Genomic DNA, 70,113 nt, shown 5'->3' with positions numbered 1-70,113 from the left:
CCAGAGATACTGGGGAGACTTCCAGAGATGCTGGGGAGACTTCCAGAGGCAGTGGGGAGACTTCCAGAGATGCTGGGGAGACTTCCAGAGATACTGGGGAGACTTCCAGAGGCAGTGGGGAGACTTCCAGAGATACTGGGGAGACTTCCAGAGATACTGGGGAGATTTCCAGAAGCAGTAGGGAGACCTCCAGAGATACTGGGGAGACTTCCAGAGATACTGGGGAGATTTCCAGAAGCAGTAGGGAGACTTCCAGAGATACTGGGGAGATTTCCAGAAGCAGTAGGGAGACCTCCAGAGATACTGGGGAGACTTCCAGAGATACTGGGGAGATTTCCAGAAGCAGTAGGGAGACCTCCAGAAATACTGGGGAGATTTCCAGAAGCAGTAGGGAGACCTCCAGAGATACTGGGGAGATTTCCAGAAGCAGTAGGGAGACCTCCAGAGATACTGGGGAGATTTCCAGAAGCAGTAGGGAGACCTCCAGAGATACTGGGGAGATTTCCAGAGATACTGGGGAGATTTCCAGAAGCAGTAGGGAGACCTCCAGAGATACTGGGGAGATTTCCTGAGATACTGGGGAGATTTCCAGAAGCAGTAGGGAGACCTCCAGAGATACTGGGAAGAGCTCCAGATATACTGGGGAGACTTTCAGAGGCACTAGGGAGACCTCCGGAGATAGTCCCAGCGGTATTTGGTTGAATTGGTTGAGCTGTTGGAAAGAACAAAATACAAGAATTCAGTGCTTTCTCATGACTCAGGAATCCATTGCCCTCTCCTCAGAAAATGAAGCCCCTCACTCTACTCACCATTTCCAGACAAGGCCAACAAGCCAGCAAGCAAGGCAAAAGCAACCTCCATGATGCTGAATTCAGAGCTCTTGGATGGCAACCTCTGGCTCCATCTGGACCCTTTATAAAGTTTTGAGTTTCATTAAGGATTCCAGGGGAATTCAGGTGTGCCAGGGACTCCATCAACACTAGGATCTCCATTCCCAGGGAGATGTCACCATTCTGTCCCCACAAGATTAAACTATCCCAGCAAGTTCCTAGGAAACACAGGTAGGGCAAGAGGGTGAGTAAGCGTTTTCTAGACTTCCCTTTTCCTGACCCTCCAGGTTCTCACAGAATTCAAATGTCCATTCCCAGACCCATTTCCCCTGGGTAACCCAGACATGCTGTTCTCTATGACTCCGGGACACAGTAGCAGTTGGAGACTGCTATAGACTATAAGCTCTCTAGTACCTAGCACATAATAGGCATTGCATACGTGCTTGTGAGTTGATTGATTGACTATCGATCTAAATCCCTGAGAGAAGTAGGACAAGTGAATTAAGGCCTGATAAAGTGAACTCCTGATACTGAAGAGATCATGGGTTTTAAGGAAAGACTTTGAAGAGCAGCCCAAACTAAGGGTTTATCTCTCCTTCCTGTAGCCAGAGCTCAGAAAGCTAGGTAGGTCAAGGGGCTAGTGTAATAAGAATAATGCTGAGGTGGGAAAACAGAAACAAGATCAGAGATATTCGGCCTGTGTGTGAAAGCTGAGCCCTAAGCTGAGAGTATAGGCCCTGACATACCCAGAATCCCATCCTGAAAAGAAGGAATTTCATCCTTTCGGAGAGAGGCAAATTATCCTATTCCATTCTAATGTGTTTCCATCTTGTTTCTCAGTCATGTCTGGCTCTGTGACCTCTTTTGAGATTTTCTTGGCAAAGATACTGGAGTGCTTCACCATTTCCTTCTCCAGCTCATTTTACAGATGAGGAAACCGAGGCAGATAAGGTTAAATGTCATGGCCAAGGAAATGCTAGTGTCTGAGGCTGGACTTGAAATCAGAGTTCGCAACTCCAGATAATCCCTATCTATGGTGCAACTTTTATATGTCTTATACACGATGTCTTCTTTTTGGTGAATCATCTGGTAAGATGCCCTTTGGTGTTTCTCTAGCTTAATTTCTGACTACTTATATTCATTTAGGAACGGGATCTAAAAGCTGAAGGAAACTCCAAGGCTGTCTATTCCAACTCCCTCATTTTTACAGATGAGGAAACTAAGGTACAGCAAGGTTAAAAGTGTCATGGATGACATGGGATTTAAACCCTGAACTAGAAAGCTAATGGGGCCATTAGGTAATGGTATCAGGCACCATGCTAGGTGATGGAGATTAAAAAAAACAAAGAATGAAACAATCCCTACTTTCAAGGAACTTATAGTTGAGAGAAAGCAATTTCAAGTAAAAGAACATAAAAGATTAAGACTGTTAATTTACAAATGATAAGCATTATTTTTTTCTTAACCCTTTTGAAACTTGTCTCTAGGGAACAGAGAGCAGAAAAATTTGTCAGTTCTCTTTTAGGCCATCAGAGATAAAGAAATTTAAGAAATTCAGAAATCACATGAGGACTGGTGGCAGCAAAGGGAGGAGGAGCTAGCATCTCTGAGCACGGGGGCTTAAATCTTACTGGAAAGTAATTGTTTCCTTCTTGGCATTCCAAATGGGAGGAATAGAAAACCTCCAGGACAATAGCCTCTTGTGCAAGTGTGTATTGTTATTTTTAACTGTACTGATAATAAACTTTAATTTCAAATAAAAAAGAAAAAAGTAAGGAAGTCAGGAAGATCTGAGTTCAAAGTGTTTTAGACACTTGTTTGGCATTTGTGTGATGCTGGGGACATCACTTCTCTGCTTGCCTCAGTTTCCTCATCTGTAAAGTGTGGATAATAACAACATCTGCATCCCAGGGTTGTTGTGTGGATCAAATAAATAGAGCAAAAGTAAAGTTTGAAGCACTTAGCATAGGACTTGGCACATAGACACTTCTATAAATGTTAGTTATTATATAGGAGGGGGACTTCTCCAGATGTTCTATCACTCATAGTCTCTAGGTTATGCCTTTATGATACTTGCTGTGTTTTTTGTCCTCTTTTTGACTTTTTTTTGTCATTTGTGTCTATACGGTGTATTCTTTTCTCTTTCTATAGCTACCTGCTTGTCCGGTGTATAAATAGGTTTTGTTTTGTTGTTTTGTTCTGGGTTTTGGAAGCCAGATGTTTGGAGACAGGATGAAAGGTGATGGAGAAACCACTTTATGTGTTTGTTTATGTGTGCATATCCTTAAGAAATCAGAGTATGAGTGCCTGGTACGTCTATCTAATGAGTTGAACATGCTAAGTTTGAGTGTAAAAAGGGGCTTGAGCAGGGGTGGGAGAGCAGCAAAAGGAAGATGTTTAGTGAATGCCCAAGGCTGAATAAGTACATCTCTCTATGTATGGATTTCTGTTTTGTATTAGAACACTTAGAAGTGAATTCTCCTTATAGTCAAGGAGCCACCAGGGCTAGGGAAATTAGAGCCTCAGGAAATTGGTCTACCCCACCCCTTCCTTTTTGGGCTCACATTCCTAAAACCATTAGTGTTGTGAATAATGGGATTAATTGAGGTTAATACATAATCCCTAAGAAGGAACAAGAGGCTATGATTGGGGTGGAGCCCAGGAACAGCCCACAAGAACACTTCAGCCTTCCTCTCCTTGGTGTCTACACTTCCATTCCCACCCTTGTTCAATTAGTCCTCAGTCCTATCCAACTGTCTTGCAACTGATGAAATCTGACTTCCTTCCAACCTCCTTTTCATACTCAAGTCTTAAACATCAAATCTCCTACCTTTTTGCTCTCCTTCAGAGATCACCTTACAATCCATCATAGCTCTACTAGGAAAAACTAGAAAATCCAGTTAAATAGCCTCCCCCCTTCCATTTTCCAAACAGAAGTATGTAGGTTTAGATATGTGAGGAAAGTTGGGGCATAGAAGGGCAGGCATAGGTAGGATAAGGAATAGGGGAGAGAGGAGGGAAAAGGAGAAGAAAGGGTTGACTTAGAATTGGAACATGCTTCCTTCCAGTCATCAGTTTGCCATGATGGAAACCTGGATGCTTCTTTTCCTCCTTTTAATTCTGCCCAGCAAGCCACAAGGGACAGGTAAGAGTGGAGAGGTGGTCCCCAATGGGAAAAAAGAACTGAAGGGAGGGACCCCTGATGTCCTAAAAGGAGTGAGAGGAACAGATGCCTTAGCTTCATTTAGGAACTGGAGGGTGGTCTCTGAAAGGGGCTGAAAAGTTGGACATTTGGATCCCTGAGGAAAACAGGACCTGGAAACTGAGGCAAACCAAAGGTTATGGGACGAGACACCTAGATCATGAACTATGCTCATGGTCCCTTAGGGCCCAGGACCATCATGCACCTGAAGTTGCAGGATTCTTTTCCTGGGAACCTCTCAGTAGCCTCCCATGTCCAGGAGTTTCTTGAGAAGGTATGGTCTAGAAAGTGAGGTAAGGAGTAAGAATTTGGTGGGAGAAATGGATTTGGGGTACAAAACGGGTTTAAGGTATGTTTATTGGCCTGTCTCTTAGGATCAGGAATTGGGGACACCATCCTCCTCCCTCTGTCTCCCACTACTTTTCCCTTTCTTCCAGGCTTGTCATTTCCTGAAACTCCCATTAGGGACCAATATCACCCTCCTAAGCCCAGGATCACCTCATCATGTCACCTGCTACAGCAGATGGTAGCAATGCCATGCAGGAATGATCCTCACACATCAAAACTTCTCTCCTCAGATATCCACCCACCCAAACAATGGAGTTGGGGGGCTAATACTTGACTTAGCCTCACAGATCCTCGCCCTGCGGGGCATCTTAATAAAGATGTGGATATTGATTTGAGTCTGTATGTTGTTGGGCAGTGGGCAGGGAAGGGAAAAGGCAGAAAGGATGGAAAACTGGAGTGGACCAGAAAAACCCCTAATTCTCCTAATGTTCTAAAATGTTCCCAGACTCTTGGAATCAGGAGACCTGAACTCCTTTTGTGCCACTCACTTAGTGGTATCACTGTGTGATAACTGGGGAAGGGAATTTTCTTTTTCTATTCTTATTTCCTCATAGGAGGATCTAGCATTCTATATAGCTAATTTTAGAACCACTGAACTTGTGAGCTAACACAGAGACAAGCAAAATCTCATAGACATAATGAGCACCTAGCCGAGGGTGTGGGGAAATGGAAGGGGGAGACAATTCCGTGGGTTCCTAAAACTCTCCTAACTATGTTGTTCTCCATTGTTATCCCCAAATCTAAGGGATTTCCTCTCTCCTCTATTCTCCTAGTACCTAGTTTAGGAAATGGACAGGAACACAAACCTTAAGGACTGGAGAAGACAATCTGTAGTTTGCCTCTTTGATCTAGGATCAGGCAGAACCTATGTGTGTAGTTGTCAGGGGATGGGTAGACTGACATCCTGCTTCATCCCATAAATTATTGGTCACTATCCATATCCTTACCTAAGGCAATTCACTTCCTCTCTCCAGAATATCCCCAAGATACCTATGTGTTAGGAGTTACACCTCCCTGTTTTTCCATCTGCCCCTTTACAGAAAAATCAAAAAGCTGTGAAAGTAGAGGAAGTAAGAAGTAAAAAACACATGAGCTTGGAAAAAAATTGTATCCTCATTTCCTCATTCCAGGGCTTCCAAGATATAGCTGAGTGCTGAGTAAATTCAAGATAATGATATTAACATCCCTTCAGTCATCTTCTAAGATAGAGTCACCCAAAAGGGAACAGAGCCAAGTCTCAGGGAGAAGAGTGACATTCGAGGGTAAAAGAACTCAGGATTCTGGAAAAGCAAGCCTAGAGAGTTATATAAGCATCTTCATTGGAAGAGAAAGACAATTGGGGAAGAAAGGGGAAGAGAGCAGCTAACCATTCTTTCTTGGCTCCTTAGGTTTGAGCAGGATGTATAGGAAAAAGTTTGAAGGGAGAAGATGCGGGTTCAAATCTTGGCTCTACTATTTCCTACCTATGTGAACTTGAATGAGTCCCTCAATTTCTCTTCTTAGGAACCTGGGAAGCCCTTTTATTCAGCTTCTCCCCCATTTTGATTTCCATTTCCCCAAAAAATACAAGTTTCCACCTGTGTTAACTTAATAAATCTATAGAGATGGAAGCTGTTTCCTGGAATGATTTCAGGGGCCCTAAAAAGGCCTCTTATCTTCTAAAATGTTTTTCTGCCTATTGAAATTCTACAATTAGACATTTATTCTTAAAATACAAATATATAGAGGCAATATAGTAAGTCACACTCATAACTTGGAGTGAATATATTTATCAAATCACTTAAATATATGTGAAAAGTGGAAACAGATACCCTGAATGGGAGTCTGGAGATCTAAATGGCAAATTCCCAGGCATCTTTGACTTCATTTATAATGAATTTTCCCTCCAATGATGCCGAGTATAGCTCACCCATGCCTGGCCATTGTGAGGCTCTTCTAATCCTGTCATAAATTCACCACAGGGTGCACCTTCTTCTAGTGCCCTTGTGGTGGACACCAATGCAGTAAACGGGCAGTTAATTAGTTTTCCTGGCTTTTTCTTCATAACCAATCTATCCTTTTTTTTTTTTTTCTATTTATATTTTCTTTTGATGACATACTTTCCACAACTTCTGCCTAATTCCTCATATTTCCAGGAAGGTCAACAGCCCATTCATTTTACCATGTACTGATTAGAGTGATGCTTAGCTTTAATTTTTTTATTATTACCATTGCATATCTTATAGCCATACAATATCACTGAAAGTTTTTTTAAAACCACACAAGGAATTTCAGGAGCAGTTAAATTCTCCCAGACTTTGAGGGGAAAGCTTGGGAAACTCCCTCAGAGAAGCTCTCCCCTGAGAGACCCACCCCAGGGAATCAAGATCAAGTGGTTTCGTTCTGTTATCTGGGTGGGACTAGTTGAGTCCAGGACCACTCCTACTTATCCTGAGCTGGAGATGGAGATTTCTATCCAACTCTATTGAGTTGGAGATTAGCCCAGAGAGACTCATTCAACTCGAAGATTCTCTTTTCTGATTCTAGCTCAAACTGCTCCCAGCCCCCACCAAGAGCTGCCCATATAACAAGCTTCCTTTAGCTCAATCCCTTGCAGAAGCCAAAAGCAGGAATCATGTTAAGGAATCTCTCTCTCTCTTTGACATAGCTACGACCCTCTGCCCACTGAGAAGACATTCTCTTTTCAGCGTTACTCCCTCTTTATCTCTCTCACCTATTTCCCTAACAGGACCCTATCTACCTCTCTGTCAGGATTTCTCTAATAGATCTTTACTTCTCTGTCAGGACCCTGCCGCTAAGGAAGTCAGCCTGCCAAAGCTGACTTCTCACTTCTAATAATAAACTTCTTTTGCCAGTTTAACTTTTCGGTTTTGTAAATTCATCTACAAAGGACCTGGGCCGACCAGAAGGGGGTTCACACAACTCCCTGCCCCACGCCAAACCTCATTATTTTTGGTTCCCTGAGTGGTAATTGAGGGGAGCTAAACCTCATCAAAATGAGATGTTACCTGAAGGGCTTTGTAAACCTTTAAAGCAATTATGATTATCAGCGGAGGGGGTTCCTGGTGAAGAACTTTCCAAACAATTTATATCTTAAAGGTCCTAGGATCATAGACATGTCTAGAGTAACTCAACCAGAGATAAAGGCAAAATTTGAACCCAGGTCTTCCTGATTCTAAGAACAACTGTCTTCCTATCACATTGCCTTTCTATTGGCATAATACTATTGAGGTGTGAGAAATGAGGATTGAAAGATCCCCAGGTGGGTGTCATATTTCTTTGTGAAAGAATCTGCAGTTCTAATTGAGTGAGGTTTGTGGCCAAAAAAATGGGTTTATTACACTGAGAAATAACTCATCCGGCTCTTCAAAAAGGAATTTAATACAGGTTTGGGGTACAACTTTTGATCAAGTTGGATTTTTTGGTTGCCTGGATCTAGGCACCAAACTCCAGATAAATTTGAGGGACTAATTTTCAATTCAATAAAGGGTAGTGATTATGCCCCAGGCCACGATCTCAATTGGATTTCAGGAGGAGATTACTATCTGGGAGTTTCCCCTATGTCAGGAGGGGTTTGAGATTTCTAATTCAGGACCACCCTTCCCCTAAATATCACAGTTTATATCAATACTGTTGTTTGAGGGATCTAAAGTTAAAGGTATAAATTGGGAGTCACTTAAAAGCAAAGGTAAGCCAGCCAATTCTTCTACTGGTCATTTCTGGATCCACTTAATTGTCCATCCAACTTGGTTCTTTGATGGTAGCATCCCTTTGCCTTCTACAGGGCTATCCCTATAGCCTATTGGAGCATCTGCCTGCCTCAAATTTCTTCCTACTTGGAAAATTGGGACACTAATACATTATTGGTGGAGTTGTGAACTGATCCAACTATTCTGGAGAGCAATCTGGAACTATGCTCAAAGGGCTGTAAAACTGTATATACAAAAGGATTCAGCAGTGCCATTACTAGGTCTGTACTCCAAAGAAAAGGAGCCACACATGCAAAAATGTTTGTAGCAGCTCATTGTGGCAGCAAAGCATTGGAAAATGAATAGATCATCAATTGGGAAATGGCTGAATAAGTTATGGTATTTGAAAATAATGGAATATATTGTTCCATTAAAAAAAATGAACAGACTGATTTTAGATCTGGAAAGATTTACATGAACTGATATCAAGTGAAACAAGAAGAACTAGCTTGTACACAGCAACAAGATTGTGATGATCAACTATGATAGACTTGGTTCTTGTCAGTGGTTCAGTAATCCAATAACTTTGTGATCCCAATAAACTTTGGATGGAAAATATCTTTGCATCCAGAGAACTATAAAGACTGAATGTAGATCAATATATACTATTTTCATCTTTTTAATTTTTCTTTTGATTTTTCCCTTTTGTTCTGATTTTTCTCTCCCAACATGAGTCATATGAAATATATATATATATAAAAAAAACCAAAAAGAAAAAAGTTGCTTTGAGTGTAACTGGGGAAAATAAAAATCATAAATTAAAAAAAAAGGTTTTCCCCACTCCAATTTATTACTACCACCACTACTTCCCACCTTCTATAGGAAGCTTTTCTCAAATTCTCAATTTCAGCGCTTTCCCTTATTTCCTATTTGTCCTATTTATGTAAAGTGTGTTCATGCATATTTGTTCACTGTTTTTCCCTATTATATTATGAGCTCCTTATGAATAATCCTTAAGAACTATTTTTGTATCCTCAGTTCTTAGCATAATGCATGACACATAGGTGCTAGTTATTAAAATGCTTAGCAACTGACTACTGGATTTTTTATTTGAGTCTTAAGATTAAGGTATAATTAACATATCTGTTTAGGGTGTATATATTGTTGGACCAATTCTACAGGTTGTTCCTCTAACTACATGGTATAGTTGTACAACAGCCATTCTTCATCTTTTATAGTGTAGACAGTTAAACTAAAAATATTAAGAGAGATTTATGTGTCAGTCAAAAGCAATGAAGCTAAAATTAGAAGAGAGACTGGAATTTACATCAAGTTTCTTTGATAAAGGTTCTTATAAGGAATTGAGTCAAATTTATGTTAAGAATCATTTTTCAATTGATAAATGGTAAAAGGATATAAATAGGCAGCTTTCAGAGAGAGAAACCCAAGCTATCAACAGCCATATGAAAAAATTCTAATAACAAAAGAAATGTGTAACAATACCCATAAAAGCTATTAAACTCTGCATACCCTTTCATCTAGAGAAATCACTATTACTTTGGGTTATAAACTACTAGGATCAAAGGGAAAAAAGGATCCATATATATATAAATATTTATACAGTACCTGTTTTTGTGATAGCAAAGAAATGAGACTTATAAATTGGAAAATGAACAAATTATGTTTTATGAAAGTGAAAAAATACTATACTAAGAAATGAGATGACTTCAGAAAAATCAGAGAAGACATATTAATTGATGCAAAGTAAATGATCAGAATGAGAACAATTTGTACAAAAACAATAATTTTGATTGGAAATCGAGAGGATGCCCATCAATTAGGGAATGGCTGAACAAATTGTGTATATGAATGTAAGAAGTACTGTTCTATAAGAAATGATTAGCAGGCAGATTTCTTTTTTTTTTTTTTAATAACTTTTTTTTATTGACAGAACCCATGCCAGCGTAATTTTTTACAACATTATCCCTTGCACTCACTTCTGTTCCGATTTTTCCCCTCCCCAAATGGCAAGCAGTACTTTACATGTTAAATAGGTTACAGTATATCCTAGATACAATATATGTGTGCAGAACCAAACAGTTTTCTTGTTGCACAGGGAGAATTGGATTCAGAAGGTATAAATAACCTAGGAAGAAAAACAAAAATGCAAGCAGTTTATATTCATTTCTTAGTGTTCTTTCTTTAGGTGTAGCTGCTTCTGTCCATCATTGATCAATTGAAACTGAATTAGATCTCTTTATTGAAGAGATCCACTTCCATCAGAATACATCCTCATACAGTATTGTTGTTGAGGTATATAATGATCTCCTGGTTCTGCTCATTTTACTTAGCATCAGTTCATGTAAGTCTCGCCAGTCCTCTCTGTATTCATCCTAGCAGGCAGATTTCAGAAAAATCTGGACTTATATGAACCGATGCTGAGTGAAGTGAGTAGAACCAATAGAACAATATCGTCAATAATAGCAACATTGTGCAGATGATCACCTGTGATAAACTTTTCTCTTCTCAGCAACATAATGATCCGAAACAATTATAAAAAATTCGTGATGGAAAATGCTTCCAGAATTATAAAGTCTGAATGCAGATTAAAGCATATTATTTTCACTTTTTAATTTTTTTCTTATTTTTTTCCTTTTGTTCTGATTCTTCTTCTACAACATAACTAATTGTAATGGGCTGAGGCTTGAGTTGATGCACTGAGGTCCCAAGCACATGAGGCTAAATAGTAATTGAACCATACTCTATTAATATATAAGCTTGGAGAAAGAATGGCCCCTGCCCACTCTTTGTGCAAGTCCTGATGTGTTGTATAGGAAATGACGATTTTGGTGGGTGGAGGCAGGGGAGTGGAAAAGGAAGGGGAAGGAGATACTTTTGGGATTGCCTTGCCACGGTTTGCTTAGCTCACATCTCTCTCTGTTAGCTGGCTTCCTGTCGCAACTGTCCATATTGCTATCGCAATCTTTATTCACCTCTTCACCTTAATAAATATTGAAGATTTTTCCCTTAACCTGAATTCCTAACTCCGGCTGATTTTAAATACGTGGTCATTACAACTAATGTAGAAATGTGTTTAATATGATTATACACTTATAAGCTATATCAGATTGATTGCCATCTTAGGGAAGGATGAGAGGAGGAAAAGAGAAAAAATGGAAATCAAAATCTTATAAAAATAAATGTCAAAATTAATAAAAATAATCAGCTTTGAAAGACTTAGGAACTCTCCTCAACACCATGACCAAAAAACTTATAATGAAATGTGATATCCACTATCAAAGAGAATGTTTCCTTTCTTCATTTCAATTTTTTTTTTGGAGAAGGGGGAAGAATGCCAATTTAGGAATCTAATTTGCACAAATACATGTATTTGAAATAAACTTTGTTTTTCTTGTCATCTCATTGAGTAGGATGAGAGAAAGGAAAAAAATTCAGAACTTAAAATAACTTTTTTTTTTAATTATACATCTCATTTAAGAGTTGGAGCTAGATAAGTCAGAATAAGGTATCTGCAGCAAGTAGTATTTGGAGAACAGAAATTGTGGGAACAATGCTAGATATGGCATCAAGAAGACTTAAATTCAAATTCCTGCTCCGCTATTTGCTACCTATGAGACCTAGGAAAGGTAATAACCTCTCTGGGCCTTAGTTTCTTCCTCTGAAAAATGAAGAGGTGGAATAAGATGACCTCTAAGGATTCTTCCAGCTCTAAACTTATTTCATGATCCACCTATTTGAGTAGACAGATTGACAAGGCTATCTTGCCCTATTTTATTTTTTAAAACAATAATAGCTTCTTATATACATGCAAAGATAATTTTCAACTTTCACCCTTCCAAAACCTTGTGTTCCAAATTTTTCTCCCTCCTTCCCCACCTTTTCCCTCCTGTGGACAGCAAATAATCCAATATAAGTTAAACATGTCTCACCCTATTTTATACTTCAGTTGATAATAATAATCAGAAAGCCATTGAACAAGATCATTATTGTTACATCTTTTGTATATTTTTGATATTTGCATGGAAGATATCTTATTGTAAGAGAAATTTTAAGGCACTGCTTTGCTCTACCCAACCAAATGCATTTTTATTTATTTTTAGCCAATAAATAAGCACAATAGAATCTTGTATTCCCCATATCATTTGCTTAACTGTTTGACTGTATTTATTCCATATTTGTTTGCAAAAAACCTTCCTGTTTGCCACATGCCAACATTAAGAGGTCCCTGAAAATAGCTTAAATTCAGATTGCTAGAAATGGAACCTTAGAGCATATTCAGTTCAATCCTGTCATTTTATGGCTAAGAAATTCAGTTCACTTTCTGGAGTCAACTCTCCTTAAAAATTAAAACATTTTGACTCCTAGAGAAAGCAGCATAAAAAGAAAAAAGGTCTGAATTTGAGAAAACCTGAGTTCAAATCCCAGGATCCATTACTTACCATCTGTGTGATATTGAATAAATCACCGAGTCTCAGTTTCCTAATCTATAAAATGAAAAGATTGGACTGGCCTGGACTTTTCCAGATATAAAACCTACATTCCTATGAAAATGAGGTACATAAGAGTTCAAGGAACTTGCCAACCACTACACAACTAATTACTAGCAAGGTTGGAATTTGACTCTAGGTCTCCTGATTCCCAAGTACAGTATTTGATCTATTTTATTATGCAGGGGATGGATGAATGAATCTCAGAGAACTAGAATGCACCTAGTTCCTAGACCATATTTGAAAGTGACAGCAGGATTCTTTGAAATGATTTAATTCTCTCAATATTCTAACTTCCAAAGTATATTAAAGATACAACCTAGGAGGAGAATAAGTGAGGTGATGTTCCAAAAAGGTGAGGCAAAAGAATGGGATTGCAAGAGTGGGGCAATATTGTCTGTTGCATAAATAATCATCACTAATGTGTACACAGTGGTTTAAGATTTGCAAAGTGCTTTTACTTATAGTATTTCACTTGATCCTCACAACACTGCTGTGAAGTAGGTATCACTGTCCCTCATTTTACCAATGAGGCATATGGGTCACACAGTGCATACAAGTTTGACACAAGATTTGAATTAAGGTCTTTCTGATTCCTTAATACAAGAAAGCTGCCTCAATGTAAATAGTATTATCTTGATTTTGGTGGGTGTTGTGACCAGCACAACACAAATGGGCTAGTTGTGGTTGAAAATAAGCAGACAGGTTGCTGTTAATTCAATATAACCATTTGTTAAGAGAAATCATGCTATTTATATATCTTAAAACTATGTTATTATGAAAGGCACTGGTTTCTGCTCTCTATGATCGAATTCTCTGAAGCTTGTTATTAGTTTCTAGGAACTCAATCTTATGTAGTTCACAATGCCCCAATAAATGTGCCAGGATCTTATGTTTTCTCATGATTCCAAGCTTAAATGTACTCTTGATTAATTTTAGAAGGAGGGGAACATTCCAGTTACAAAGTTTCTAGCTTCCTGGGAGTTTTCTACAAGTGGGCATTTGGGCATGTCTGTTTCCATGTTGAGGTCCATAGCAATGGAACCCAGGCAATAGGGGAGCCCTTGTTCATCACCCTCACCAACTCTTTTTCAGTTCTGCCCCCTCCCAAGATCCTTGTACTGCATTCACCTGCAAATGGTATAAAAATAGCCCTGACTCAAACATTTGATCTCCTCAATGCTGGATTTGGAAAAAAATATTCCAATCCAGTTTTGAAAAGCAGTTAGTCTGAGCATACTGAGCTGTTATCATCACGTGCCTCAACGGACCTCTATTCAGTCATCAATAACTTGGATTCATGCCTCAGCTGTTAGCATACTATCATACCCTCACGTTCTTCCCATCACAGTGATCCTGGACCCTTTCATACCAGTGTCCAAAGTCCATTGCCCATCTCCAGCTGTCCAGCCTCTTCAGCCTCATACCTGCAACGATCACTTCGGATCAGCCATTATTTCAACTAAGCAGAGATATCTGCTCCATAATTTCTTCTATCTTAAAACTTTTTCTTTTCTTACTTCTCCCATCTTCTGTCACAAAGTCCTAGCTTCTGCCAGATGACAAAGCATCCCTGGCCACTCTTTCTGCTTGTGCTCCCCAAACCCCAAATCATTAATCATGATTGGGAAATCAGAATGCTCCTTGTATATTATGGCCACTTTGAGACTCTTCCATGGCCGCTTCTAAACTCTTTCTTTACCACCATTAATTTGTCTTTAAAAGGTAATCTGACTTCTTTTGGAGTTCATATTTCTCAAATTTATTACCCAATACAAGTCCTGGTATCAGTTATGTTCAACCTATAGGACATTCTCTGTCGTTTTAGTGCCTGGTTCACAGGCTTTCTCTGTGTTCCTTTCACCCCCAACAAGTGTTCTCATCCTAGGAGACTTGTCTATATACTAATGCTACCTCAAATACACTAACTTCATCCCACTTCAGTTATCCAGACAGTCATACCTTCACTCAGTGTTCCAAGTTCATGAAATTTATCATTCCTTTATCTGATCAAAATCTTTTGATTCCACCCTAACTCTGTTTCTAATCAACTCACCGTTCCATTCACCAGTGACTATTTCAAACCCTTTGATTTCTCCCTAAGCTTCCCTTGATACTCCCCTCCACACACTGTCAGCTGAGAACCTAAACACTTTACTTAAAAAAAAAAAATTGAGGTCATTCACCTAGAACGTCTTCCTTTCTGAAATCACTTAAGCATCTTCCATCACCTTCATTCCTTGCACACGAGTCCCTTTTCTCTTTGCCAATGCAAACCCCAAAACTTCGTCACCTTCTTTTTCTCCAGCAGAATGCCCCTACTATCATTCCAAAACTCTCATTTCCAATTCCATTAAAGAGAGACTGAAGCTTTCTTTGCTTCCTACACACAGACTAGTCTTCACCCTCACTTGATCCATCCATCCGTACCAGCCACTGTCCTGCATTTCTTCTATCAATACATCAATGTGGTGGGGACAGAGGGAAGCACTTCATTCTCCAGGCTCTATGCCCCACTCCTGGAGCTAAATTGTTCTTTAATCTGATCCTCACTGTAATCCCTAGATCTGGAAAAATCTCTCCCCACTTTCCTTAGGAATTTGTTTGAAGAACTACCACCGAATCTGAGATGGAAGACTGGTAAAAAGGCCTGGAAAAAACCAACACAAGTTCAAGTCCTCTAACCTTATGAGAGAAGACAAAACCTGAGATACTAAAGCCTAACATTAGTGAACTCCAATCCTCATCCTCACCAGAAATCTCAGGACCAAAAACAGTCCCAAGATTGGGTAAAATTTTTTTCAAAGAAACTGAAGCACCAAGAAGACATCATTTGGAAAGAACAATAAATAAGGCATCAAGACAGAAACCTTGACTTAAAAAAAAAAAGTTTTTAATTATCTTAATCCTGAAAATGTTAAAAAAAAAAAAAAAAAAGACTGTGGAGGGAAGCTATGACAATTATGAATGTCCCACAGAATTCTTGTAGGATTTAGTCACTCTGATCCAGCAATATTCAGAGACAGGTCTGACAGAGAGAAGAGACATACGGTGGAATTCATGGCTTTGTAGGAATTGTATCCATTAGCTTTTGGAGGTAAGATGTTGCCTGGTCCAACTTTGATAGCTCCATGAGGAGGGAAGAGACCTTTATGAGAAGAGAAAAAGGTGATAATCTAGATAACTGGCCTTTCTACCCACCTACCCCCAAGGATCACAGGTATTTTGCCTCCCTCTTCTGAGAACTCACCTTATGCTCTCTATTCATCATTTGACTCCCTTCAACTGGGGTCCAAGCAGTAAGGCTATCAAGTTTTTTCTGTAGTTTCTGTCTTCTGGTAAGCAGGACAGGAAGATGGAGATAAGGGTCCACCAGGCCCTGGTGAGAGAACAGGGTTAGATTCTCAGACCTACCTACTCTACCAGAATATCCTCCTTTTTCCCAATCATAAAATCTTCCATTCTTCACTTCTTTCTGCTTAACCCAACCATTTTCTAACATTTTTTCCTTCTAGTTCCTTACTCACCTTACTGTCCCTGCTCTAAAACATGTTCCTTCCCTTACCCAAACTCACCTGCAGCTCCATGTAGACCTGGGTGGTATTGTTGATTGAGGCCTGGACCCAGCCTTGGGGAGATGCCTTATTGTAAGGTAGGAAGTTCACAGCTCCACAATGGGCCAGAGTGCCCAATGGCTCTAGGAAATCTTCATAGAGGTATTGTTCTTTGGGCTCTGAACATTGCAACAACACTGGGCAAGATGATGGGAAAGAGTAGATTCAAAAGCAACAACATTAGGCATTTGTCCCTCCCTTTATCAAAGCCACTAAATCTTTCAGTAACCCAGGTATGACTAGATCTCTAGTTCTCATCTTTCACACAACAACCCTTTCTCCCCTCAAGGACCTAGGTATTCAGGGGCAGTTCTCACCTCGGGGTCGGACTCTGCTGAGTTGGTACATGGCTCTGAGCCCCCTTAGTGTTTTCACAGCCTCTTGAACCTGAGCAAATCGCTGTTCCAGTTCTGGCTGGTACCAAGGATGCTGTAAGAGTTGGGCCAATCACAGATCACAAGTCTGTGGACTCCAGGGAGAGTCTGCTAAAAAATGAATTTGTTTCCCTATTTCCCTACTTGAGAGTAGGTAACTATGTCTCACCTGGTTGTCTCTCTGATCTAGATCTCACAACGCATTACATTTAAAAAAAAAAATTTAAGTTGAGTTCAAAAAATTAAATGAAAAACTGATGGATTTGTAACTGGTAACTGAGGAAAACTAAGAGTTTCTCTCTAACTTAAAAAAATTTTTTTTGGGCTCAGGCAATTGGGACAATTGACTTACCCAAGGAAGAGACTAGATTTGAACTTGGATCTTCCTGACTTCAGGGCTGGTGCTCTATCCACAGTGCCACCTAGCCTCCCCAGTTTCCCTAACTTTTGTGCCAAATACTACAAGGATAACTTTGCTTTCCAACCAATCATGCTTATCAGGCAATCAGACAGAATCCTACGCTGGGTCAACTATGTGTGGTTATCCTTGTATTTGTTAAGGAATCCCTAGGGTGTAATCCAGTGACTTTGAATAGAAGGTCACCCTACAGCAGTAAATGAGCATCTAAAAGATTCAACTCTGGAAAACTCCACAATAACAAAGCACAATATTGTCTAATAATAAAACATTCCCTCAAAACTTAAAAGAAGGCTGTTATTGCTCTAGTAATAAACTAGCCTTGACAAAATGCTTTAAACATGTCCACAAAATCCAGTATCCCCCAAGAACCCCCACTCTGGTCAGACCCTCCCCAATATACAGAATCACAGAATATTGTGCCTCTGAAAGGAATCTCCTTTCTTGCATCTAGTCTAATCCTGTCAATTTGACAGATGAGGAAATTGAGGCCGAGATTATCTTACAGAAAGTTAGGGAGAGAAGGGGCCTTAAAAATTATTTAGTCCACCCCCTCATTTTATAGACAATAAATTAGTAGCTCAGACCCTAGGCCTGTTGGCTGCACTACACTAAGACAGATATAGCTCACCAGATTTTGGGCACAGGGGTAGGGGGCAACACAGATGCTTGGAGCTGGGGCACAATTTGGTCGGTGAGGCAATCGCTGCCAAAGCTCTTCAGTCAGGAAGGGCATGAATGGGGCAAGGAGACGAAGTCCAACATCTGCACAGGAGTATAAAGTCTGCAGTAATCCAGGGGATTGGGGTGACCTTGACAACACAGGTTTCACTGACTCCTAGAAATTAAGGGCTAATGTCAGCTATAGAGGACCCCAGAGTCAACTTCTCTCCTCTGGCTAAACTACCCAATTATTTCCCACTATTCCCCATTCTAATTTCATGGTTTGGGAAAGAAAAGAACTCAAAACAATGATCTTAGTTCCCTTCCCTTCTCTAGAGCCATTCCCTGGGATCTTAAGTCAGAGAAGAGTCACTGTATGACCTGAATACTCCTTACCTCCAACAAAGCACAGCTTATTTTACAACCAACATCATATATATAATAACTAATAACCATTAGTTCTTAAAACCTTGCTGATTGCTTGTTATAAGCTGGACAATAATGAAAGCTTAGATTCATAGAGCCGGAAGGAACTTACCTTAAAGATCATCTAGTCTAGCTGAGGCCCAGAAAAAGTATGTTTTTACATACACAGATCATAAAAATGCATTTAGAATATTTTCCTTTATAGGTGAACTGCACAATTCCCCATGCTGTTTTTGCCCAAAATTATGTTTTTGAAGAATCAGTTAAAATTAGGTAGTATATGTAGTTAGAGATCAGTTGTTCTAGTGGCTCACACTGGGCCCCAGAACACATCAGATTGACTTCCTGATTCTCTCACTGTCCCCAGGGAAGAGTACTTATAAAGATGAAAGGTTCAGATATTTCTCCTGCTTTTCTGCCTTAATTTTTTCAAAAATCCATCTGATCTGTTTGACTGTTTTTCTCTTCTCTCTCTCCCAGGTGATGGGATAGAAGGCAAGATAGGAGATGGAAGGGAAGGGTCCCAAGAATCAATCCATGGGGAAAAGGAAACAATATTAACTGATGCTTTCTCCTCTATCATCAATGTACAATAGTTCCACCGTGGAAAACCATGAGATTCATGATGAACTTAGGAATATGACAAGTACAGAGGAAAATGCTACCCTGTCCCTGTGCCTCCTGCCCCCTGGGCTTACCAAGTAGACATCACAAAGTTTATGGAGCCAAAAGTGGTACAAAGCATGGGTGATAAGAGAGAGCTCTTGTGCTAGGAAGCCTCGCTCACATTCCCCAGCAGTGAAGGCCAGGTTGCTGAGGATCCAGGTATCCATAGCAGATGAGGGAGACAGCTATGGGACAAAAGAAGAGCTCAACAACTTTAGCCAACCAGACTACTGATCCCTCCACCATCCATTTTTTCTCTTCCCCCAATACAACACCCACTTCTTCAATGGGGTGGGGTATAAATCTGTCTCCTAAGGCATTAAGGATGAATCGCATGGCATTCCAGATCTTGTTGCAAAAATGGCGGGAGCTCAGGACCTCAGAAACAGATAGGTTTATGTCATTCCCTGTACGGTAGAGAAGGGTTCAGAGGATTGGCTTCATCAATTTCCATTGTCTTGTCTTCAGAATCTACCCCCAATGTGTCAATCCTGGTCTTACCTTGTGTTCCATGAGAACAGAGGGTGAACCTCAGGGCATCTGTACCACATTCAGGGATTCCTTGAGGGAAATCCTTTCTCTAAAAGCAGAGAAAAGAAAAGAGAAAGGCTGGCTAAGGGCTGGCAGGCAAAAAGAAGAGGTTTAAGATGCCTGTGTGGGAGTGACACCTGGGGCTATACTACTTGGGGAACGATGAACAGCAAACACTTGGGTTTTTACCTGTGCAGCAGCAGCCATCTGTAGCTCCCTGGGATCCAGGTTTCCATCTTTCAGCTTCTCCTGTAGCACCTAAGGGGAAAATTTTAAAATGGCCTCTATCTAATGACCTAATTTTTTCCTAGCCCTAATTCCCCACCACAAGTCCCTCCACTTTTACTCAAAACCCATTCCTATTCCTCCAACTCATTTGCCCACCCATGGTTCAGCCTTCTGACCTGTAGCTCTGCCCCTCTGATAACATCTCTGGGATCAAGTACATTCCCCAGAGATTTGCTCATCTTGCGGCCTTGCCCATCCCGAACCATGGAGTGAAGAAGCACCTAGGCGGGAGAAGTGAGGCAAATGGAAGGAGTTAATTGGAAAGAGAGTCAGAGGTGTAGGAAGTGGATACCTTGAGATATTCCTTCTTTAGGTTTCAGAGAAGATGAACAGACCCATGGGAGAAGTAGAGAAACACTGCCTCTCTTCAGCTAGGGAGTCTGGAAAGGACGACAAGAATGGAAATGTTACCTGGGGAAATGGAAGTTGTCCAGTGAGCTGGGTCCCTAGCATAACCATTCGGCCCACCCAGAACATCAGAAGGTCACTGCCTGTCTCCAACAGGGACAAAGGGTAGAACCGATTTAAGTCTGGAGTCTGAAATGCAAAATAGACAGAACCAAGGGCTCATACCACAGGCCCTAACATTCTCTTCCATGCCCCAAATCTCTGTTCCTCCATGCATCCTCAGTTTCATGACATCTTTCTCTACTGTCATCAATTTCACATCTCTTCAACCCATCTTACCTTTTGAGGCCAGCCCAGAGCAGAAAAGGGAAAAAGTGCAGAGGAAAACCAGGTGTCTAAAACATCAGGGTCTGAAGAATGGAGTAAGAACAGGAATAATTGGGATCTAGTTTTCTGAGGACTCCAGTCCTTTATTCACCTTTCCATTTTTTCAGATCTGAGACTCAGGGAGGCCCTACATCTGGCCCCCTACCCCAGTTTCCAAATCAACCTTCCCTATCTTCCTTAATCCAGCATCTACTCTCAGGTACCCAGGAATCAGCCTCCAGTCCCAGCCCCATTACTTACCCCTCTCCAAAGTTAGCTCCTTCTCTGGTCTCCCTATGAGTTCTGCAGCTACCTTTCTGGCCTCAGCCTCTGATCGACCTACTACCCAACATTCTTCAATGTCTCCCTATAAAAGAGCAACTTGGGATGGGTGGTGACAAGACTTGTAAGGTAATTTGAAACAGTAATCTCCCAGTTTCCTACTTTCTCCATTGCCCTGAGAAAACCAAACCACCCTTCCCCCTTTACCTCCTTTCCAAAAACCCTATACGCTGGAATTTGATGTCCCCACCACAGCTGCCGGGAAACACACCAATCACTGTGGATGAGACCCCCACCCCCCCAAAAAAAGTTACTTTACAGTATGATTAAATCTCTCTCTTTTCCCTAATCTCACCAGTATTCCTACTTGCCTGATGTTAGAAAACCAATGTTGCCAATTCTTCTGATGAAAGGGAGGGTTGAGACACAGAGCCCCTGATTCCACAGCCTACAAAGGAAGGGGGACTTCAGGCAATGACCCCTTTTCTTGTGTGTCAGAGGGTAACTAGTCTCAAATGAGATAATTCTAAAGCTCAGATCTCTTCTGCTTCCCAAGTCAGTGAGAGATGGAGGATATAACTGTATAAACCTGAATTTCCTGGGCTCTGCCCAGATCATCATATCTCTCCTCATGCCTCCATACCAGATATTATACTCCTCACCCAGTTCCTATAAACTAGAAGCCTCTTCAGGAAAGGGGAATCCCAGGTTTCCTCATTCTCAGTTCCAAGAAGCCCCATCTCCCTTATATAGTGTCCCCATTTGGGTCTCACCTGGGCAGCTTGTTCCCCCATTTTCTGGCATCGCACAAACCATTGGTTTTTGAGAAGATATTCTACCACATCTCCAGAACGACTACAAGGAGAAGAGTGAGGCCCCATTCATTTTCTTTCATCGCCATTCTTCCTATATCTTATACCCCACATCCTCCTCAGGGTGGTATGACCCTGCCCTCCTTTTACTTTAGTAAAAGTTTAGTGTTTTCTACTATATTCTCACCCCCACTATCTTTTAGAGATCTGGGTCATGGAAGAAGAGAATTACCTGCAGATAGGGAGTACCATGGGATGGTCCTGAATGCCACGAAAATACCCTTGTTCCTTAAGCATAGACACAATTTTTTCACGAGCCACAAATCGATGAAGACCCTATAAGGAAAAGTTCTGTAAGATGCTGTAAGGAAAAAAAGAAAAAAGCCTGAGGGATTGGGGGGGGTGGTGTAGAGGAGGTGGAAGAAAGGGAGAAGGAAAGGGGCCACAAAAAGACAGCAAGATCCAGAAAAAAGGGGAGGAAATTAAAAGTGTGATACTACCTGTAGCCAATCCCCACAGGGGGAGACCATGGTCCCATCTTCTCCAATGACATTCACAGGGATCAGCTTGTGTCGTGCCCCAATATCAGCATCAACAAGGCTGTGGGCAGGGGTTACCTTCACTGCACCTAAAGGAACAACAGTGAGGAGACAATCAAACTCTCCATTTTCCCTCTCTATGCCTCATCTGAAATTCCACAAGTCTCCCTCCCTCTCCTTATCTCTGCATAAGGAAAAGCCCAAACCAAGTCAGAAGCTCAGATCCTGACTCAGCCACTTACCAGCCACATGCTGATATTTAGTATGCATTAGCCTTTTTTTCTTATCTGGAAAATGAATATATATCTAGTCTATCTCACAAGGCATCCATGCTTATCTATAGGTAATGTTTATGCAAATGTAAGGTATAGTGCTACTATTCCTTATTATCCTCCCAGACTTCCTTTGTGAATTTCCTCATTCTTTCTTAATTTCCTTATTTCTCTTCCCTTCCCTAATCTTCCCTTAGCTTTCTTACTCTTTCATAGTCTCCACGAACCTGTGCCCAGGTCAGGCTGGATTGTAGGGTCAGTGATGAGGGGAAGGGACTTCCCACTTAGTGGATGACGGAGCTGACACCCATGGAGGTGCTAACAAAGGAAAGAAAGAATTAGTTATTCAACAAGCATTTAAGTGCTTTTTATGAATTGGGTGTAGTTACATTTATTGGAAGGGAGAGAGATTGAGGGCATTAGGGAGAAGAAGAAGAAAGGGAACAACTGGAAGGAATAGAGTTAAGAAACAAAATCAAAAGATCAGGATCCTAGTATTAATTTGTAATTTTAACCTCTTTCTTCATTACTGAAAAAGAAAAGAAATTGAATCATATGATCTTTTACTTCTTTTTAAGAGAATATACAATTTTGTAATTCCAAAAATTGGGGCAGAGCCAGCAAGAAAATAAAGAATGGTCTTGAGATAAAGAAATGGTGCCAAGGAAAAAGTGATAAGAATCTTAGAGGATATCAGAGTAAACCAAGAAAGGAAAGGAGAGTGAGGAAGTCAGATGGTATTACTATGTATCGAGGATCATCAGGATGAACAGCCACAGCTACATCACCAGGTAAAGTCTCGGGCCGTGTAGTCCCCACTACAATTTCTGTATCTAGGGAAACATACAACCAACCCCAAATCAATTCCCCATTTCTCAGAAGATCCTGGAATAATTGGGGATGGGTGCCCATCCTAAATAACAGCTTCTTCAAAAGTAATTATGTAAAATAGGGATTAGCCTCCACAGGAGAGGGGGTTTGCCAGTAGTTTGAGTGGATGAAGCAGGTGGGAGATAAGATTGGAAATCACTCTTAGAACCAAAATAAATCATGAAATTCCTAGCAGGTGAAATGGAGGAGGCAGGATATTCTAGAGGTGTTTCACTCTCCTTACCACAAGTCAACCCATCCTTTGGAGCCCAGTGCAAATCCATTCTCCAAGGTGTTGACATGACTACTCTAGTTGTCATTATTGCTTATTGCTCTTTTTACCTCCTGAAGCACTTACAATTCAAACTACAGAGTTTGATATTGAATTATTTTGTTTCACAGGGACCAGACTTGTCTCCCCATCTTGAAGGGAGGGGTTAAAAGGCATTTTTGTGGCCAATACCAGATTAGCAGCCAAAAAAAAGCTTTCTGATTAATTAATTTGAAGAAACTAATTGTGGAAAGAATAGGTTATTTAATTCCCTTCTTACTCCCTAGGCTAGGAAGTGGGAGATTCTAAAAGGAATGTGACATTCACAGTCAGAAAAAATGAGGAAAGACTAGGACACACTAAGTCAAGCAAAAGAACAACTAATGGAACTTACCAGGATCCCCATCTACTGGAAAGGCAACAGAAAAAAGGAGGCCAAAGGAGACAGGGTAGGGACAGCCTGGAGGGCAGAATTCTGTTCGGCCAGGCAGGGGCCGACCCTCTACCTGGGCATATCAGGAAAGACTGGTGTCACTGTTCTGTGTTCATAGCCTCAAAAGACTCTTTAGTTTATATTCCTTCTTTCATACCCTCTGTCTGACCCACCTCTAATCCCATCTGAGAGAATCAAAGGCCCAACTACCCCTTTCTCCCTAGTTTGGCATTAGGAATTGAAAATTGTGCCCATCTCCAATCTCCTCACCCCAACCACACACTTACCTCAATATCCGAGATGGCCGATCTCAAAGCACACGACCAGTTGACAATCTGCTGGTCCCGGTATAATAGGCCAGCCTCATACAGACGGACAAAGGCTTCTGTCACTGCTACTGAAGAACCCTGAAAGAAGGTCTATGTTCACAACCAGTAGTAACTTCCCCGCAATAGTGTTCTCACCCCATCATTTCTCTCACCCCCCTCAGGAACTTAGGTATATATGCCAAGCTTCTCAGATCCAACTTTTAATTCTCTCATCACCTAATCCATCATTCCCTTTGGAGTCAAAGCATCTGGCACTCACAGCATCCATAGTAAAACATTCTCGATCCCAGTCCAAAGAGGCCCCCAAGGCTCGTAGCTGCTCACAGATCTCACCACCCTTTCTGTTTCCATGGGGAAAAAAAAAAAGTACAAGTATTTCTTTGTGTAATAGTCAGGGAAGAAAATTGGGGAGGACCAGGACAGGGAAGCAAGATGCTTACAACCCTGAAGAGAATGGAATATGAGAAAAAAAGGGCTGGAGATTAGAACTATACTTACTCTTCCTTCCACCTCCATACTTTCTTTAGAAAATCTTCTCGGTTCAGTTCATGTCTCCTTATTCCCTGTTCCTTCCATAGCTGTTTCTCCACCACAGCCTGGATTAGGGAAAGAGGAAAAATGGAAAGGTTAAGTGACTTCAAAGAAGGAAATCTCCTTTAACTTGATGGAGAAAAGAGGGTCAGAAAAATACCTGAGTAGCAATGCCAGCATGATCTGAACCTGGGATCCACAGTACCTGGTCCCCTCGCATCCGATGCCTGTGTTAGGACCCAGAAATTCATATATCTGCTTAACTTCACTCCAATATCCCCATGACCCCTCAATACCTGTATGGCCAATCCCACCCTATTATTCCAAACTCACCTCCCCATTACCCCAACCCCATCTCCCAGGAGCCAAACACACTCCCCTTTCCCTCTTACCAGCGCACAAGAGCATCCTGTATGGCCACAGTAAGAGCATGACCAAGGTGTAAGGAACCAGTGACATTAGGGGGTGGGATGCAAATGGAGAAGATCTCCCCCGTAGCCTGAGGCAGCTGGGACTAGGAAGGTAGGCAAAAGACAAAGTCAGAGAGGAGCTGAGAATAGAAAGGTTGAGGCAAGGAGTTTACCCAGGACAAGAGAGCCCTCTAGTGTCTCTAAAGTTAAAGTGCTATAGGAAAAATGGCTCTCAATGTCAGAGAGCAAAGAAATTCTGAAGGGATAATCAGAATCTATCAATTTCATTGCTTTTCTCAGCCTAAAACCAATTTTTTTTTGCCCTAAGACAGCTCCTCCTTCTGACTCCCCTATTTCTGATTCAAAATTATTATCATCCAACCTGTCTCCCAAGGATAAAACCTTGTAGTTCTCCCATGTCTAAGCAAATCCCATTCACTCCACCTCCACATAATCTTTCACATTAGCCTACTTCTCTATTCTCACTGCCATCAGCTTCATACAGACTTTCATTATTGCAATGGTATCTTATTAATTACTCCCACTTCCACTCTCTCCACCACCAACCCATGTTTGGAAAAGGGCATGACATAGTAAAGGAAACAAGATCTTGTTCAAATTCTGGCTCTGTCCCTCACTATCTGTGTTACCTGAGATAAGACCTCCAACCTCTCTGGACCTTAGTTCCTCATTTGTACCAGGAATGTCCTTCCTTCCCCTGAAGCTGGTTGATTTACTTTACCTTTGAAGCCTAACTCAAATACCATTTTCTATAAGAAATCTTCTCTGATCCTCCTCATCTGTGGTTCTCTTTCTTAAGCTATGGGTCACAACCCCATATGGAGTCTTGTAACTGAATGTGAAGGTCTTGAAATTACTATTTATTTTTAGTAAATGTTTGCTTTGTATATCTACTTTATATATACCTATGTACCCAGGATTATGTAGAAATTTCTTGATAGAAAAGGGGTTGTTAAGAAGCCTAAAGTACTTATTATGTAACACTGTGTATCACACCTGTGCTAATGTTATGTCCTTTATCTGAAGAAACCATTCAGGTAAGTAAAAAGAGCACTGGAACTGAAAGGGTCCAGGTTTGAATGTCAATTCTTGTACTTCCTTCTTGTATGCTCTTTACTACACTATGCTTTAGATCCCCATTTATAAAACAAAAGGGTTGAACTATATGGTTCTAGCTCTAAATCTCTTAACCTACAATCCTAGACTATTAGCACTGTGAGGGCAGGGATCTTGTTCATCTAAACCCCAACACAAAATGCTATTAGATATTAGTTACTGACCTGATATTCTGGCTTGAAGAATCCCTCTTGAACCCACCAAGGGTACCAGGCAGCCTCAACATACTGTGGACTATACATAGGAGGCATGGGCCCTGTGACATCTAGAACAGATGGAAGAGAAAATTCTATTTTCCCTGAACGTGTTGAAATATTACTTTCCTATTCAGCCAAAATACTGAGGAAGGAATAGAAAAGGTTTTCATATCTTTCCATTACCTTTTTTTTCACCAGGTTTTGTGGGGATTTCATATAACACTGTCTCTTTAGCAATCCAGCTTTTACTAGACTTCACTGGTAGCTGAAAAAGATATCAAGTAAGATTTGCAGAAACTAATCACCCTTCAAGCATCCCCTATTGTACCCATAGCCTCTTTTCCCTTTACCTTGCTATTCACTGCCATCTCTTTGTCCAAAGCCCTCTGCTTTTCTCGAAGCCGCTTCTGTTTCTGTTCACGATTCCTTTGGGGAACAGAGGATCCATGAGGATAAGGTTGAGTGGAGAAAGGATGAGACCAGGGGACACTTGGGTAGGGTTTCAGACTCCAAATCCTGTTCCGAAGAGGGGCCAAGGACAAGTGGGACATTGAGGCTGGATGGGCAAGAGGCCTTCTCTTCCTAGAAGAGAGAAAGAACATTCACCAGTCTCAAAAATCCCTTCATCTATTTTGTCAGCAACAAGTCACTCATTTCTTTAATCCTGCCTATTTTATTTATTCACTAAGTCCTTCTTTACAGTTTCTCCTCAAGTCTAGAATTTCCATACTTTTTGAAGTGTTGTACAATGAGGGAAAAAAAGCCTCAGACCTAAAGATTCAGGTTCATGGTCCTAGCTTTCCCATTGAATTGCCATTGCCTTGATCAAGTCATCTTTAAATACTTGATAAATGCTTACTGTTTGAATGACTTTCTAGGTGGTTCTTCACCTGCAAAATGGGGATAAAAATATCAATCTTGTCTATCTTGACAGGACAGCAATGAGGATTAAAGATAAGGAACATACCATGAGTCTGAGGACAGGATTCCTGTCTCATTGTACTTGGATCTCTTCTAGTTCCAAAGTGCCCAAAAGAATCTTTCCTTGGACTTGAACTATAATGCTTGTTTTGTAAACTTGCAAAGTTCCTTTTTTTTTTTTTTTAAACTAGACAGATTTCATTTCTAAAACCACTTCAATCACTTTCTCTTACTAGAACAGTGCTAAAGAATTCAATCACTGCACTCTGCATAGGAACAGGGACAACCAGTGATTTCACTGACAATGAGAATTTTGCGGATGAGTCTATGGCCAACTTTTTAGCAGGCTGCCCCATAGCTGATACTTATATAGCATTCTAAAGATTTTTGAAGACTATACAAATTTTATTTTCTTTTAACTAACCCGATAAAGCAAATAACGTTGTTCTTTGTCCTTCATATTCTAAGACAGTGACATTACAGGATACAGTGAATGAGCTTGGCATCTTGCTGTCTGATCAAGATCTAAGCACTGCACAGTGCCTCTTTCAGCTGGCCTCATGCCCACTGGAACAAATTGTTCTCATCCACTCATTTCACCAGGGAAGTCTTGGTTTTAGCCAGGTGTAGCCACTTCAAACGCTACAACTTCTTGGAACCAAGGGTGAGGATTAGGTGAAAGGTGGACGCTAAGAGAGCATAAGCATCACTAAAGTGCTAGTCCTTCTGAATACCCCATATATAAAGTCAAATACTAATGCTATCAGGAAGGAAGATGTGGGAGTCAGAGGCCAGATTACCTTGTCTTTATTTTGTATGTGCTTCCTCCTTATGTCCTATGCTAGACTCTTCTAAGCTTCTTAAGAACAAAGACTGCTTCATTTTTCTTTGAATCCCAACGCCTAGCACATAGTAAGCATTTCATAAATGTTCTATCTAAAAACAAAAGCGGTCTCTTCGACCTTGGATTTTGAGTCTCCACAAAATTAATCAGAAGGCGGTATATTTAGTAGCAAAACTGGAAATCGAACCCAGGGGCACTGGGTCCAAATTCTGAATTTCTTCCCACTACACCATATTGCCTCTGGGTTCGAATCCTGGCAAACTCCTTTGTAAAGTTAATTTAACTAGATGACCCCTTGCACCTCTAAAAACATGACCTTATCTCCCTTTAATGACAAAGAAACTGAGTCAGAGAACTTCAGAGGTAGATTGCTCATGGTTATATGGTTACAGAATGCAGTGTCCGGAATCCCTGGGATCAGGGATTTAAACAGCCTCAAACATGTAAATGTACGACCTTGGGCAATTTCTCGACCAGTGGAAACCTGTTTTCCCCGGGAATGAAAAAAGCATTCAGCCCTCAGGGTTTTGGAGAAAATAGTGATTCATAAGAGCAAAGCGCTTTGCAATCCTTGAAGCGTCATGTTACTTATGAAGCAGTTTGCACCCCTTCACACACTGAAAACGTGTCAAAACCAGAAACTGCATCTCAGGCTCTCCCGGCCGCGCTCTTTATACTCCACCGCATGCGCGCCCGGGATGCCGGCCCCACACGCCCGCTCTCCCAGCACCTGGGTGGCTTGCCCCAAAGACCAACTAAGTAGCCCCTGAATCCTCCGCTCACGCTTTTCTGCCGACTCCGAACAGCCCAGGCCTGCCTCCCCAGAAGTCCACAGTACACGAGGTGACCGCGAGACCCCAAAGAGAACAACACCAGGGTCAGATCCTAGGCGGAAGATGCCGCCATCTGAACGCTACCTTATCGTGCAGGAAAGAACAGAGGAAGCGCGCATGCGCGACCCGAGGGCAAACACCACCTCCTCCCCACCCCCATTCCTTAGAATAACGCATGCGCTTCCCAGAGCCTTGCCCATTCGCAAAAAAGAAACAAGAAAATGAAAAGCACTCCTTCGCTGGGAAGGAGGTACGCTTCCAGAATTTTATTGATTGTGAATAGTTTCGATGTTATTAGAAAAAAGAACTACTGCATGGCCCTAAAATTCACGCGAGGGCCAGGCATTCTGAGCGCTGTCGGAAGGAAGACTACCCTCCCTTCCCCGGGTAGCCAGGAGCATGGGTTCCCGGCCGGCTGTCCACGGAGTTACTTTCCCGAGCCGCTTGGCTCCTAGTCAGGCCGGGCTGCATCCTCCAGGCCGCTTCCTCAGCAATCTCTGGGGTCCGCAGGGCGCCGGGCTGCTCTTCCCGGCCCAAATGGTGGTTCAGGAGCTGTGCTTCTGTCTCTTCCAAAACCGCTTGACGTCACTGTGCCCCGCCGGAGTCACCACCATAAGCCGTTTGGCTGTGTTCTCAAAGACCAGCACCCCAAGCTCCCGGGCATGCGAAAGCAGTAGCTCAAAATCCACCTGGGACAGGAACTGGTTGTAGAGGACACCTGGGATTCCGGGAACAGGACAAGAGATGAAGAGGGAGAGAGGGGGAGGCAGACACAAGATGAAGTTTTAAACACAGCAAGCCACAAGTATCAGAGTATTAGATGTCACCAGCCATTTAAGCTCGATGTTTGGCACATAATAAGTGTTCAATAAATAAAGCAATCAAGAAAGTAGATATTTTCTAGTAGTAGGATAGTAGGAAATATCTACTATAAAAAGAGACCAATAAATGGGGTACAAATCAGATAGACAGACTGCAATTAGGGAACTTGAATTCTAGCCCTGGCTCTGGAAGATCTTGAGCAAATCTTCTCCCCTCTTTGGACCAATTTCCGGTCAAATGAAAACTCTCTTACAATTCTTAACCTTTCTACTCTTCTATGTATAACAAAGGCAGACATGAATCATCTAATCTGTGGATTATCTATACCTCTTCTCCCAACGGGTGTAAATAATTCAGTATTGTTATTCAAACTGACTTGATTTGTGCAAATTTTCTAGCTTTGAATATAAGCACCAAAGAATTGCCCCTAATTGCTCGGCCAGACAATTCTCTTTCATCCCAAGATAAAAGAGAGGAAAATGCATCAGTTGGATAAAATTACAGTCTAAGAAAGCAAAACTTTTATACCTAAGGATCAGTTGCCAAACTGACTGCTACCAGTCACTCACCCTCTGAGAATCGAAGCCGGTCTCTCTCCAACTCCCAGAGTCGGATCTGATCTGTAATGGTGGGAGGCAGTACAGGGGTCTGTAAGGAATTGAAGTAGCTATGAGAACCTTCAGCTAGGACAGAACATTGTCTTTTGTCTTTTTGTCAAGACAAATCTCTTCTCCCATTCCTTTACTCTCCTCCCACTATTCCAAATGCCTCCTCTAACTCAAAACCTGTTTCAGCATCACTGGATGTGCTCTTGTCTTCATGAAGTGGATGATCTGAAAAAAGACATGAGAATAATTTTAAAGCTACAACACGAGGTTAAGAAAATTCTGGCTATCTTGAAATCTATAACCCACTTCTACTTGAACAATATTTTTTCCCCCATCCACCATAGGTAACTTAATATTCACGCCTATCATGACCCCTCCCTATAATCCTCTCTCTCTCCATACAGCTATTGCTGCTGTTACTTTTATTGATATTTTTCATTTCTTCCCTGACATCTAATCCAATATTTGCATTTAATTCTATCTCCCTCCCCCACCTTTATCCCCACTATCAGTCCCATCTGAGAGTTATAAATTCCATCATTCACCTTCCCTGCTACCCTCCTGAACCACTTGCCATGTTGCCATATCCACCACACCCAAATGAAACATAACTGTTGACAGATCCGTCACTCTTATCTCCCTATCCTCACCCCCAGCACCTTCTTATCCATCTGCTGACAATACCTGCTGGGCTGTGATACCATTAGCAATGGCCTGCTGCACACTCTCTCGAGTGACCTGGGCTACTACCATATTGGGGAATCGATAGAGCATCTCAGAGAAGAGGGCAATGAGTGCAATCTGAAGTTCTGACTCTGTCTCCAAAGAAAAAACAATATATGACCACAGAAGATTCAGTTCTCCTCCAACACCACCACCCCTTATCTCCTTCCTTCTTCTAATACTTTCCCTAACTATCTAACTATTCTCATCTTTATCCCTCCAACCTCACCAGTATAGGCATAGAGGCGGTAGTTGGTTTCCACAACAATGAAGCCTGGTTGATGAGCTGTACCTCCAGCACCAGTAACACCTGATGACAAGTTGATGGCCAGTCGGGTTGGATAGTAGCGCCGAGACTTTCTCTAGGAAGCATGGAAAAAGGGTGGCCATTTGATGGTGTTTAACTTCTTCCGTCCTGGGAACCAAATACCCAGCTTTGCAAACCTTGAAGGAGGCTAGAATTCTAGCCTCTAGACAGTCCCTTGCTCTTCACTGTTTAAAAACCCCCATTTCTCTTTAATTGAGGCAACTAGGCAGAATAATGAATAGAGAGTTAGAACTGGAGTCAGGAAACAAAATTTTATTGTATCTTGTTTAGTTCCCTTGACTACCACCCCCATTACCACCTAGTTATAAATAGCTACTATAAAAAAGCAATAGCAGAAAATGAAATTGCAAAAGGAAACCTGGAAGTCATGTTCAAACCATCCCAAAAGTCAAAGGAATAAAATTTACAAATTGTATCCTATTAACAAAAATTTATATCCTGGCAATATATACTGAATCTAAGTGCTACTGTCAGGGTTCTGGTCCTGTGATATAAATACTAGACAAATTTCAGAAGTTCACAATTTCAGACTAACAGAACAATGTAGAGAGCTGAAACTCTTGAGTCCTTGCACTGAGGTCCATTCAAGCACTTAGAGCTAACTATTGATTGGACAATACTCTAAGGGCATATGCTTGGAAAATGGTCCTTCCCACTATTCTGTGCTGGCTCGATGATTGGTGTATACAGAGGCTTGTAGGAGGGACTAGGGGGTGGAGTAAGACTAGCCAGAGGTAGTCTGGTAGGTGAGGAGGAAGGCCGGAGTGGAGATTCTGCTTCCATTCTGTTCACTTCTACCTCTAAAGCCCAAGAATAAAGATTAAGGACTTTTGCTTATCCTGACTCCAGCTGATTCTGAGGTATCCTGGGTATTAGCACGGTCTCACAAACATCAAAAGGTGATAACTTTGGGATGTGGACCACATTGCCATCTGCCTCAATATCCATCCTCACTTTTCAATACTTTTCTGTGCTATTTGCCCATATACTCTTTATGATTATTAAAGTGTGGCTGCCATCCTGTTTTGCACTGCCATCATGGTCTTTCCAAGTGAGTACTCAAAAAACTGGAATGGCTGCTCCTATTTTATAATTTCACAATTTTGTAAATTAGTTGTCAATTTACAAAGACACAAATCAAATCCAGCCTCAGACACTTTTGCAAGTCTGGGCAAGTGACTTAACCTATGTCTGCCTCAATCCTATGTAAAATGAAGACAAAAATAACACCTATTTCCCAGGGTTATCGTGAGGACCAAATGAGACAATTAGTACAGTGTATAGAGTAGGCATTTAATAAATGTATACGAGAACTCATACCTTCCTTTGGAATACCAGCCCAAACTCTCGTAGATGTTGCAAAAAATTAAGAAGGGAATCACTCATGCCCTCCACAGAATAATCCTAGGATAAAGAGGTGGTAAGGGTTGGCTAAGGTATCCAAATGTTTTTCTTTCCAACCTCTTCTGCTTAATTCCCCAAATCACTTATCTTTCTATATCTTAGCTATTCTGCTTCCATAACCCCGAATCTCTCCTTCCCCATTGTTCCTCCCACCACCTTCCATTCCAAGTGCCACCTCCCACCTCCCTGCTAACCTTGCCAAGAGTAGAGAAGCTAAGCTGGAAGAGGAAGGATAGGATCTCAACCAGATCCATGCCTCGGCTCTTAGGAAGGAAAAACAGAGACACAAGGGAAGAGGTCATAAGAACATAGGAGAGATGACAAAGCAGGGAACAAAAACAAAAGTACTGCTGGAGGAAGTTCCCCATATCAGCAGCAGATGCCCATATTGAAAAAGGAACCTTCTTACCTGGGCAGTCTGCAAATACTGAAGCATAAAATACCAAAGCTGGGCAGGTGTGTCTAGCAATAAGAACTGGAAGCCAGCAGATGTAATGCAGGGTGGCTCTCCAGGCTCAGAACTAGGCATTACCAAGGTCATTGGGGAAGAAAAGAAGGGGGGAGGGGAAGAGCATTAATTTCAGTGGATTTAAGAAAGAGCATTAAGATCAGTGGATCTTTACTCTCGGGGCCCTTCCCTCACGGCTTCCTCAGGCATTTCTAACTTTCTTTGGACTTTTTCTCACCTTTTCCCAGTTTTTCCTTGAGAAACCCTCTACTTTCCACCCTCACATCAGCAAGGACTCATACGGAAAGAAAGAAAGTTGGTAAACCCCACAAGCCCCTGGCCTCACCTCTTCATGAGTCCAGCCTGGCTGAGTAGCTGGGCCAGGTCCTGGCTGACGGCTGCACTTGGGGAGCCAACCATGAAATGCAGGATCACCTGAGTGATGGGGAAGCCTGAGTCTCATCCAGGTGAAGCAGAGGATAGATGAGCTTTTATAGAAGGCTACTGAAGGCATTTAAGGGGAACATACAGACCTTGAAATAAACAACTTTGGGGAAATCTCTGGGAACACAAAAACTATGTCCTTGGGATCTTACCTCCCATCTTTCTTCTGCATACTTGTCCAATGATGGAACATCTCGAGCATGTTTGTCTGGACCAAGCTGACTTGTATCATCTGACCAAGCCTTCCCCCTATGGCCAGATGGGTCTAGAGTAAAAATATACTTCCTCTCCCTCTCCCCTTTATACCACCAATATTTTCCCTTTTTCTTATCACCATGACATAATCGTGACATTTTTCAACCCAGAATAAACCATATCTCAGGTTAATATATCCCATGAAGCAAGAGAAGAGGTCTACAAAAGCTATGGAAGTCACAAGAAGTACTTTGGGGAATCTTTCTTCCACCCACATTCCCATGGATAGTATCTTGTACCAAAGAAAGGAAAATGACATACCCTCCCAGGAGAGCAACACGAAGATTCTGTCGGAAAACAGGATTGAGAATGAAGCCCTGAAGGCCACCAGGGAGTAACTGGGTGTGCCAGATACGGAGACCACTCAACAGTCCTGTGCTTTCCTCCTGGGCTCTAAAAAAAAGCAGCAGTGGAAGTATCATAGGAGACATGAATTTTGGGGGGGACCTGAGAAGAGGGAAGACAGAAGACCCTAGAAGAATGTGGAGAGGGCAGAGAGACATACTTGCTAAATTCCTTCTTGACCCACAGGGCTACAGCTGCTTGGGGTAATGGCTGCTCTAGAAACAACATCCGCATCACCCAGTTTTTGGCCAAGGATGGGAGTTCCCTGTGGGAGGTAGGAGAAAGATATGAGGAATTAGCACAAGAAAAATGAACTGTTTTTCTACTAACAAGGGTCTCTCCAATATCCTACATTGGAAACTCTTTCTCAGAGAGTATCCTAGTCTTTTGGAGTTGGCCCTTTTCCCATATTAATTTATCACCAAGATTGACTGGCATTTCAATCTCTCTCATTGTGATTCAGGATCAGCCTCTGAATCCTTCACAATTAGTAGTTTCTGAGTCTCTGTCAAAGAGGTTGCCTCTTACCTAAAGACAGCTAGGCAGGTGGCTGGGTGACCATAAAGTCGGTCTAGTACTACAGGACTCAAACCCCTCAAAAACTCCTGCAGGTTACGGCACTGTAGTTGTCCCCGGCTCAGTCCAGTCCGAGGTAGAGACCCCTCCATCATCTGACAAGAGAGAAGTATGTGATTAATCTTTGCAACATGATAAACATTAACAATCAATGTATCACCTTTCTCAACCCAGCATTCAAACATCATCATCTCCATCATCTCCCAAAGTATTCTCTTTTCCACATTATCCCATATTTCTGCTAAAACTAACTTTCATCCACTCATCTTCCTCAATAGTCTCTGTCTTCTTTGAGTCTCATTTAGAAAGTTGCCAGATATCCTATATTTCTGGAGACTACTATTTCTGACTGTTCTGGGAAACAGAATTGAGAATATATGATATGATATAATGTAACATGAAGAACAGTAGATAGACAATGGATTTGAATTCAGACCTAAATAGATGTGTGACCTTGGCAAACCACTTCAATTTCTTCATCTATAAATGGGGACAAGGATACCTACATTACATACTTCTCAGAAATGTTTTCATGATCATGTGAAATATTTTAAGAACAATATGTGTTTGTTGTTGAGTCAGTCATGTCCAACTCTTCACAATGCCATGTAGGATTTTCCTTTTCCATGTGTAAGATGAGCATTTTATAGATGAAGAAACTAGGCAAATAGAACCCTATGTGTCTTGCCCAAGGTCTCACACACCTGGGAAGTATTTGAGACCATATTTGAATTCAGACCCATGCTCTCTCCACTGCACCAACCACCTGCCCCATATACTTATAAGCAAGTCTTACCCTAATGCTAGAATAAAATATTCTGTAATGGAGATTAATCATTTCTTCTTATTATTGTTCCATTGCTACTTTTATGGCAGAATTCTGTCCTCTATTCCTACCTGTACTATATTTTCCAAACTAAAATCTGAGCCTTTTTTTCCTTCTCATTTCTTAGACCCGAAGACCACTGTCCAACTTAATGATGAAGAAACTGAGGGTCAGAAAAGTGACTTTCCCAAAAATCACACAGCTAATTAGTGGCAGATTAAAACATTACTATACAGGACTCCTAACTCCCAGCAAAATTCTCTTCTAAGATGTTTACCATCCTATGGTCTTACTTAAAAAGTCATGAAGAAAGAGTGCTACATTTGAAGTCTGAAAGCTCAGAATTCAAATCCTAGTTCTGTGACTATCTGCAAGGCCTTTAACAAGGCCTTTCTCATGTGTAAAATGAGAAAATTGAATCAATGATCTTGATCCATCTTATGACCTGGACCAGAATCCCAGTTATGCCACTTAACTACCATCCAGGTGACTTTAAGATAAATCCTTTCTGAAGTTATTAAAACTTCATTATTCCTCAGATTACTTCTAATTTATCTTGCATATATCTTGTTTGTACACAGTTACTTATCTTCCCATTAGATTTTTGAGATCAGGGACCGGATTTTTGTTTGGGGCGAGGGTTTTGGTTTGGTTTGGTTTGGTTTTTTTGGCCTTTCTGTGTATGCTCAGCGCTTAGGGTACTGCCTGACATATAAGTGCTTAATAAATGGTTGTGGAGTGACTGGATACAAACACAAATGATCTCTAACATTACTTTCAGGTCTAAATTCTGATTTTTATTACCATGAGTCACTTTAAAGGAAGAAATGTAAGGAAAGTAATTTACAAATCTTAGACTGTTGCAGAATGCTAATTATCATTATAGAGTGCAACACAACGGTGCCCCCCCTCCCCCCCCACAGATAAGTGTCATACACATGACATAAACTATATTCATTTCTAGTTACCACTCACACACACACACACACACATCACTATGCGGTGCAACCAAACCTGCAGAGTACACATATCCCTACAGACAACGCGCCACACACTCCTCTGCAAACACCGCTTTGCACACAACATGCTACACATCATTACACAAAACAAATACACACCACACCCACTACAAGCATTACTCACATCACCAGAGACAACAAACTATACACATTATGCACATCTACACACGTCACTATACACAACGTCTGCAACGTCCTTTACACACCGCGCCACGCGCGCGAGCACACACACACACTTGGCTTTTTCCGGGTCTCTCCCCTCTCTCGCCATTCTCGTCGCACACACTCACCTCGGCCTCGGCCTCGTGTCCTCCTCCGCGTCCCCGCCGCCCGCCTCCGAGCTCAGGCGTGGAGAGACTGGAGGAGCTTAGGGAGGGAAAAGGAAAGGGAGTCAAAACTCCAAAACAACCTCAAGGGAGCTCAGGAGAGAATATTTGATGCTGAGAGGAGGGACGCGAGGGAGGGAGAACGGAGCTGCAGAACAATCGTAGTCCAGACCTTACTGGCTCTTTCGTTGGAAACGTAGGGAGGGCGCCTCAGACTACAAATCCCAGCAGGCCGCTCGGCAGGATTGGGTGGGGGCCTAGAGCGACCGTGAGCTGGGACGGGCCGGCTAGGAACTGTAGGGAGGTTACTTTGGTTCCGTTTTTTCTTTGTCCCAATCGTTTAGTACCGTCCCAGACAGTACCTTTCCCTCTACTTCAGTTCTAATTTTTTTTTTTTTTGGAACAGCAAGTAATTTATTTAGATTGAATAAATGACAAGGGGTAAGAGTAGTATGAGATAAATTAATACTAAAGGATATGTTTGAGATATGATTAATCTTTAACAAAGTAGTATTGGTATACATTTCTTTATAACCTGCACTACCATATTATAATGCTTTTTATTTTTATTTTTTTTAATTTAATAACTTTTTATTGACAGAACCCATGCCAGGGTAATTTTTTACAACATTATCCCCCGCCTTCACTTCTGTTCCGATTTTTCCCCTCCCCCCATGGCAAGCAGTCCTTTACATGTTGAATAGGTTACAGTACATCCTAGATACAATATGTGTGTGCAGAACTGAGCAGTTTTCTTGTTGCACAGGGAGAATTGGATTCAGAAGGTATAAATAACCCGGGAAGAAAAACAGAAATGCAGTTTATATTCATTTCCCAGTGTTCTTTCTTTGGGTATAACCGCTTCTGTCCATCCTTGATCAATTGATCAATTCTAATTTTTAGGAAGTTTTTTCCTGACATCAAAATTAAAACTACTTTTCTATAACTTTTACTGTGTTCCAAGCATTTTGGGGCCAAACATAACAATCCTTGACATCTATCATATCCTCTCCTCCCCCACCCCCCACCTTGTTTTTTCTCAAAATTTGGCCAATGATTAAGAAGTAAACATCTCCAATGAGCAAAGAGTAAAAAAAAAAAAAAAAAAAAAAAAAAAAGACCTTTTCCCCTCTAGCTCTAGCTCTACTTTTTTTCTATAAAATAACCTCCTGGTATCCCCTTAGACTAACCAGTCCTCTTTTTGCTACTTCTTCCTGTCCTGCTTTATACAACATCTATGGAATTGCTCTGCTACTGCCCCTACCTCTAAGGGATGTTGTGTGGATCAAATAAGATAACATCCTAAAGCAGTTAACACAGTGCCTGATACATGACCTCCTTCTTTTCTTCCTTTTTGGGCTATTCTATGCCAAAATCTAGCCAGTGTTTTTTCTATATCCTTCCTTTTTATCAAAAGTCTTCGTTACTCTGGTCTACCAGTCTAGAAATCTGTCAAGTAAGCTATCATTTACATATAATACGTTAAAGTTTACAAAACACTTTACATTTTTTTGATTCTCACTATTCTGTGAAGTAGATATTATTATTATTATTATAGCCATTTTGCAGATGAAGATACTGAGGTATCCTAGTGACTTCCCCAGTACTACACAGCTAATAAATGTCTTGAGGCAGAATTTGAACCCAGATCTTCTTTACCTGTTAAGTCTAAAGCTATCCACCGCACCACAAACTGTCCCTATCAAAAAAAGCAAATAAAACAACTTTGGCATAATTTAAAGCATAATATGGTGAGATATGCTTTATATAGTGGATAAATTATTTAATCTCACTGAGTCTCAATTTTTTCACATATAAAATGAGGGTGTTAGACTCTATGAACTCTATAATCCCTCCCAGCTCTAAATCTACAATCCAATGATTTCTAAGGACCAGTATTCTTTTTCTACATGCTCACAATTCATGAGTTTAATAAATTCTCTCAAGGAATTTAGAATTACACTACTCCAAGAAGCTAAAGAAAGAAAGAAAATTTCTCTCTACAACAAAGTATTCATAGCAGCCCCACTTGTAGTAATGGAATTAGAGACAAAATAGAGACTCATGACCAAGAAATAGCCAGACATAATGTGACATATAAATGTAATGGCATATTACCCAAAAATAATAAGAAAAATTCAGAGATAAATGGCATGTATGAATGGATGTCAACTGAAGTAAGCAGAACCAGAACAACATATACAATGACTACAACAATTCAAAAAGAAACAAAAAAAGTGAATAATCGAAGAAAAGATGAAAAAATATACTTTCAATCTTTTTCAAATGTGGGGAGAACCACAGCTATACAATATCACATATACTGTTAAATTCAAATGATGTGTTGGTTGGTTCTGATGAAATGCTTTTGGTTCCTCTCTTTTTTATTTATTAATTACAAGGAATAGTTCTTTGGGAAGGAAAAGAAGGAAATAATTGGAAATTAAATAATATAAAAATTTGTTAAATCATTAAAATGTTTCAAAATTTTTTTTAAATTTTGAAACATTTTAATGATTTAACAAATTTTTATAAATCATTAAAATGTTTCAAAATTTAAAAAAAATTCCTTATCTGTAAAATTAGGGAGTTGAACTAAAATCTTTTATGAATCTAATCGCCTGCAATTTTCATGATGCCAGATTTAGTCTATAGTTTCCCAAAATCCACCAAATAGGTGAAAGTCTTAAAAAAACCAAAAAAAACAAAAAAAACAAACCTTGAGATACTTGCACATTCCAAGTTTTCTGGCACTTCTCTCACTATCCCTGATTTTTAAAAGTTTACTAATAGTGACTTTGCTCTAATACCCAAGAATTTTGCTCCTGGGTAGTAATATCAGACACATTGTGCCTGGAGTCACATATTTATTCCAAAAGCTCCTAGACGAAAAATCTGGAAGGTATTAGAATTCTTTCTTTTTATAGATGAGGAAACAGGTTGGGATGATCTGCTACTTTCTCCTTCTTAGATTTTATTTTTTTCGCTACCTTTTGTAGAGGATGGAAGATATTGGGGAACTCCAAGAAAATTATACTTGAAGCAAATATACTTACAACAGGGTGTTTACTCACTCAGTGTGATTGACGGAGATAATGGTTCTCAAGTTCACATATACTTAGTACTTAGTATGGTGATGTAATGGTTCTACAGTTGGCACATGCTCGGTGTGCTGTAGTGATGTAATTGTACTAAGGTATATAAGGTCTGAGAGTACTTGAAATAAGCAGATTCGAGTGAGTGTGTTTGTAGACTTGAGCTCAGACTACAGAGAGATCCTCCAGAAAGCTAGCCCAGACATTACAACCTTTCCCCCTAACTTTTTAGCTTGAAGAGCATATCATTTGATGAAGAACATATATATGAGCAAAGCCAAATTAAAGTAGGTCTGTCTTCCTTCTTATTATTAACAAGACAATATGAGGAACATCTAGGTAGTATAGTGAATAGAGCACCAGCCTGACATGGGGCAAGAGGACCCCAATTCAAATCCCACATCACACACTTGATACTTAATAACTGGGTTACCTTGGGCAAATCACTTAACCCCATTGCTTGGACAAAACAAAATAAAACAGTATATTATGTGCTATAAGCAATAAATCTATTGCTTTGATCTTCTAATTCAGAATGTAGCTTTTATATAAGGAGGATTCAGTCCTTAGACTATACATGGGTGGTGAGTTTGCTTCTGGAAATGACTCAATATGAAATAGACACTTCCCCTAATTCTATTTTGGGATAAATGCAGGTATTCTATTGCTAATTCTATTCTGATAACTACATGGAGAGGAAATGAATTTAGGACTGGTTGCTGATCAGGAACTTGTATATTTGTGGCTAGAGAGTTGAGACTAGTGTCAGGCGTTCAAATTAGGCCTCAAACACTTACCAGTTGTATGACCCTGGGCAAGTTAATTAACCACATTTACGGTCAGCTACTCATCTATAAAACAAAGTGGAGAAGGAAATGGCAATACCATTCCATCATCTTTGCTAAGAAAATCCCAAATAGGCTCAAGAAGGGTCACACTCAACTGAACACTACCAACAAAACATGCCAAAAATAAGCTGCTTTCTCTTTCCTGCCTGGCTATGTTCCAGTGAGGAGACAAGGACTGTTATAAGCCTCCAAGAAGGGATGAGGGAAGAGAGAAAAAAAAGAGACAACAGCCTACTCACTCTACCCAAGCTGATATGAAATCATGAGCATAGTTACTTTTGTCCCTATTGTGTCTATTCTCTTTTGCTCTTAGGAAGAGTATTGGAGATGGAATGATCTTGTGAGATTCCTAAGGGCTGAGGAGTAGAAGTCCAGTATTATTTTGTAATCAACATTTTATGGTTGAGTCTACCCTCTCTGGGGACTGAGATGATATAGGGGAGAATAATGCTACAATTTTAGAGAGAGATGTTTTGTACTTTCAATTTTTGCAATATCTTGTCAGCAAATAGTCCTTTGTAAAAGCTACTTGATTGGTTAAATCAGAGATCATAGCTCATGGACCAAACATGATCCTTTTCTTGTTTTTGAACTGTGTTTGAGCTAAGAATGTTTATATTTTTGAATGAAGTTTTATTATATCAAAATACATAACACCCATTTTTGGGGGGAGGAAGTATCCTACAAAAACCAGATACAGGTCAGATTAGGCTCCTCAGTGTAGTCTGTCCATGTGTTAAAATGATACTGGGATGCTAATCATGGGTATTTGGGAATAATTTAGTAGAATTTGGGCTTAATCCTATTTTACATAAAATGCCCCAGCTCCTTAGAGGTACCTTGAGAACCTTGAGGGAAAGATGCAGATAACCTTTTTTTTTTTTTCTGGGAGAACCAATTCAGTGTGATTGTTCTGTTTTGTTTGTTGTATATGTGTCAATTGAGGTTAAGTGTCTTGCTCACATAGCTAGGAAGGTTTAAGTGTCAGTGGTCAGGTTCTCCTGACTTCAGAGCCAGTGTTCTATCCACTGTGACACTAAAGTACTTGCTATATGTCCAGCATTGTTCTAAATTCTGAGGATACAAAAAGAGTTAAAAAAAAAATTAGGTCCTGCTCTCAAAGAGTTCACAGTCTAATTAGGAAGACAACATATAATCAGCTAGGTACAACAAGCTATTGTAAATAGTTTGATAAACTAGAGTAATCAATAGAGAAAAAAAAAAGAAAAAAGAAAAGGGTCCTAGAAGTAGAAAAGTAACAGCTGCTTGAATCTTGATTGGGTAGTAGATATGGATTAAATGAACAACAAAAAAGAAATGTATGATGTCAGGAAAGGGAAGGAGACAGAGACAGAGAGACACATAGAGAGAGTGAGTCTGAAAATATTCCCATCCCTCCACCATGACCAATGAATTAGAGACTATCAGTAAAAATGTAACGAATTCTGGAAGTGTTGGCCTGGGAGACTGTATAGGGGAACAAGATACAAACATAGATGATTATAATACAAAACAGTACATGATAAATGTTTCATAACCAAATTCAAGGGGGATTAAATGGAGTGGAAGAATCAGGAAATGCTTGAAGGAGGCGATATTTAATTGGACTTTAAAGGATGGGTAGAAACTCAGCAGGTGACATTTCAAGCACAGGGAATATATGAGTAAAGCAGAGGAGATAATTTTTAAAAAGTGCTTTGAAAATCTAAAAATATGCATTACTTTGAATAGGCCAAAAAAGATCAAGGAAAAATTTAGTTTTGTTTATTAGTCCTGGGAAAAGCTATGTATGTTTTCAGGCAAATGCCAGGCCCAATAGAACAGAATGAGTATTTTGTATCATCACAAGTAATCAGGATCATTACTTGAGCAATTTCTTTTTTTCTTTTTTGCTGAGGCAATTGGGGTTAAGTGACTTGCCCAGGGTCACACAGCTAGGAAATGTATTTGAGAGCATATTTGAACTCAGGCTGTCCTGACTTCAGGGCTGGTGCTCTATCCACTGTGCCACCTAGCTGCCTCTTGAACAATTTCTTAAGAGAAGAGAAAAAGAAATAGGGACAAGTGATGGAAAGAGCACTATACTGGGAGCTGGGAGATACGAATCTTTGTCTTAATCTTACACAGGCTTTAAATCCTGATTCTCAGTGTCCTCACCTACTAAACAACTTAAGATGGAAAAAAAAAAGTTTCTACTGTTATGGGCCACAACTCTGAACTTGAAACAAAGGATGCTTACAAGGTACTAAGTGGAATTGATGAGATAATTGGCTATCTAGCATGGATCGGTCTGATTGATTTGATCCTACAACAAATAATGGTTTCCTAGTGATATAATGATTGGTTTATACTGTGTGAAACATATAAGCTGGGAGCCTCAGCCAGAATTGATTTGGAGAGATTCAGAGGGCAGAGAAGACAAGTGCACAAGAAAGTGGAAGAGGCAGAGAAGACAAAGGAGTGGTGGCAGGAGCTTTAAGCTCTCAGAACCAAGGGGAGAAATTCAATTCGTCTTCGATCTTCCTGGTGGTTGACCTGGACTCCTGAACTTCCCACACTGAGACCAAGGCCAGACTGAAAGGCTCTCCAGAAAGCTGCCCAGCCCCAGGAAGGAGATAATAAAGGATCTGGACTTTAACCCCTGGCTACTCTTGTGGTGATTGCTCTGCTGAAACTTGGTGATTACTGAACTGAAAGGAAGGCTGCTCCCAGAGCTCCCAAGAAAACTGAACTAGTGAACATTACATTTTGGCGCCCATGTTGTCAGTGGAATTGACTTAATACTCTACGACTTCAAAAATTCTTTGATTCTCTTCTATCCAATGCCTTTCCAGCTCAAAATCAAACAAGACTTCTTTGTGTTGAGAACTACTAGGAAGTTCCCTGATTTGCTTCTTACACCTCCCTCTATTATTTCATTTTCTGATTTTCATCTTCCTTTATAAAGCTGTCTCTCCCTCCCACAAAAGTTTTATCCCTTGGAAATGAAAAACTCTCCTAGGTGATAAAGCAGAGATGAGGAATCAGGAAGACTTAAATTAAAATGTGTGATCCTGCACAAGCCACTTAACTTCAGGTGGCTTCAGTAACAGTAAAATAGGATAATAATAACACTCACCTCCCAAGCTTGTCATGAAGATCAAATGAGATATTTGTAAAGTGTTTAGCACAGTACCTGGCACATAGTAGGAACTCAGTAGATACTTATTTCCTTTCTTCTCTTTGTAAGGAATTATGGGAGATACATGATATTGTGGGAAATGAAACATATAGGAATTTAGGAGGATTAGCTATCCCCCAAATCAGACATGCAGCAATTTGGAAAAGTCAACCTTTATTGCCTGCCTACTGCAAGGGATTAAAATTTCCTCCAACTAAGTTCATATATTAGTGTAAAAATCTGTGTCTCTTTCTACCCCCCAATGTACAAACCCCAAGTGATTACAGAAAACCCAAAGTAATATCAATAATAAAGACATTTAACCCAGGGGCCAGATACATTCCCTCTCCCCATCCCACTTCCTCAAAGCCAAAATATTTACTCCAAAGAAACTTAAAGATTCAGACAAGCACTATTTACAACATGGGGGTGGGGAAGGGTAGGGGAAATTAGGACAATTAGAGAAGTAGGGGTGAATCAACCCCCATGTCCAGTGTTTTGGGAGATGAAAAACGGTGAACAATAGAGCCCAGGGACAATTCTAGGGGAAGTGATAGAGAATATCCATCCCCAATTCCTGTCCTCCTTATCCACCAAATTGTTGCCAGTTGTGTCCAGTGTGTGATAGAGAGGAATTGGTGGCGATTAGAGCCATCTCTCCAGAAACCAGTGTCTTCCAGTCCATTGAACTGTCAGTCCAATTTGTGCCCTCCCTCACTTTGAGGATTGCTAAAGATCAGAGGAAATCCCAATTCCAGGGCCAGCTGGGTAAGTGGGAAACAGAAGAGACAGACCATGAAAAAAGGAAAGAGATGCAGGGAGAAAAACAAGGGGGTAAAAAAGAGGTCCAAAAGAGAAGAGATCATATAATCCTTGCCTCCCTCGGCAGACACAGCCTGCCGAAAATCGGTCTTTTCCTTTGCTTTCATTGGGGTAGTTTTGTGCTCAAGAGAAAAGAGGCAGGAAAGGATAAGATGAGGCACAACGGAGATCATGGGAATGGGGAATAAGAAGATGTAGGAATGGACAAAAAAATTAGGAGGGAGGTAATGGGAACAAGAGAACCTCTTCTCCAGATTTAGCTGCTGTCCCCATCATTGAACCACGCCAGAAAGATAGATAGGAAAATGAAGAATAGGTGCCAAGATTCACACCATATTGAGGGCATCTTCTGTTAAATATCGGTGTAGTTGAGGAAAAGAAGGTCGCTCCTCTGGTTCTCGGCTCCAGCACTGAAGCATCAGTTCATAGAGTCCCAAAGGGCAGGCATCAGGGCGGGCCAGGTATACCTAGATTATATCAGAAAAAGGAGAGAGGAAGGAGTGCTTGAGCAAATTCATCACACAGGTGAAAATGGCAAATTGGGTCTCAAGTCCAGCTCCAAATCTTGTGTTCTCTTCACTAACCCTCTGCCCCTCTACCATAAGTCCCATCTCCCCATCATCATTCTGGTCCTCCTTTCCTGCCCCATTTCTGACCTGCCGGCCTTGGTCCCTAAAAAATTCCCCAGCATTCTCAATGACTTGTTCATCAGTAAGTTGCCCAAAAGGCTGAGCTCGACACAGCATCAACACCTCCCACAAGGTGACTCCAAAGGCCCACACATCACTGGCTGTTGTGAATTTTCCCTGCAGAGATGGAAAGGAATTAGTCAGGATGGGAATTTAGTGCAGAAGATCCCAAGACCTCACACTTAGCTCTTTGTCTTCCTGATTCCCCTCACCATGAAGAGGATTTTTTTCCATGATTCCATTCTCTCCTAAAACTTTGCTCACTTTTAATGACCCATCTTTCCCAAGGATTCTATCCTTTCTCCCTCCTCCCCTTCTATCATCCTTCTCTTTCCCCCTTGTTTTTAACCATTTTCCTCTCCTGTCTTTGGTTCTACCCTCTCTATCTCTTCAGTGCTTCAAGCTTTAGCCTCACAATCTTTCCTTTCTTCCTTGTCATTTTTTTCTCTATTATCCCTGTAATCAATCCCAATGATTAGCCCCTTTCTCTAATTCCTTAAGAAATAGGATATTAGGGGCAGCTAGGTTGTACAATGGATAGAGCACTGGTTCTGAAGTCAGGAGGACCAGAGTTTACATCAGGCCTCAGACACTTAACACTTCCTAGCTGTGACACCTTGGGCTTAATTTGCCCAAATTTGTCACTTAAATTGCATCACACACATACACACACACACACACACACACACACACACACACGCGCGCGCGCACGATGTTAAAGCTGGAAGAGACTTTAGATATTGCCTAGTTGAATCACCTAATTTTACATATGAAAAAACTGAGGCCCAGAGAACTTACTTGCTCAAAGTTAGTTAATTAGTGACAGACTCTAAACTAGAATCCACATCCTTTGCCACATCTTCTGCCAGCTTTTTATCTTCTCCCTACTTACCAAGGGACTTCCTTACCATAAGAATGCACTCCCAAGCCATCCATCGGATGGGTAGCACAGCTCGGCCCTGAACACGGTAATAATCCCCAGCATAGAGGTTTCGGCTCATTCCAAAGTCAGCAATTTTGATGGTGAAATGCTCACCCACCAAACAGTTCCTTGTGGCTAGATCCCGGTGCACAAAATTGAGTGTGGCAAGGTATCGCATCCCAGAAGCAATCTGGGCTGCCACATGAAGCAGCATGGAATAGCTGGAAGGGAACAGGATTCCAGTATCAGAGAGCCAAGTCCCCAGAGCCCCAGGCTGGATAAAAAGGGTTGCCCAAATTATACAGTCCCATTCCCTTCCATGGAAAAGATGATATGACCCACTCACCAGCATTGTTCACACCTCTCCAAGGGCTAGATGAGATTTTCATAACAAACCATCTCCCTACTCCCACTGGCAGAAGGCTGCTATTTATAAGTTTTAAACTTGTGTTATGAGACTAGGAAAGGGATGACAGGGAAATATTGTGGTCAGATCCCAGTACCTTTGTAATTCCAAATGTCCCTTCTCTCTACCATGCCAGGAGCCTCTGAGTAGACATCTAGCCTGAAACCTTAACTGTCTCTCATCCTTGTCTGGGATCTTTTACCCTACTTACTCTCTGTAAATTATAGGTTCTTAACCTGGGATCAGGGACTCCAAAGGGGTCACAGATAGATATGGGGGGGAAGGTCTGTGAACTTAGATGAGAAAAAAAATTACACCTTTATTTTCATTAACCACTACTTGAAATTTAGTATTTCTTTGGATCATTTTAAAATATTATTCTAAAAAGAGTCCATAGAATTTACCAGAATGCCCAAAGGTTCTATGCCCCAGAAAGGATCAAGAAACTTGTTCTAAGTTCTTACATCATAAATCCTTATTAATTCAGTGATTCCTGCCTTGTGCTACCAGAGACCCCTCTAGGGAATAGCCTAAGATTGATGTATGTGTGTGTGTGTGTGTGTGTGTGTGTGTGTGTGTGTGTGTATGTAAATGTGTGTATGCATGTGGTGGGGGTAGGGTGGGGAAGGCAAGGACAAGTGCTAACTTTCATTAGTTCCCTTTTTGCTTCAGTGTTAGGGTGGATTACCTAATGGTGGGCCCCTGAATGGCTCCCCCATCTCCTGGGCTGCCATCTACAGCTTTGTCCTCTAATCGGTGGGCACTAAGAAACTGATTAAGGTCACCATTCTCCATGTAGTCAGTAATCATACAGAGGGGGTCATCCTGGATACACACTCCTAGAAGTCGAATTATATTGGGGTCCTTCAACCTTGACATGATCTTCACCTCTTTCAGGAAATCATTCCTAGAGATTAGAAGAGAAGATTAGAAAGGGTAATTTCTAACACTCCCCTCTTCACTTCCCTGCTCATAAAAGAATTAATCAAATTGATGAATTCCTTCTTCCACATTCTCCCTTCTCTCTTCAGAATGGAGCCTTTCTTCTCATCTTGCAGCCTCTGCCCTTCCTCTATCTACTCATCCCAAGGCTCACAATGCATTCAAGAGCCTTGCCTGAAGCAATTCCAAAATGCCATCTGCATGTAGAGAGAGAGCTTTGGATCAAAGCATGGTATTTTCACCTTTTTGTTGTTGTTCATTTGTTTTTTTCTCTTTTTGTGTATGATATTTTCCCTTTTGACTGATTTTTCTTGTACAACATGTCAAATTTGGGGATATATTTTTTTAATTGTACATATTTAACCTATATCAAATTGCTTGTTGTCTTGGGAAGGGGATGGTGGTGAAATTGATGCCTTGCCATCAGGGCGAAGGATTTTGACAGCCACCAGCAAGGGGCGGCCCTTTCTCACATTGAGGGGGAATTCTAAATTGAGCAGATCCTGGGACTTTCCAACATGTCAAATATGAGGATATATTTTTTTTAATTTTATATATTTAACTTATATCAAATTGCTTGTTGTCTTGGGAAGGGGAATGTGAAATAAAGGAAACAGGGAGGAAAATTTGGAATACAAAGTCTTATAAAAATGAACATTGAAAACTATCTTTGCATGTATTTGGAAAAATAAAATACTACTGAAAATTTAAAAAACAAGAGTCTTGCCTGGCATTCTTTGTGGCATCAGGGCGAAGGATTTTGACAGCCACCAGCAAGGGGCGGCCCTTTCTCACATTGAGGGGGAATTCTAAATTGAGCAGATCCTGGGGACTTTCCACCTCACACAAATGTACCTGTAATGGAGAAGAAAAGAAGAGAGCTAGATTATTAAGTGGTACTACAGGGATCAAAAAGGTTGTAGAGTCAAGAAAAGCGGTATTGACATTATGAACTGAGTAAGAGCCACAGTCCTAACTCTACCTACTTGCTTGTGTGACTCTGGGCAATTTGCTTAACTTTTCTGAATCACAATCTATAAAATGGTTTTAAAAATACCTGTTTTGACTACTTCCTTAGGTTGTAAAAAGATGTGGAAATGTAACAAAACTCATTGAAAACAGAATTATAACAAAACCAATGCAACCAAGATTGGAAAAGAAGCAGAAAACTAGTGGAAAAATTTTACATTCAAGGGTTCTGATAAAAACCTAATTTCTGAAATATATAGAGAAATGACTCAAATTTATAAAAACATGAGCCATTCTCCAATTGATAAATGGTCAAAAGATATGAACAACTTTCAGATGAAAAAATTAAAACCATTTCTAGTCATATGAAAAAATGTTCTAAATCACTACTGATTAGAGAAATGCAAATTAAAACAACTCCTAGGTACCACTACACACCTCTCAGATTGGCTAAAATGACAGGAAAAGATAATGCTGAATGTTGGGAGGTATGTGGGGAAACTGGGACACTCATACATTGTTAGTGGAGTTGTGAACTGATCCAAACATTCTGGGGAGCAATTTAGAACTATGCTCAAAGAGCTATCAAACTGTGCATAACCTTTGATTCAGCAATGTATCTACTGGGTTTGTATCCCAAAGAGATCCTAAAAAAAGGAAAAGTACAACAAAACTACAAAAATATTTATAGTACTCCTTTTTGTAGTGGCAAGGAACTGGAAACTGAGTGGATGCCCCATCAGTTGGTATATGAAAGTTATGGAATATTATTGTTCTATAAGAAATGATCAGCAAGATGATTTCAGAAAAGCCTGGAGAGACTTACATGAACTAATGCTAAATGAAGTGAGCAAAACCAAGAGAACATTATACACAGTGGCAACAAGATTATGTGATAATCAACTGTGATGGACTTGGCTCTTCAACAATGAAGGGATTCAGCCAATTCCAATAGAATTGTGATGGAGAGAGCCATCTGCACCCAAAAAAGAGGATTGTGGGTACTGAATGTGGATCATAGCATAGCATTTTCACCTTTTTTTAAATTGTTCTTTGCTTCTTTTTTTTCTTTCTCAATTTTTTTCTTTTTGATCTGATTTTTCTTGCATAAGATCATAAATGTGAAAATATGTATAGAAGAATTATACATGTTTAACATATATTGAATTGCTTGTCTGGGGGAGATGATGGGGGGGAAGAGAAAGAAAAAAATTTGGAACACAAGGTTTTTCAAGGGTGACTTTTGAAAACTATCACTGCATGAATTTTGAAAATAAACAGATATTATTTTTTAAAAAAGAAAGAAAATTGAATTACACAATACTAACATGAATTGCTATTACCATCACCTGTCATAGAGTTTGCCACTGCCCAAGATGATAAAAGGGGGAAAAAAGATGAAGAAAGAGAAAAATAAAGGCTATTATAGTGCTCTCAAAGGAAGGAGGTTTGGGTTAGAGGTCAGAAGTCAAAGGTAAGGTAAAAAGTAATGTTAGAGTCATCTTGACTTCCTTTTTCTTTGCCTTGGCATTTACTCAATTGTTAAATATTGTCCATTCTAACCAGATATCCTCTTAAATCCATGTTTTTCTCTTCATAGCCACTATCACAATTCAGTTCCTCATCATCTATTACCTAGGCTGAAGCAAAAGCCCCCTAATTTGTTCATAGCTTGTAGTCTTTTCCCTGTTCAATCTATCCTCTACATAGCTTCTTAAACAATCTTCCTAAGGCATGGATCTGACAATGCCACTCCCCTTCAGAAGCTTTCTATTGCCCATAGGATAAAAATACACCCCCTTGGCCTGTTCTTTAAGACCTTCCACCATCTGGAAGTGGATCTCTTCGATAAAGAGAGCCTTAATTGATCAAAGATGGGCAGAAGCAGCTACACCCAGAGAAAGAACACTGGAAATGAATATAAACTGCTTGCATTTATGTTTTTCCTCCCGGGTTATTTATACCTTCTGAATTCAATTCTCTCTGTGCAACAAGAAAACTGTTCAGTTCTGCACACATATATTGTATCTAGGATATACTGCAACCCATTCAACATGTAAAGGACTCTTGCCATCTGGGGGAAGGGGTGGAGGGAGGGAGGGGAAAAATTGGAACAGAAATGAATGCAAGGGATAATGCTGTAAAAAATTACCCTGGCATGCGTTCTATCAATAAAAAATTATTATTAAAAAAAAAAAAAGACCTTCCACCATCTGGCTGAGAACTACTTTTCCTGCTTTATTGTAGCATTACTCTTTTTAAGACACTCTATATAGCAACCAAATTGGCTTAGTAATTATTCCCCAAACTGGACAAATATCTCCTACCTCTCTGCATTTGCATAATCTGTGAGCCTAACTGTCTACTTTCACAACTTTACCTTTCACACTTAGAATCCCTAGCTTCTTTCACAGCCCAATTCAGGTGTCAGCTTCTTTGTGAAGCTTTCCCTGGTGCTCCCAATTATCTACCCTCTCTTCTTTCACATATTACCTTGTATTTACTTATCTGTGTACCTTCTCTATCCCCCCAATAGAGTTCCTTGAGAGCAAGTCTTTCTCTTGTTTTTGTCTTTGTATCTCCAGTGCCTTGCACCCACAGCAGGAACTTAATAAAAGTTTGCTGAATTGAACTGAATTGAGTTCCTCCTCACCTCCCCAAACTGGCCTTCACCTAGCTTCTCCTTGAAGTAGAGCCGGGATCGGGGGAAATCCCCTCGGGGAGGGCCATCACCTGTAGCCCCTGGAGGTAGTGCAGGGACAGCATAGGTATTTCCCCCAGTAACACCCTGTAGAGTGATGATGTCAGCTTCAGCATAGTGGGGGACACTGCTTTGAGAGGGTGGAGGCAACAGCGGGGCACATGGCTTCTCTGGTTCCATGTAATCTCCATGGCAGGCTGGAGGTAGGGGTGGGGCAGAAGAGAGAGGCATTAAGAGAAGCTGAAGCAGCCCCAAATTCCCAATGACATAGTTCAGAGGTAAGTAGCCATACTTTTCCTCCCCACCAAGGTACCTAGATCCCTACCTATATCTTAACCCCCTTCCCTCCTGCTTTCCCCAAGTGAACAGGACCCAAACATCCTTTATGCCTTGTATTTTCTTGTTTTTCATCTACCCATAAAGGATAGGCTAAAGCTAAAAAATATGCCGGATGAAAATCTGACTTCATTACATGGGAAATGTGACAATTAACAAGGTAAGTTCTGAAGACCAGAGAGATTTTTTTCCTAAGGATCTTCCAGCATAAGAGATCTCCCTGTACCTATCTGGACAGGTTTTCTAAATCTTAAATTCCCCTACCCAGATTTTCCTTTTATTTAATTGTCCTTCCCCGTCCCAGCCCCTCAACTCTGACTTTACCATTTCAATGTCCCTCCCAAACTTTTCCCATCCCAACCCACTTGCCCCAAAGACAGGGGGGCACAAAGAGGAAACAGAGAATAGAAGAACCCTTTCCTCTACAAATCCTATAACAAGGAATTTAGACACAAGAAGAAATGTAGATAGGTTAGAGAGTTTTCTTTGAAGCTCAGGGAGCCTGGAAGAGACAACAAAACAAACACAGAGGAGTAGGAGGAGATAGAGAAGGTATAGGATTTAAGAACCTTCATCTCTGAAACTCCAGAGAGAAGAAACATAGAGAAAGAGAAATAGTGCCAGGGATGGTAGAGCCTCCTCCTATGCAGCTTTGAAGAGAAGAAGAAATCAAAGGATGAGGAATGGGTAGTGATGGAAAGAGTTAAGGTTATGAAACCACCTTCCTCTTCAATTCTAAGAAGCTGAAGAGAATATACTAATGGGGGAAAAAAAGAAAAGGAGAAAGTCAGGAACTCAATCCAAGTGATTTTTTGGCCTCTATTGCTCTAAAGAGATACCTCAAAAAAGGGCAGAAAACAATACAGTAGAGCTAAAGGTACAAGAGTTTTCTCCTCTGATGCTCTGGAGAGCAAAAGAGAATATGGTTGGGAGTAAAGAAAGCATAAGGAGCCAGTTTTTTTCCCACACCAGTTTGGAGTGGGGAGCCCAGGGGATGATGGGGCTTACCCTGGGTGTTGGTAGGTTTGGCCCAGGCAGATGTAGGGGGGCCAAAGCCTCGGGGGGGACGGGCGTAAGTAGCCAGGAGGAGGCGGTAGGCTGGATTGGAGAGCAGCATCACTGTCGGGAGAAGGAGGGATGGGGGAGACACCAGGATAGGATGAGACCAGGGGGTGGACAAATAAATAGGAGACCAGAGCCTTAATTGTATTTTTAGTGCCTGAGGCAAGGGGCAAACAGCACTTACACCTGCCCTGGGTAAGCAGCATGAATTATATGCCCTGAGCTAATTTTTAAAAAATTAATGATATGAAAATAATGTTAAGTAATTAATACAAAATTCTCTTGAGCAGGAGGGGTAACTCATTACTAATGTGGTCTCTCCACTGTTAAATTTTTACACCCTCTAAATTCTATTACCCAAGGCAAAGCCTAAGCTGCCCAAAACTAGTTATGACTCTGGAGGAAACAAGGGATGAGTAGAGATCAAGAAAAAAAGACAGACAGATGGAAAAAACACAGAATAGGATGAGTCTAAGAACAATGAATGGACAGGCTGACAGTGAAAACACATATTAGGTACAATCAAGCAGTAAGATCCAATTAGTTGAGTAGGAGACATAAGGATGAAAATAACCACTAGTAAAACTGATAGACAATGAAGACACTGGAAATGACTGATGGGAGTGTAATATGGAGCGTAAGGAGTGCTCAGGAACACAGATGAACCTGAAGAAATAAAGAGATGACTTTTGACATCCTGAAAAAGACTATAGAGAAGAAGCAAGGTAGAAGGTAAAGACAGAGACAGTAAGGATAACAGATAGACAGAAACACACACACACACACACACACACACACACACACACACACACACACACAAAGGGAGAGGGAGAGGGAGACAGACAGAGACAGGGAGGCAGAGAAACAGAAAGAAAGAGACAGAAACAGAGTGAGAAAGATAGCAAGAGCAAGAGACAGAAACAAAACAGAGAGACAAAGATTGAGACACAGACAGACTGAAACACAGAGAGAAAAAGCAAGACAGACAGAAAGGACAGAGACAGACAGACAGATAGGGAGAGGGACAGGGAGAGAGAGAGGGAGAGGGAGAGAATGAGAATGAGAATATGAGTCGGGGCACATGGTATTAATTCTTCCCTCCCAAGGCCATACCAGAGCCATTAGGGGCACTGGGAACAGGATGAGGTGGGTTCCCACGGGGCCGAGGCTCCTGGTAAGGGGGTGGTTCTTGAGGTCTTGGACGGTTGTTGATAAGTACAGTATGCCCAGGGACAGAGAGATGAACTGTCAGCTCTTCCTCTGATACTCGTCGCTCCGCCTGGCAGGATTTGGGAGGAAATGAGAGGACCTGGGAGTTAAAGTACATATTGGCTTCTACCACTTTCTACTCTACTAAGTTATATCTTAGCTATACCAACCATTTCCATCAGCTAGGTGTAGTAGTAAGCTTGGGAATCAGAAAGACATGAGTTCATAATCCTCTCAATTCCGTCTGGCTATGTGATGCTAGGTCAAGTCCCTTAATCTGTCTGATAAAGGCCTCATTTCTAAAATATATAGATAACTGACTCAAATTTATAAGAAATCAAGCCATTCTCCAACTGATAAATGGTCAAAGGATATGAATAGACAATTTTCAGATGATGGAATTGAAACTATTTCTACCCATAGGAAAAGGTGTTCCAAATCATTATTAATCAGAGAAATGCAAATTAAGACAACTCTGAGATATCACTACACACCTGTCAGACTGGCTAAAATGACAGGAAAAGATAATGACTAATGTTGGAGGGGTTATGGGAAAACTGGAACACTAATAATATATTGTTGGTGGATTGTGAATGGATCCAACCATTCTGGAGAGCAGTTTGGAACTATACCTCAAAAAGTTATCAAACTGTGCATACCTTTGATCTAGCAGTGCTACTACTGGGCTTATATCCCAAAGAGATACTAAAGAAGGGAAAGGGACCCACATGTACAAAAATGTTTGTGGCGGTCCTTTTTGTAGTGGCAAGAAACTGAAAACTGAATGGATGCCCATCAATTGGAGAATGGTTGAATAAATTATAGCATATGAATGCGATGGAATATTATTGTTCTGTAAGAAATGACCAGCAGGATGAATACAGAGAGAACTAACATTTGTAGAGACTTACAAGAACTGATGCTAAGTGAAAAGAACAAAACCAGGAGATCATTATACACTGCAACAACAATACTATATGAGGATTAATTTTGATGGATGAGGCTCTCTTCAACAATGAGAGGATTCAAATCAGTTCCAATTGCTCAGGAATGAACAGAACCAGCTATACCCAGTGAAAGAACACTGGAAAATGAGTGTGGACCACAGCATAACACTCTTTCTATTATTGTTTGCTTGCATTTTTTGTTTTTCTTCCCAGGTTATTTTTACTTTCTTTCTAAATCCAATTCTTCTTGTGTAGCAAGACAACTGTATATATATATATGTATACATATATTGGATTTAACATATACTTTAACATATTTAATGTTTATGGGACTATTTGCCATCTAGGAGAGGGGGTGGAGGGAAGAAGGGGAAAAGTTGGAACAGAAGTTTTTGCAAGGGTCAATGTCAAAAAATTACCCATGCATATGTCTCGTAAATAAAAAGCTATTTAAAAAAAAGACAAAAAAAAGTCCCTTAACCTATCCCTTAATCTCAATTTTTCTCATCTATAAAATGACTATAATTATAGCATCTATCTCACAGGGCTGTTGTGAGGACCAAATGAAACAACATATGAAAAGTAATTTATAAAAACTTGCTATTACTATTATTCTCATCTTTTGTCTTGTTTTCCCCTCCATTCATTCCCTTTCATTCCTGGACACAACCCCATCCCTGACTCTCCCAAAGTCATGCCCACCTTGCCAAGCAGCCTGCGCCAATGCTGCCTCCAAAGCATGAAGGCAATGATAAGCAGTAGCAGCAGGATGATGGCTACCAAGCAACCAATCAAGATGGCTGTAGGACTGGCCTCTGCTTTGGTCACAGGCTGCTGTCCCCGAGGCTCCAGCTCTGTGCAGAGAGAAGTAGAAAGAAGTCAGAGTACAGGATCACTAACGTGGTCTTGCATAATGTAAGCTCCTTTACAGCAAGAGAGTACTTTTTTGGATTTTGGTCTTTATATCCCAGGAGCCTAATCTAATGCTGAGCAGGCATTCTACTAGCATTTGTTGTATTAAATTCAAGGAAGAAGGAGGGAGGAAGGGTAGGGATATTTATTACCCAAGCTGCTGAAGTTGGTAGAAACTGGACCTGGGGGCCACCAAGGGGCAGGTGGTTGAGTGCTACCCAAAGCTGGAGAGGATTCATTCACAACATCTGGGGAGAACAAATAGAAAAAGAAGAGGGAGTTGGCGAAGAGAAAAAGGTGATTATGGGGAAGGCAGAGGAAGAGGAAAAGATTAAATTAAAATAAAACATTCCTCTGAAACATAAAAATCAGAAATGAATTCTGGAGCAGCTGAAAGAGGATGTTGGGGAAGTTTGGGGTGGAGATGGAGGAGACACAGGATAGGATAAGTTATAAAGGAATACAAAATAACTAACTGAGATAATGAGAGAAGAAGGGAGTTGGGGCAGGAAGCTTGGGACAGTGTGGGATGTCATTGGGTAGGAAAATCTCAGGACAAAGGGAAAAGAAATTGCCAAATGTTGAGGATCTGAGATAGTGGGCAGGGGGCAAGTATTACTCCACTATAAATGGATCTGGGAGTGAAGGGTTATTATTATAACTTACTAGAAAGGAAGGAGATTTCACTAAAGAGCAGCCAGGACCCAGTAAAATGGAAGCGGCACTGCAGAAATCGACCTACATGGCCCCCCAAGAGCACAACTACAGGCCGGGCTCTGGGGTCCCTTAGACTTCCTCCTAAGGCTTGATATACTGGCTCTCCCTCCCAGGCTGTGGCTGGACTTCGCTTGAAGCGGCACTCCACCCCACCAGGGAGCCGGGCACCCAGGGTATGCATATTGTTACAGTGGATCTGGGTGGGAATGAAAGGAAACAAGATAATAACAAAGATCAGAGATCCCTCATATACTATCCCTCATATCTCTACCTGTTATGGTTTCTCTAAATATATTCTTCATCTCCATCCCCTCTCCCACTTCTCTGTCTGGACTTTCAGTCAGAAAATTCTCACCTGCATAGTCTGGAAGACCCGCAGGCAGTCAAACTCAAATTCCATCTCCACATAGCCATTGGGGAAGTTGTTGTTATTCCATCCTACATAATCATAGCCTGGCCATACTCGAAGCTCCTGGCTCTGCCTGAAGTCATCCAGCCCTACCACACCATCTGCCAGTTGGCCCAGGCCTCCGTATTGCAATCTAGGGTCATGGAGGAAAGTGGGGGAGGGTGGTATTTAAAACAAGAATGTGATGGCTCCTAACTTTCTTACCCTTCTTTGAGCTTTGGTTTGTGAACCCAAAATTACAGCCCTATTTCCATATTTCTAATTCTAGCATCATCCCCCAAATGTTAGGGCTTATCTCTGCTTCCTCCAGGCCAAACTTTTTTTTTTTTTATCTCCTGTCCATAGAGGCAGGTTTTTATTCTACATGCCTTAGATCCAGCCCTCCTACCGTCATGTTCTTCCCTGCTCCTTCTTTGACCTTTACCATCTTTATCCATAAGTTTGTCTCTCCCCTTTAAACCAGGCCCCAAATATTTTTTAAATGAGATTCTTCATTCAATGCAAAAAAATCTCCCACTATCCCCACCCACTGAGAATGAAAGAAAAACAAAATCCCAGTTACAAACATGTATAGTCAAGTATTTCAAATTTCTGCATTGTAAGCCCTAAATTTCATCTTCTTTTGTTCTTTTTTTATTCCCTCTTTCTTTTATTCCCTCTTTCTATTCTTCAAAGCCCTAACTCTATAGCTCTAGAAATCTGCCTCTCTCACCCGCCCACTGTGTGTCCATCATAGGTTGAATCATTGAGATGCACAGCCTCAGCCAGGTACATAGTCTGCCCCACAGGAGCTGTATAAGAGAGCAGTCCATCTGAGACAAAATGGAAGGAACTGGGGTTAAAGAGGAAATTTACATTGTTTACAACTTCTCAAGAATGGGAAAAATATCAAATCTCCAACTCATTCATTATTGACATTTCCAGGTTTATTATACATTACTCTCTGTCATATACTACATGATCCAGCCAAACTAACCTCTATGATCTTCTCACACAATTGTTCATTTCCCATATCCCTGACTTTGCACAAACTGTTTGTCCCACATCCTGGAATGATTGCCCTCCTTAACTCTGCCTTTTAGCATCCCTAATTCAAAACTCAATCCATATGCCATCTCCTACAAGAGCTCTTCTTGATCCCACCTAGTACAAGAGCTACTCAGCCCATTACATTGTACAATAGTTATATATGTATAAGTTGTCTCCCCTGAAAGAGAATACGTTCTTTGAAGGCAGATGGGATAGTCCATTTTTGTCTTTGTATAGCTAGCAAATAGCAGAGTGGCACAGAGTTGGCATTTTAAACCACTCATTGATTGGTAGATTGAAATTTTTTTTCACAACCATTCCATTTGGCCCCCTGATGTGGCTATTGGTAATTTCAATCTTTTCCCAGGGGTGAATGAGAGGTTTAGTACCACTTTTCTTTCATGAGGATATAATACAGTAGTTTTGGGGCTCTCTAAAATAAGAAACTCAAGTTTTATCTCTTCAGAGAGATGCTGAACTTACCCCTCCAGAGGCAGCCATATAATTCCACTCGAAGACAAACACTCATGACTCTGTCAGCTCTGGGGTAGAATCGGACAAGACGGGCCACCATGGGGGGTCCCAGGTCCTTCAACACCACTCCACCAGTGTCCTCATTCCCTGAGATCACCTGGGGCAGGAGGTAAAAAAGAGATAAGAAGAGACATAGGGCTGAGAGATGGAATGGAGGGGAAAGTTAGAGAAAGTTAGATGCTTGGCTCAAATCCTCATACTATCTGCTCAATGACTCCCATCTCCAACCTAGAAATGCACTGGACAGAGAGTCAAGAAATATAGATCTTCCTCCAACTAATTGTGAGACCTTGGGCAAACCAGTTCATCTTTTTCAAATGTCAGTTTTCTCATCTACAAAATGAAGACATTGGTCTAGACCAGTGATGTCAAACTCAAACAGAAATGGAGATTATTAAAGTATACATAAGGATCCCTACAAGCTACATACTGACTTAGAAAACCATAAATTAATATGATCCCTGCTCTACTGTCGGACTGAACTGAGAAGGCCTATTGGCCTGCATGTTTGATACTTCTGCTCTAGATGATCTCTAAAGTCTTCCAACCTTAAAATTTTTTCTCTATTCTCTATTCCTTTCCCCACCTCCACCTCTTTTCCTAACTCAGTTGATTCCTTTACCTCTCCTACCTACACAGAATCTGTCCTCCTGCTCTCAGATAGCATGTATGCTCTCTATGATCCCAATCTCCTCCATTAACCATCTGTTTCCCTCCTATGACATTCGATTTCCCTGCCTCTCTTCACCTCTTGGCCCCATCGGTCCTTCCAGTCCATCCAGCGGTGACCATCACGGGAGTATCTCAGTCGGTAACTAGGAGAAAATTCCTTGCCCAACCCCCCAGCATGTCGTCCTTGGGTCCCCACTAGGGCCACCAAATGTAGCCGTCGAAGATCCACCTGCAAGTATTCTGATTCCATTGGAAACACAGGCCCTGCAGGACACCATGCCCCATCTCCATCACTGCTCTCTAATCTAGGAGGAAGGAAGGAATTGAGTTAATATTTGTAATCCTATGGATGGATTTAGTACTAGATGGGCTCCTCTGATACAGAGTTACATTATTATTAAAATGCCTCTTGGTTCCATGATGTTACTGTGAGATCTTTAGTATCAGTGAAGCAATTGATATGGATCTCCAAAAGAAAAGAAGAATCTAGAGTAGGAAAATTAAGAGACATACAAAAAAGATCATAGAAAAACTTCTAGTTTCCTGATTGGGAGGGCCCAAGAAATGAGAATACCTGCTATGCTGAGCAGCAGTGGAGTCTGACCAGGAACTAGAAGCTGAGATGTCACTGTCAGGAATGGTTCGGTCTTGCATACCCAGGGCATAACGGCATTTGGCTAGGAGAATGTACGATACAGAAAGGATAAGTTTCACTAAATTTTCCCCTCTGAAGATCCTTTCCCCTCAGAGACCTAGCTAGCTAGCCTCCTCACCAGGATCAAAGTGTCCTTCCATGTCAGCATTTCCAACTCCTAACAATATCACAGGCAGCAAAGACAACAGGATAAGCAGCTCCATGGCTCCAGATCTCACTGATTTATGTTGGAGAGAACAGCATCTCTGCTGAAAGAAAAGAAAAAGAATGGAGAGATCTCAGTTAAAAGAAATAGCAAAAAAAAAAAAAAAAAAAACCCAAAATGAGAGAGAGAGGCTGTGTGTATGTGTGTGTGCGAGAGAGAGAGAGAGAGAGAGAGAGAGAGAGAGAGAGAGAGAGAGATTTTTTTAATCCCTACCTTTGGAACTTATTTTCTCTGCTCCCTGCTTATATCCTAGACAGCCATCTCTCTACTCCCTAACTTTCATTGAATTAAAACATTCTGTCCCCAGATTTGAAGCTCCCAGATCCCTGTTTCTTGCTCCCTTCAGGTATTTTGTCTCATTTGAAAGCATCTTTTTCTCTTAGGAACACAAGTAGTTCTACTTCCTTCAAGCCAAAATACCATGGCTCCCCAATTCTAGCTTATTAGTTCTTTACTTTTTTTCTGGGATCCAGACATCCTGTTCCTTCATCATTTCCCCCTTCCCCATTTTAAGAGACAACTGTCTCTGAGGTAGAAATACAGAACTGAAGAAAATTCAGTTGTCCTAGAGAAAGGAGGAAGGGTTTAAAGAGTTTCCCCAGGAGGTAGGAGGAATGGGGAGAAGAGATACTCCCCAGTTCCTTTGTCCCTCCTCAGCTGCTCCCACAGTGCCCTGGGGCAGGAATGTAAGAGGCAGCTGAGACTCCATAGCTCTAAGACAGCAGCTGAGGAGATGGGTGAGGGGGTGGAAATGGCAGGAAGAGAGCCAGAGGCAGAGACTAGGAAGCAGGATGCTTGGGCTCCTAAGGTGAGCATAAGTAAGGAGAAAGAAGAGTGAAGGAGAAGAGAGCAGGTCATTAGAATCCCACAAGTTCTGTATATTGGATTCCTGGGTCCTATTCTCCACCCCCCATCCCTTGGGAACAGTAGAGCCCTTGTTTCCTTGAGTAACCTTCATGCCCATCCCTGGGTGAGTCATCGCTGGCACTGAGAACAGAGACTGAGACAGGGCCCCCAGCAGAGATAGGGAGACACAAAACAGAAGGCAGAGAGAAAAATACCAAGAACTACACAGAATGAATGGCCAAGACAGACACAGAGTGGTTGATTCAAAAAGGCACACAGATTTATATACCGATACCAAGAATAAAAAATCCTGAAATCTCCATCTCTCTCTTGAGAATAGAGATGCCAGTTCAGACTAGACCCTCTCAGACAGAACTACCCCAAAATAACCCTTCCTACCGACCCAAAAGCCAATTATATCCCAGGATGAGGACACCCTGCATTCCTCCACTCTACCCATCCACCCTCTAGTCACTGATACAGTTCCCTGCACACATAAACATGCACGCACACGTGTGCTTAGCCCCACATTCATACTGTAAACACAGGGATAGACATAACCCTAGGCAAACACATGTGGATCTGCGTATGCATACAGATATAATCTACAAAACATCACACCCTGTCATAGTTACACAGGTCTGCAGACTCAGACACATTACGTTTTCATGTGACATGCCACAATAACAAAAGGAAGAAGTGGCACACCGGATATAAAAAGGACAGTCAACAGTCCCTGAAGTCAGGAGGACCTGAGTCCAAAACTGGCCTTAGACACTTGACATGTTCTAGCTATGTGACCCTAGATACATCACTTAACCCCAATCGCCATGTGTCAAAAAACAAAATGGCATTTATATAATGCTTTTCATACATCACTACCCCCATTACCACCCTCTCACAATCGTATAAATCAAAACTATGCAGATCCAGAGACACTGCACCCCTCCCTATACCCTCATACGGACCACAGATCAGATTCTTAACAAATCTTATTTCATCAATGAATTAATAAAATACTGGGGGAATAACAAAATAATAGGTGCCTGAACAGCAATAAAATTCTAGTCAAGAGACTATCTTTTATACATAAATACTCAAATACTTGTATTCTCTTGTATACATATAAAAGCAAGACATATCATTTCATAAGAATAAGGAGCTTTAATCCCTCTGTAGGATAATATAAGGTTCAGTAGAGTAGAGCAGACAACTATAGGCCCAAGAAACATGTGGGGAAGGAAGAGAAAACTGTGAGAATGAAAAAGTGATTAAGAAAAGTAACTAAACCTTATTTTTTTTCTTATTTTTACTTTTTCCTCTTGGTTTCTTCCCTCAAATCTAATAATTCCTGCTTTAATAATTCCTAAGTCTTCCAGAAATGCCAATGTATATAGTGACCCACACATAGTTTATCTAGGATTTGGGGTGAGGATAGAAACTTCTGAGACTGCAATTTGATTATACCATCATCCTAAAACAAATTATTGAAGCATGATTGGGCTATTGGTAGATATTATTAGGCTTATGAAGGTGTAGGTCCAGTATGGCTTTTTTTGTTTGTTTTTTGTATATGTGTTGTTGCAAGTAGTTTAGGGAAAAGAGTTTTCAGTAAGTATATACTCCTAGAATTTGCCATTCATGCCATGCCCATTCGCTAGTCTTTATCCTGAACCGTTGTCTTTTCCCTTTCTTCTCTATCACTTGACATTGGCTCCCAAGGTTCAAATACCATTCCCTGGCAGATGATTCCCTAAGTGGCTTAGTGGATGCAGCGCAGGAAGACCTGCTTTCAAATCCTCCCTAGGATACTTACTAGTTATGTGATCCTGAGCAAATCTCTTAATTTCTCTATCCTTTATTTTTTTCTATTAAAGGGGTGGGGGGGGCTTGTATTTGACAATTTTTAATGTGTTCATTGCTTAAGTTTCCTTCCAGCTCTAAATATGTGATCCTATAATTCCATGACAGGGGTGGCCAGAGAGCAAATAGTTCTTACCTTGAAGGAATGGAAGGAGGATGGTATTTTATGGGAGATCTCCAGTGGAATGTACCCTATTTGACATGGCACAAATGCTGGACCCTTAGGAAATGCTCACTAGAGGGCTAGGATAGGAAAGTAGCTTGAAGGATAGTGGTTGGGATAGGAGAGCTAGACTGAAATACTCTAATTATACCAAGTAGAAACAACAAGCAACCTTTGTCCCAAACCCTAACCTCTCCCTCTAGCTACCATTTCCCTTCTAAAACTCAGGTGTCCCACTCTATCAGGCTTCTGTTTTCTCCATCAGGACTGAGATGCCCTCCACCATCACTTCCTACCTCTCCTCCCTTTTTCTGAAAGACCCAGACTTTGTGCTTCTGACAGCTTCTGTAGTTGGGCCTGCTAAGTAGGAGGTGGAGGAGGAGAGAAGAGAGGGAGTCCAGAAAGGAAGGTTCCAGTCAGGCTCTGGTGTCAGGAGGTGGCTCCCTGGAACAGCTGTTGGGGGGGTCTTTTCTGGGTCCTAGATCTAGAGCATCTCAGGACTTAAGGAGCAAACTCCCTTCTACAACTTAACTCCCTCTTTGTCCTCCTTTTTTCTTCCTTTACTTTACCCTTTTTCTTCTCTCTTCTCTTTCCCTCTCTTTTCTTGTATACTGCTATATGCAGTTCCCCAATCCTCTCCCCACCCCAGAATTCTTTGCATTTGCCTTACATCTTTTCTCCTACTTTTATACCCCTCTCTCATCATGTTACACTTTGTTCTTCCCCTTTCTCGACTCCCTAGGAATCTTTTCTCACTCCACTGATTCTATTTCTCATCCATAATGGCCACTTCCCTTTCCTGCCCTTCCTCTCTCTTCCCCCCACCTTCCAGTAGGCTTTTACTGCACTCCAGCACACATTCTATATTTATTTTCACCCCAATCCCTCTAAGACTCTGTGTTTATAGCTTTGCTACTCTTCTCACTAATGTTTCTACTTGCTCCTTTTTGCCCAAACAGCAGACTTAGAGCTGTGGTGTCAAAGGCAGAGTCATACTAGAAGAGGTAATCTCTTCTTTCTGGCTCCTTCTTTTCTGGGCTCAGTTCCAAAAAAGGGGTAAGAGCTGGAGAGGCCCCCAGGGCAGGTGGGAAGAAGCAAGTTATTGCAGGCCTAGCTTAGAACTGAGCTCACAGAAAGTACCCAGTGGAAGAGGAGGAGTAAAGTCTCACCTGCCTGTCCATTTTCTGACTACCTGGCCTTCTGTGGACCTGAGGTGTCCTTTCTCCTTAGCTGTATAAGCGCAATTAACTTCATTTCGTACTCACAGCTTCCATTATGGACAAAAGTATCAGTCTACTAGTCAAATAACCATTGGCTCTTCCCACTCTCCTACCCTACCAACTTTCACAGCCACCATTCCCCCAATCAGGGGTAATTACCTCTATATCTGTTCCAAATGCCCTGGATTCTCTTCAGCTTCCCAACAAACCGGGGTCCAAGTCTCCTGATCCCAGCAAACCTAAGCAGTCACTGCTTCTGGGAGAAGTATCTGGTGGTAGTCCCAGGATTTCAACCTTTAGTAGTACACTGTCTAAATATAGAACCCTGAGCCAGGGGAGTGAGAGAATGAAAAGGGAAACACACACTGGGAGAGAGAAACACAAAGTGAAGAGTAAGGGTTGAGTAAGAACAGAATGTGATAGAAAAAAGGCAGTCTCTTAACTCTTGAATTGGCCTAAAGAGAAAGGTGAGAGAGAAAAACACAGGGGTTTTATGGGGAAGATTCATTCTGCCTCACTCCTGGACAATCACCTTAATCAGCTTCAAACCTCCCCTCCCCACCCCAAAGACATATATGATCCCACATCAACACACCATGACACATATTCCCCTCAATAATTATGTATTTGGAGATAAGTTCACACCTGTTCAAAGAGGTACAGAGATAATAAATCCCAAGATATAAATATAAAGTCCTAATCAAAAACAGGTACAGAAAAACAGACGGGAAGACAGAAAAAGGCTGACACTCTCATACCAGAATGCAAACTCCATAGTATACACAAACACAAATAGACATACAGACCCGTAGAGAACAGCTCCTTCCTACCCAAAGCATTCATATCAATCCAGAGAAGAGACTGGCAGGCAGATGGAGAGACTGGGTTCCCAGAGAGGCTAGACGAGGAGGATTAGGTAAGAGGGAAGGTAAGACTTGAGCAGGAGAGAGGGGTTGGGCCCTAGAATAGGTAATCACACCTCAGTCTCCACCCCCATCCTCCTTTTCTAAGGGACTGGCGATGACTACTACAAACCTGGCAGGCAGAAGTAGCAGCAACTAAAAGGAAACTCTAGAGAGGGAGGATGTAAAACCAGAACCAGAGTTTCAGGAATGGAGTTTGAGCCCCTCACACTCCATTGAGACATCTGCTATTCCAGACCAATGTTGACCCTGGGCTCATGATAAGACAGTACCAGACAGACAGGGGTCAAGGTGGCAAAGGAAAATCTGGGGACCAGGAAGTCTACAAACCTAGCCTGGTCCCAGTCCCCTAGCAGACCTAGGATTGAGTTGCTCTCTCTACCTTCGTAACTCCTTCCAGAATACCCCAGACTTGGGCCTCAGAAGAGGCTGAGGGAGTGGGGGTAGGGATAGATAGCCTGAGGTGGGGGAAAGAGTAGGAAGGGGAAGTATGCTGCGCCGAGTGGAGTCAAGTGACAAGGGAAAGGAGGCTGGAGCCAAGTGGAATGTAAGACTGGAGCCGAGATTCCCAGGGGCGGGAGAGGAGAGAGCCCAGAAATACAGATGGCTCCAGAGTAGAGCCCAAAGACCTCAGTTTTCCCATATGGAGAGTCTTGGTGTCTTCATTTCCATTTCCTTGGTGTCCCTGTAGCCTCTTACGAGCTCTTATGTCATCATCTCAATTCCCCAGAGGATCTTATGTTTCTCCAATTCTACAGCCACATCTAATTTGCCAGGAGTTACCATGTCCTTGTCTATCCTTATCTTGCCAGGCAGTGAGCTTCAATTGGCAATGCAGAGTAGCAGAAAGTTCTGTCATTAATTAGCAGTGTGACCTTGGGTAAATCATACTTAGAGTAGCTATGGGACTCAGTTTCCCCACCTGCAAAAGGAGGTGATTAGACTAGAAGACTTATAAGCTGTTCTCTGGCTCTAGCAAATTATGAATTTACTGCCCATAGGGCAAAGCACAGCTGTGTCAAAGAGAGCAACTGGAAAAGCTAAAGGGGAGGGGGCAATAGAAGGGGGAAACTCTCAGATCAGTAGACCACCCAACTACTATTGGAAAACATTGAGGAGAAGGAATGATTGGCCTGGATGGACTCCCATAATGGGCTAGATTTCCTTCTGAAGATGCAGCTGACTCTGGGGAGAAGCAGGAAAACAGCTGGGGGTGGGGGGCAAGAGAGCAAAGGAACGTTCATATAAAAGATATTTTGGAGGCCAGAAGGGGGGTGGTAGTGACCAAACTTGGAAGGTCTGATACTAGAATCACCGAGCTATGCTCTGATCTTACTGTGAAAGAAAATGAAATAAAGACCATAGATACAGAAGAGGAGTTTTAGGGATACTTAAAGTGAGAAGGTAAAAAAACTGAGAGAAAAAAGAAAAGGAAAATGAGAAGAGGCTAAGGAACAGAAAGGTGAGAAAGAAGGAAGGGGTGTGTCTGAGGACCCCAAAGAAAAGTAAGAAAATTAAAAGAGGAAGGAGCAAAGAAAAACTGAGGAAGACAGGTGTGGGGAAATATGGTAAGGCTAAGGAAATTATATTAAATTTCAGAAATGTGCTGTAAACACAAAAAGCACCTGTTTTCATGGAAATTACAGGTCTAATAAAAAGATATGATATACAGAGATATCCATAAATACAAAATTAATATACAAGAGAAATGAGAGCAAAGATTCAAAAAAGAAACTACTCCCTAATGTGAGGAACAGGGACTAAAAGGAGGAAACAGAGAAGTTCTCTTAGAAGAGGCAACAATTAAATTACACTAAAGCTAAGGAAGAATTCTTCAGAGGAAAATGCATTCCAGAGACAGGTTATCCTGTGAATAAAAGCACAGAGGTAGAAAATTCCAAGCCCTGTAGAGTGGGGCCAATTTGATTGCAGCACAGAATAATCTTAGGAGGAGGGAAGGAAAGTAATATAAAAGAAGGCCAAAATGTATGGAAGGATGTTTCTTGAACATTAAAAAGACTGAACTATCTAGATAATAGGGAGTCAGAAAGATTTCGAGCAAAGAAGAATCGTGGAATGTAAAGGCAAGGTTAGTTTAATAATCCTTTGAAGAAATGATTGGTGGGAGAGCAGAGTAAAAGGGCCTATGACTGAAAAATAATGGAGTGTGTGTTGCAAAACAGAGATATTAAAACTGTAACAACAGCTGAGGAAGAGAAGGTAACAATAGCTATGATACAGAAACATAAGCTGAGGAACAAGGGGAATTAGAAAGAGTGGCTACAAAAAGAAAGGGGCTTATAGAATATAGATGACTGAGGCTAAGAGAAAAAAGGGAGGAAGAGGAAGGATATTGAGGTTGAGAATGATATTACACAGATCAGAAAGTCTCCAACCTGGTGGCATCCTACCCACCTCAACTCTCAACAATGGCCATCCCTTTCCCCAGCACAATTCCCCACACCCAAGCTGTATTCCATATTCCCTATTTTCAGTGTCCCATTTCCCCTCCCACCCACTCCTGTTACCTTCTTTACCCATCCTCAGTCTTCTTTCCCTTCTGCCCTTCTCTTCCAGGCAGTCATTCTGTCTGTCACTCTCTGTCCCTCTCTTCTAGAGAGGGGCGTCCAAATTGCAGTCTTTATTTCTAATCCCCAGCTCACTCCCCCATCACTCCCCCAGCTCTGACCTGTGGCTGGGCTCAGGGATCCCCTGGGCCTTTTCTGTTTGGGCCCTGGATTTGAAAGCGGGGTGCCTGCCGTGGGGCCCCAGAGCCTCCCAGTTTCCCTGGCTTTGTCGGTTCAGGGCGGTGCTTAGTCCCAGCACAGGATCCTGGGAGCAGCTGCCCTGACCAGCTGCGGCCGGCTTTGCAGTGGTCATGGTAACGCCTGTCCCATACCCCTTTTCCAAGTCTTCTCAGCCCCCGCAGGGAGAGAGAAGTAATGCTAAGACCCAGGCAAAATGGGGGAGGGCTAGGTTAGGTGGAGAAAAGCCAGGGAAAAAAAGGAGGCTGAATGGGGGGTGGGGGTGGAACAGCTAGACAAAGCGACAGCTTGGACAAAGGGAAATATATTTTAAGAGGCAGAGATGGGAAAATACAACATTAAGAACATATATGGCCCTTTTAATTCAGTCAGTAAGATAGGGAGGCTATAGAATTGGCTAAGAATCTAGTCCATAGGCTGAAAGAAGCAGCCTTTGTCCAGGAGCAGATTTGGTGGTAATGCATAATGGAGAATCACTGACTGTCAGAGACAAAAAGGACTGTTTAACTTCTATGCAAGTGACCATCCAGACTCTGATGAAAGCTCTCCAAGAATGGGGAACCTTCCTCCTTTCAAGACAGTCCATTATACTTTTAAACTGTTAATTGTTAGGAAGTTTTTTTTAAATTGAAATTTGAATTTGAATCTTTGCAACATCCATCCATTGTACATAGATGGGATAGTGTTCAAGCATGGCCCCAAAACCACAGTGAGAAAAATAAAACTACGGTAGACTTGTTTATGCCCACAGACAATGTAATCCTCAGTATCTTTAATTATAATTGTGTTTTCTGTATTTTCCAAGGCAAAAAGTACTACCTAGGCACTATTCCCCTATGTAGGATGTCTCCCCTATTAGAATATAAGCTTCTCCCCAAAGAGATCAAAGAGAAAAAGAGTCTATCTGTACATTAATATTTTTTTAAGCTCTTTAGAAGCTAAATATTACAGTGGATAGAGCTCCTGCCTTGGGTTCAGGAGGAATTGAGTTCAAATTCAGTCTCCTACACGGAACACTTACTAGTTGTATGATCCTGCGCAAATCATTTAATCCCAATTGCCCTGCCAAAAAAAATCTCTTTTTGAATTTAGTCCCTGATCCCAGCGAAATGGCTAAACAAATTATGGTATAAGTAATAGTGTCATACAATAAGAAATGAGGATTGGGATGTTTCTGAAAATCCTGGAAAAGCTTGTATGACTTAATGCTAAGTGAGCAGAAATTTGCAAGACTTTTAAAAGACTGATTAATGTAATAACTATCCATAAGTCTTGAGCATCGTTAATAAATACTACTTATTTCTATTACCAACAGAGAGATGATGGAATCAAGCATAGAATGAAACATATTTCAGAACATTTGTTTTGCTTGATAATGCTTATTTGTTACAAGGAAATGTTTTTATTTTTTATTTTTAGGGAAAGGGAAGCTAGTAATAGAATTGTGGAGAGAGAGATGGGAGACAGACAGAGAGACAGAGAAAAAGGAAGAAAGAAAAATAGGCTTTAAAACATTTTTAAAAATATACAGAAGAGACCAAAAGGAAATTTCATTATATTAAAAGTATTCAAAACTATGTCACCCAAGGAGCAATAGAATATCCTCTTTAGCCCAGAGAAGACAAAATTTAGTAGAAACATTAGGAGGATTGTTGTCTTCTGATCTTTTTTCAAATGTAGTGGTCTTTTCCCAGTTCTCATTGGCCTCTAGGTAGCATATGACACTTTTGATCACCTTCTACTCTTGGGCATTCTATCTTCTTTGCATTTTTGTGCCAATGCTGTCTTTCTCTTGGTTCTCCTTCCACCTGTCATTCTAGCACTCTTGTTCAGTCTCCTTTATTGGGACATCATTTATATCCCAGCTTTTTAAATTGTTATCTGAGACCCCATAGGATTCTTACAACTGAATATGGGGGTTCTAAAATTATAATTTACTATCAGTAAATGTTTGATTTGTTTACTTCTTTTTTATATGCCTATATACCCAGGGTCACATAAAAATTTCTTGGGTGA

The 70,113-nt window shown here is 41.2% G+C and overlaps 4 protein-coding genes across 19 annotated transcripts; 1 reads left to right on the top strand and 3 right to left on the bottom strand.

Annotated features, from left to right (window-relative positions):
• The first annotated feature begins 3,721 nt into the window (after positions 1-3,721).
• On the top strand, positions 3,722-4,710 carry LOC127559156 (surfactant-associated protein 2-like). Its single transcript, XM_051992814.1, has 3 exons — positions 3,722-3,975; positions 4,218-4,306; positions 4,470-4,710. Exons 1-3 carry the CDS (start codon positions 3,885-3,887, stop codon positions 4,560-4,562), a joined length of 273 nt encoding a protein of 90 aa, XP_051848774.1. The 5' UTR covers positions 3,722-3,884; the 3' UTR covers positions 4,563-4,710.
• Positions 4,711-15,448: 10,738 nt separating this feature from the next.
• Positions 15,449-29,062, bottom strand: VARS2 (valyl-tRNA synthetase 2, mitochondrial). Of its 5 annotated transcripts, none has more exons than XM_051996125.1 (30): positions 28,903-29,057; positions 26,705-26,936; positions 26,538-26,619; positions 26,322-26,422; positions 25,003-25,124; positions 24,771-24,837; positions 24,578-24,675; positions 24,339-24,420; positions 24,038-24,157; positions 23,712-23,823; positions 22,921-23,009; positions 22,404-22,494; positions 21,866-21,993; positions 21,598-21,701; positions 21,327-21,408; positions 20,925-21,001; positions 20,761-20,830; positions 20,533-20,638; positions 20,245-20,315; positions 19,969-20,094; positions 19,674-19,778; positions 19,459-19,527; positions 19,240-19,318; positions 19,018-19,145; positions 18,771-18,923; positions 17,615-17,821; positions 16,509-16,620; positions 16,153-16,328; positions 15,828-15,956; positions 15,449-15,725 (listed from the first exon to the last, which is right to left on the bottom strand). In XM_051996125.1, the coding sequence occupies exons 2-30, from the start codon at positions 26,903-26,905 to the stop codon at positions 15,636-15,638; spliced, it is 3,177 nt and encodes a 1,058-aa protein (XP_051852085.1). In that variant the 5' UTR covers positions 26,906-26,936; positions 28,903-29,057; the 3' UTR covers positions 15,449-15,635. The 5 variants fall into 5 exon arrangements, 3 of the variants coding, with proteins under 3 accessions (XP_051852085.1, XP_051852086.1, XP_051852087.1); XM_051996126.1 differs by lacking the exon at positions 28,903-29,057 and adding an exon at positions 27,700-27,833; XR_007953452.1 differs by lacking the exons at positions 15,449-15,725; positions 15,828-15,956 and having other exon boundaries at positions 16,230-16,328; positions 16,509-16,676; positions 28,903-29,062.
• A 112-nt stretch (positions 29,063-29,174) lies between these two features.
• GTF2H4 (general transcription factor IIH subunit 4) lies at positions 29,175-37,419 on the bottom strand. The gene is made up of 14 exons (XM_051996167.1): positions 37,041-37,419; positions 34,858-35,000; positions 34,490-34,594; positions 34,246-34,377; positions 33,882-33,978; positions 33,632-33,720; positions 33,247-33,358; positions 33,032-33,100; positions 32,754-32,837; positions 31,335-31,467; positions 31,067-31,197; positions 30,560-30,607; positions 30,344-30,422; positions 29,175-29,670 (listed from the first exon to the last, which is right to left on the bottom strand). Exons 2-14 carry the CDS (start codon positions 34,998-35,000, stop codon positions 29,498-29,500), a joined length of 1,395 nt encoding a protein of 464 aa, XP_051852127.1. The 5' UTR covers positions 37,041-37,419; the 3' UTR covers positions 29,175-29,497.
• Positions 37,420-44,336: 6,917 nt separating this feature from the next.
• DDR1 (discoidin domain receptor tyrosine kinase 1) lies at positions 44,337-68,132 on the bottom strand. Of its 12 annotated transcripts, none has more exons than XM_051996134.1 (18): positions 68,022-68,132; positions 60,231-60,360; positions 60,032-60,134; positions 59,534-59,762; positions 58,735-58,882; positions 57,935-58,034; positions 57,169-57,355; positions 56,763-57,009; positions 56,249-56,344; positions 55,887-56,038; positions 54,142-54,337; positions 52,975-53,085; positions 51,583-51,827; positions 48,688-48,815; positions 47,707-47,925; positions 46,599-46,833; positions 45,658-45,807; positions 44,337-45,468 (listed from the first exon to the last, which is right to left on the bottom strand). In XM_051996134.1, the coding sequence occupies exons 2-18, from the start codon at positions 60,313-60,315 to the stop codon at positions 45,328-45,330; spliced, it is 2,772 nt and encodes a 923-aa protein (XP_051852094.1). In that variant the 5' UTR covers positions 60,316-60,360; positions 68,022-68,132; the 3' UTR covers positions 44,337-45,327. The 12 variants fall into 12 exon arrangements, with proteins under 12 accessions (XP_051852094.1, XP_051852095.1, XP_051852096.1 ...); XM_051996135.1 differs by having other exon boundaries at positions 60,231-60,357; positions 68,022-68,129; XM_051996136.1 differs by lacking the exon at positions 68,022-68,132 and adding an exon at positions 67,861-67,971.
• Positions 68,133-70,113: the final 1,981 nt, after the last annotated feature.

The sequence above is a fragment of the Antechinus flavipes genome, chromosome 4, assembly GCF_016432865.1.
Source record: "Antechinus flavipes isolate AdamAnt ecotype Samford, QLD, Australia chromosome 4, AdamAnt_v2, whole genome shotgun sequence".
NCBI classification, from domain to species: Eukaryota; Metazoa; Chordata; class Mammalia; order Dasyuromorphia; family Dasyuridae; genus Antechinus; species Antechinus flavipes.
Note: the sequence above shows the minus strand (reverse complement) of the source record. Positions and strands in the feature narration are given on the sequence as shown.

Bases quoted from the DNA above. Each gene is read 5' to 3' on its own strand.
- LOC127559156 (XM_051992814.1), top strand. From the start codon at position 3,885: ATGCTTCCTTCCAGTCATCAGTTTGCCATGATGGAAACCTGGATGCTT. The intron at 3,976-4,217 runs GTAAGAGTGGAG...ATGGTCCCTTAG, and splicing joins CAGCAAGCCACAAGGGACAG to GGCCCAGGACCATCATGCAC. The intron at 4,307-4,469 runs GTATGGTCTAGA...CCTTTCTTCCAG, and splicing joins TCCAGGAGTTTCTTGAGAAG to GCTTGTCATTTCCTGAAACT.
- VARS2 (XM_051996125.1), bottom strand. From the start codon at position 26,905: ATGTCCCACTTGTCCTTGGCCCCTCTTCGGAACAGGATTTGGAGTCTG. The intron at 21,409-21,597 runs GTAATTCTCTTC...TTCTCCTTGTAG, and splicing joins ATGGTACTCCCTATCTGCAG to TCGTTCTGGAGATGTGGTAG. The intron at 20,095-20,244 runs GTAAGATGGGTT...TTTGCATTTCAG, and splicing joins CTCTGGGCTGGCCTCAAAAG to ACTCCAGACTTAAATCGGTT.
- GTF2H4 (XM_051996167.1), bottom strand. From the start codon at position 35,000: ATGATGGAGGGGTCTCTACCTCGGACTGGACTGAGCCGGGGACAACTA. The intron at 33,721-33,881 runs GTAAGATCCCAA...CCCATCACTCAG, and splicing joins ATGCAGAAGAAAGATGGGAG to GTGATCCTGCATTTCATGGT. The intron at 30,608-31,066 runs GTATTGTCAGCA...GTCTTTTTTCAG, and splicing joins ATGGTATCACAGCCCAGCAG to ATCATCCACTTCATGAAGAC.
- DDR1 (XM_051996128.1), bottom strand. From the start codon at position 65,248: ATGCTTTGGGTAGGAAGGAGCTGTTCTCTACGG. The intron at 56,345-56,762 runs GTAAGTTATAAT...TGTTCTCCCCAG, and splicing joins TGAAATCTCCTTCCTTTCTA to ATGTTGTGAATGAATCCTCT. The intron at 51,828-52,974 runs GTAAGCCCCATC...CCCTACCTCCAG, and splicing joins CAAACCTACCAACACCCAGG to CCTGCCATGGAGATTACATG.